General features: G+C 41.9%; 1 long non-coding RNA gene across 1 annotated transcript; it reads left to right on the top strand.

Moving 5' to 3' along the window:
* The first annotated feature begins 3,136 nt into the window (after positions 1-3,136).
* Positions 3,137-41,140, top strand: LOC308571757. The gene is made up of 4 exons (XR_014001586.1): positions 3,137-3,260; positions 4,829-4,963; positions 33,042-33,121; positions 39,340-41,140. It is a non-coding gene; the product is annotated as an uncharacterized lncRNA (long non-coding RNA).
* Positions 41,141-60,948: the final 19,808 nt, after the last annotated feature.

The raw sequence follows: 60,948 nt of genomic DNA, 5'->3' as shown, positions 1-60,948 counted from the left end.
GCAAGAACAAAAATGGCTACAAAAGCTTGGTTTGTTTTAACATAATGAAAACTGAGATCTATGTCACCCAATTGTCCAGCAGATCCAAAACTTCCTCTGTTTATCACCAACCCTTTCAAAGAGACACAAACCTGCCAACATAGGTTTTGTTATTGTGTAAATGTGACCTTAGGGTTGTAGATTCCTTTGGCAGCTGCCATTCCTCCATAATGGAACAAAGTTGGCCTGCTCCTCTGCCCTGACATTTAGCCACCTAGAAAAAAGACTTGGAGCACCATTGCATGTTAATAAAAATGAGGATGTAGAGCCTGTCTTCTATATTAAAGCCTGGTATTAATCAGCAAACAACCATTGCAGACTTTTGTCTTCAGCAGACTACTTCCTTTCCCTGCATCTGAAGGGCTTCTGCTGGAAGTGGGCTGTGAAAATTTCTCAAGTGAAGTCAGAACTGCTTTTTTCTTTATGGCCTCTACACAAGCTCCTTTTCTAGGCATATGCGTTCTGAGTTTTTGAATTGTGGATGACCTTTTTGTGTAGGGCCCACAAGTACTTTCCCCTGCTTGTCCCCAGTGCAAAACAAGCAGAGACCTGTATTATATCAGCTCAAGAATTCAATTTCTTGCTGTCAAGTGTAATAGATGCACTAAACTCCGAAGTGAGCTATTCTCCGAACATAGGTACTCTGTTCTGTAAACATAAACATATGTGCTTCCCTTGTGCCTAGAGATTCAATCTACACAAGTATCTCCTTTCAAAGGAAACAGGGTCATGGCTATCAGGTCTAAAGCTCCATTAACCACTGCACTTCCTGGGTGTCTTATTTAAGTTGGCTTTCACCCCCTGATGTCAATCAAGTGCCATCAATGATACTCACCTTTGGCTTGGGCCTTTGGTGCTTCTTATTGAGGTCAAGTGGCTTTGGTTCATACATGTTTTGAATGAAATATATAGATAGATAGATCCAGTTTGTTTGTGAGTGAGTCTGCCTTCTGTTTGTGAGTGAGTTTGCCTTCTGCTCCTGCACCGCTTCACTGGGTGAAGGAGGGACTATTGGATAGCTGGCAGAAAGGGAGAAAGCTCTCATCTCAAAGAAAGGCCTCCCATCCTGGAACTGCAGGTTTGAACCCTGTCATTGCTTTATCAGACCCTTTAGACCAATTCTGTCCCTCTGCTCACACCCGTCTGAACACCTAGAGATGGGTTCTCTCAAAGTATTATGGATGGAAAGAGAAAAGAAAAGCAGAGCAGGAATACAGAAAATATAGCAGATGGGGAAAGCTAGAATGGAGGGAGCATAAGAAATGAGTTGTGGAGGAAGCAAGTGCCAAGTGAAGGTAATCTAGTATAGGAAAGGAAAAAGGGAAAGAAATCTAAGTAAAGGCTTGAAGGAAGGGCCAGATCAGTCCAGGGGCAAGTGAAGGAAGGATGGAGGAGGCAGGACTGGAGGATGATAGAATTGCTATCAATATTTTAATGGGCCAACTGGCTATACCTGGTAAGCAGTATTGGGATCTGAAATGGAAGCTGAAGTGAAGGCCCAAGACAGGTGTTGATCATCATGTGAGCTGCGCACAGGTGGGCTGAAGCGAGCTGCTGCCATTCCTGTGGAGCCTCCTTTTATTGAGACAAATATGCAAGCCAGGCAGCTACATTTTGGGCTGTGACCTTTACACATCTTCCGTCCCGAGATCATGGGGTGGTACAAAGCTATTGTGGCACCTGTTTCCACAGTGTCATTTTCCTCTTGCACAGTGTATGACGAAGGAGACAAAAGGTCTCAGGGACAAAAGGTTACAGACAGGACACCGCTGACTGCTGAGACCGCAAAAGGTCAGACACAGGGGACGATGTTCTATACAGCTTGTGGCTTGTCTGAGGGGTTTTTTCCCCTGCACCCCAGGGTCACGCATGCAGGCAGACTGTGGCTGCCTGCTGGTGGGGAAGTGTGCTCCCTCTGGACCCCACTCCCCACTCTGCGATATCCCAACGGGAAGCAAATCACAGATTTGACTTAGCCTCATCCATAATTTCCTGGATTCTGCCAGGATGGTAACCTAACCTGCCAAATTCTGCTTTAGTCCCACCCCGGATCTAATCAAGAGTGCCCTGACTTTACCTATGAGCCATCAGGTTCTGAGTTAGGTCTACTAGCCTCCATTTTATGCTTTGAGGTTTCTTCCTGGGAGGGGGACATATTTTTGAAATACTCCAGTCCAGGCTGGGGCCAATATGAAGCAAAGCTGGGTGGGAACAGGACAGATATGTTGGGCCAACCACAGGCATGAGGAACCTGTGGCCCACACGCTCACCAGGGGATCAAATTTAGCCCATGACGCCAATCAGTCAGCTGGCATCAGTGGGTTTAGCTGCACTTGCGTGTAACCAAAGCAGCAGGATTTAATCACCCATTCGCCATTGATGAGGAAGCAGTTGAATCCTGCTCGCATCCTCCAGAGAGCAGGACTGAAGTCTCTGCTCACCAGAGTTTCATTCTGCTGAGTGCTGCTTTGGCATTGCATTCCCTGTGGGGAACTTACTGGCAAAATAGTACCCCTACAGAGAGCAGGAGGGAACCCTCCACTCATATGATGAACAGAGAGTTTAGGGCTGCTGGGTGCTGCTTCAGCAATGCATTTCCTGCAGGGAATGTGTCAAGGAAGCAGACTTCCACCCATCCATATGGGTCAACTTTGAGACTACCCATCATATGAGAGACAGGTGGTTGGACCCAGCCACCTGTCAAAATTGGCTCACATGGTGCAGAGAGAAGGTTCCCCACACCTGGCCTAGCACTACCACATCTCTTCAGCCCTTGCCTCACTTTATGGCCACATTTCCAAGTACATTCTCATAATTTTTCAGGACACCTCAGTAGCAATAAGAAGAAAAAATCTCTGTCTGCTGTAGCAAGAGATAGCAGTATCTCAGGAAATAAGACTTTACACAGATTTATTGGAACCAATAAGCTAAAATATACCTTAAATAAGCAGATAATATCAGTTTCATTGACCATGGTGGGTGATTTGTTTCTTTACTTTTATTACTAAGCACAGCCTCTGTCTCAGCTGTAATTTAGTTTCGACAATTAATACTGTCCTTATAGTTAAAGCATTTTATTTCTTTTTTTCTAGATTCTAAACACTTTATAAATAAAAGTGTACAGGAGGGGGAGACACCATTGTTTTATGTCCATCTCTGTGGAAACAAAGAGTGCAAGTCATATGTTGTGAGAAATAAACCACCCCATTTCCTACCAATGGGTAAGGAACAAAACCAGGGCAAATGTGTGGTGAAAGTAAATCTTAAGATAGCTTCATTAATTTTAATATTTATCCATGGCATTTATATGCCACTGGTCAGGCAGACCTTACAAAGTAGTTTACATGATACGATTGGAACAGTATGCACCAGTAACAATAAAACAAAACAAGATAAAACAGGGGAAATAAACCTTTTTTTAAAGACTGTTTTTGCTTCTCCCTCCCATAAGGGCAAGATGCTTGCTCAGGATCTCCTGTGGGTGACGGTTAGAAAAGGGAGGAGCCACTACTGAGAGCTAGATAGCAATAGCACAACAAGATGCTACTCTTTCTTCTCTCCTTGTCTCCAGACAGGGTGGTTTTTCAGAAGACCCTGTGGTGGCGGTTAGTGAATGGTTTCTTAAGATTACTACCCTTTGAAAAATCCAGACAGGATGTTGTGACCACCGTGGTCACACACACCCCTGACCCCTGCTCTGTTTTTGTCCCTGCAGTGTTGTTAAAACACCCAGACCAGGCTCAGAGACTCTGGCAGGAAATTTCTGAGGCTGGGCTGAGTTAGCTGCTTTAGCAGTCAGAGATTACAGTACATGCTCTGGCAGAGTTGTCAGTGCACTAGATTTCTGGGCTGCCCAAGCCCCTGTGATCCTTGGCTGACAATAACTTCGCTCTGCTAGAAGACAGATATTTCTTTGCAGGGCAAGGTATTTATCAGCTGGCAATTGTTCCTCAGTTCAGATTGCCATTTGAGACAGAGAAGAAGTCAGGAGCTTTTCAAGCTCCCATCTGCTTTGAATCAGGCTTTTTGTGAGTCTCAAATGTTCTCCTCAGAGCCATCCTGAGAGGTCTCTAATGAAAGGGACTAGGTGAGAAAGCACTGGATTGGAGTGGATAGGGTTCAAAGTTTGAATCTCCTATGCAGGGAACTCAAAATGCAGAGTTATCTTCAAGATTTTGGAACCCCTTAGGCAGGAGACCACATGTGTCCCCCTGTTGAAGGGTGAGATTCCACAAACTCTGAGATTGTCTCAGGAATCACTTTACATCAGACAGAAGCTTTCCTCCAGAATTCACCTGGTCATCTGTCTTCATTCCCCTACAGTGCTTTGATGCCCTTTATTGACTTCTGGCCCTTGGTCTCACCTTGAATATTTTTTTTTAAAAAATCTTCAGGAACATAAGATGTAGACTTGTCTCTGTTTCTTACCATTGGTATTATTATCATGTCAGCATTCTTATGTCCATTTTTCATAGCTTTTCTACAAAAATGGTTTCACACTAGAAATAACTGCTCATTGTCTCTCTAAGTTAACTACCAAAATAGAAACTGCATGTTACTTCTTATCAGTGTGGTATATATAGTAATATCCCCCTTAAGTGTTCAGCCCCATCTGTTTCCTTTTTAGCTGCCTGGTTAGAGGGAAAGGTATGAGAGTTAAATACGTTTACATTTTTTTTTCTAGCATAGCTCTCACAATGGCAACAGTTCATCTCCTAATCCAGATGGCAGATAGGTTCAGATGGTGATAGCAGAACAACTTGGTTTTCTTTTGATTATTGGACTGCAGGGTGTTTGTCCAAACTCCAGAGGTTAATGTGACCTGACCCTGAAAGTCAGTGAAAGGACTTCCATTGACTTTGACAGGATTTGACTCAACAAGGTCTAATATTTCTGCCAGGGAATATGCTGTGCAAGCAATCAGGTAGGCATAAAACTATGGGTTTATACTTATTGATCTTGAGTCCTGAGATACTGGAAGGCCGGTAATCAATACAAGGCTATACGCCGGTCACATAATATTTTTCCAATATCTTCCAACATTCATCTGATTAATTTTGTCACAGGTGTAGCCTTGGCTCATTTATTAAAAGTGTTCTCAAACCTGATGTAAATTAGCATGATAAGAAAGAGAGTGGCTGCCTGAGTGAAGGCAAAATTGTACAACAAACGCAGGTAGTTTATAGATGTCTGAAAAAATGTACATAGCTAATGTATACAGCAGCCCCTAAACTACAAGGGACAAACCAATCTGATAAGTAGTTCCACTAAAACCAATAGGTCGTCCCTTTGCAAGTTTGCCAGAAATGATTTCTACTGTATCCAGTGGGAATTAAGTACCATGCAGAGTTAGATGTGTCTAAGCAGTGCTCAAAGTATAGGGGGCCAAGGGGGCAAAGGGGGGCATATTATTTTATTCATTAGATTTTTATATTGCCATTTATCACAATATCTCAGGGCGGTTCATAGGATAAAATACAAGGTAAAAAGACAAGTAAATAGTTGAAACGAAAACAACAATACAATAGATAGTTAGCTAGTTTTTTTTTAGAAACCTAAAGGCCATGATTTACCTCTCTCTCTCTCTCTCTCTCTCTCTCTCTCTCTCACACACACACACACACACACACACACGAGAAATGGTTGGGGAAATATCACAGTGGATACCCTGAAAGCACCTCTCAGCAAATGAAACTGACCTGTAGAAAATGTAACTTGAAAAAAGAGACATTGCACATACCTTTGTAAACCAAGAAATTTTAATAAAAAATACATTTAAAAAGGTGTCCTAGGCTTGATGCAGACATTGGATTTTGCAGCATTAAAACGTATCCCTTAAAAAAAAAGAAACTATCCCTAACTTTAATTAGGAATGACATACTAGCTGAACCTTAGCTTGCTAAGCAAAGTCAAACAGCCGCCACTGCATTTTTGGCTAGGAATCAGGTGCTCGTTGCCTGCGCCTGATGCCCAGACATAGCTGTTTGGCTACTTACCCTCATGTCCATCTGTTGAAATGGCAAGGTGCCTTCACAGAAGTCACTTGGACTCATGCCTTCAGGGCAGAGAAACCAGTCATTGACAGACAGCCTGTGTTACAATGCCTACATCATATCTTCTGGAGGTGCATCTCCTTTGAGCCTTTCCTATAGATCTGTTAATTGCAGACATCCTAAGGCCTTGTTACAGCTGATGGGAATGGCGAGCCAAGGGAGGAAAATATGTGAACTGTGCAGGAGGGTATTTCTGAGTTGCCAGCGAGACAGGTTGCGCTTGCAATAGGTGCAGGAAAACTCAGCTGTACTACCTGGAGTGGCAAAATAAAAATATGCAATGTACAACCATGGCCTTTTGGTTTGTTAGGAAGAAAATGAGACAGAAAGAGCACATTTACAAAATGGGTAGAATAATAGACCAACACATAATAATGTGTAGAATAATAATAATGGGTAGAATAATAGACCAACTACATTTCCTTGCCCCTTGATGCATGAAATTTACATGAAAATAGTGAATCTGTGTAGAACAACTAAATGACTCAGGTCTACAATATCTGAATTACTGTCTTGTTAACTACAGGTACCATCTCAGGTGCCGTCTCAATCTGCAGAGGGTGCCCTCTTAGTTTTTCCTTTGCCCTCAGAGGCTCAGGGTGATGGCAGCCCAGGAAAGGGAATTCTCTGCAACAACCAGCATTCTTGACCTTGTCTTGTTTGCAGACCCTAGAAGAGGGTGTTAAAGCAATGGGTAATGGGATACAGAATGGCAAAGGGTGTTTTGTTTTTTGTTTTTGGATCTATGCCAGGGCATTGGTGCACATTTGGTAAATGGGCTATCTACCTTGCACTGTGTCTTCACAAGGAAGAGGCACGAAGAGAAAAGTAGTGAAGCTCCCAAGGAATACCAGAAATCCCACTTGTCTCCAGACAGTGTGGTGTAGTGGTTAAGAGCAGTAGACTCGTAATCTGGGGAACCAGGTTCGTGTCTCCGCTCCTCCGCATGCAGCTGCTGGGTGACCTTGGGCCAGTCACACTTCTCTGAAGTCTCTCAGCCCTACTCACCTCACAGAGTGTTTGTTGTGGGGGAGGAAGGGAAAGGAGAATGTTAGCCGCTTTGAGACTCCTTCGGGTAGTGATAAAGCGGGATATCAAATCCAAACTCCTCCTCCTCCTCCTCCTCCTCCTCCTCCTCCTCCTCTTCTTCTTCTTCTCTTCTCCAATTTCTTTCTCCTTTTTTATTACAGTAAGAAGTGGCTTGCCTTGATTCAGATCACCATGGGAGCACTGGCAGGCCACGTGCATGTTTGCAGAGAAACAGTGCTTAAGGATCTACAATTAGGACAATTACATAGTGGTTCCCCAGGGAAGTCTGCCTGGTGCCTTCATTATACACCTTTAGGCGCCAGACAAAACCGTTCCTTTTTAACCAGGCCTTTGGTTGACCAGATCAACATCCTATACCATTTCAAAATGCGGCTTTTGGGGGGGGTGTTATTGGGTTATTGTTTTTATTTTGATTTTATATATTGCGATCTTTTCTGTGAACCGCCCTGAGACCTCTGGGTATAGGGCGGTATATAAATTCAATAAATAAAATAAAATTAAAAAATCTGCATGCAGCAATGGATGAGCTGCTGGGTATATTCTGTGTTTCTTCTTCAGCATTTACCACACTTGGCTGCATATCCTTTGGAGCACATATAGATTGCATTTGCTGACTCCGGTCAGCTAAGTTATTGGATCAGAGTATGAGCTCAGTTTGCTTTAGATTTTGAGATGTAAACATTTGTATGACAGCTATTCATTATGGTCAGGGTTTCCTTTTTTGCCTAGGATCAATAGAAAGTCTCCTTGTATTCTCAAAGGATGTTCTATACCCTGTAGTGGCTGTTATATTTTTACTTATATGGTCTTTTCACAAGGGCAGAACCAGTGTAAATGTGTTTTAAAGTACAATATAGAAAAGAACTAAAACCGTTCGTTTGCCTCTGTCTATGACAATGGTCTCAGGAAGAAAATTTTGCCCCACACCCAGAATTTATTTTGTGGATTAAAGGGAACAGCCAAAACGTACCATGAACATCTGGTAAGTAATTATGTGGAGCAAAAGTGGTGTAATAAAATAAGCAGAAGGGTCATTGCTGCCCTTCAAGTCACTTCTAAAAATGACTATCTTTTATGCAGTATAGTATGCAGAATTTAAGAGCAAGAATTAAGCGCTACATACTGATCCCAAGAAACCTCAGAAAAGTCTTCATTTCAACTAGAGTTTGTTCTGTGATGACCTCTGCTACCATTTGACTACGTAAAATTACCTCATATTAGAAAAGGAAGTCAAGTTGATCCACTCTCAGATGGCCTTTGAATTTTTATCTCTTAGGCCTTGATCTCTGTTATTGGGACTGAAGCCATTATCAGGCGTGGCTGACTCCAGAGGCCAGACAAAGTTCTCAGCTCAGGTTGTCGCCTGCAGAATTTCTCTTCCATTCACCACAGCCCAAAGTAGACTCTGCCGATGTACACCTTACCCTTTACTCCAGCTCCATTGCATTCCCCTTGCTGGAGTACACAAGGTGTTAGCCATAATCCTTACAAATCCTGTACCTTGGTTTTCGAACAGCTTAGTTCCTGAACGTTTTGGCCCCCGAACGTCGCAACCCCGGAAGTGACTGTTCTGGTTTGCAAACTATTTTTAGAAGCCGAACGTTCAACTGGAGCTTCCTGCAGCCAATCAGAAGCCACAATTTGGTTTTTGAATGTTTTGGAGGTTGAAAGGACTTGTCGAAAGGATTCCATTTGACTTCCACAGTACAACTGTAGTTTCTTGAGAAATACTGCTGCTAGATGGGTTTCCCCTCAAGTAGGTGTTAAAGTGATGTGCATACATTTTAGACGTCTGTTATCTATGAGCACATGCAGCAGGGGATACGACCTCATTGCATTTTAAGCCGCTAATGTGAACATATCCTCTCTGACACCACTCAACTCTCTCTTTTGACCTTTCTGTTTGTTGTGAATGTATTTCTATGTCAGGAACGGTGATTCTAAATGATGTTTGGGTTGGTGAAAATAGAATACAACAGTGGTAGTTGCTCCATATCAATTAACAAACATAGGAACCTGCCTTATCAGCACTTTGGTCCATCCCAGTACTGATTGGCAGCTGCTCCCCAGGGTCCCTGACAGAGATCTCTCCCAATCCTACTACCCCAAATGATTTTAACTAGAAACAAATTAACCAGATTGAATTTGGGGGTCTCCTGATAAAAGGCACATTACTTGCATTGAATTGTGGCACTTCTATAATTTTCATGTGTCTAATCCCAGATGTCCTACTCAGCAAAACTAATATCAGAAAGATGCAACTGGTATTGATTAGCTTGCAAATGATTTGGGTTGTGAATGCTGATGTGCTTAAGGTGAGCACAAACTGATTGTAATATTAGCTCACTGACTTTGCAATAGAAAAAGCCACAGCGAATCCTGAATACTTGCACCTAAAACTAGTCATATAACCAAAACACAAACTTTACATTTTTCGCTGTTGTTTTTTCCTGTTACCTGAGGGACGGGGGCACCAAATCTCCTATCCCAGAAGCTCAGTTCCAGTTCTGAATACCAAGTCTCAGGAATGAAGAAATAAGAAAAAAAGGGGGGATTTGAGCACACCGAGAAAAATAATATTCAAAGACCATGGTTTTCTAGGTGTGGTTTGGGTTTTCATGAGTTACCTGTAACTTTCCACATGTGATGATGATGATTTTATTATTTATATACTGCCCATCTGACTGGGTCACCCCAGCCACTCTGGGCAGCTTCCAGCAAAATATAAAAACATAATAAAACATCAAAAATTTAAAATTTCCCAGAACAGGACTGTTTGGATGCATCATTTACTGTTTTTTCGTTAAAAAGTTCTTCAATTTTGAATTTAACTTGTGGGCCTTGGGCATGTTTTTATTCAAAAAGGACTCAATTTTTATGCATCCAGTCGCTTCAAACTCCACGGTTTTAATATCTGCAGTGAGCCCCACATAGAGTGCATTGCAGTAGCCCAAGCGGGAGATAACCAGAACATGTACCACTTTGGCGAGACAGTGCACAGGCAGGAATCCCATGATTCCTGACTATTGGCCATGCTTGCTGGGGCTGATAGGAGTTTGAGTCCAAGAACATCTGGAAGTCGCAGATGCCCACCCCCCCACCCTAGTGCATTTGATTGCATGAAATTTTGGAAATAAAGAATTAACCATTAGCCCCCAGGCAGTCTTGAGTCCCCAGCACCTCTTTCCTTTTTTTCTTTTGTGAACTATTCACTGCTGAACCATAACTTCGAGGTATTCCAAACAATAAGTTTCTGGCATGTAATGTACTAACTGTATATTTATTAAAGTACTGTTTCTGAATGTTTTAGGTTAAAGAAGCAATGGAACAGCTTTTAAAAGAAAAAAGAAAAATACCCTCCTCACTCCTGCCAAGTAATCTTGACTTCTCAAACCCTGCTGATGTTATGCTTCTTTCCTTCAGACATTTTTTAATTCCAGTTTTACTGTACAAAACTCTGAGGCATTAATTCTCCAGCTAATCTTTCTCCTTAGAAAATTCCCTGCCATTAAAAAGAATAGCTAATCACCATAAACACTGCTTAGACTCTCTCATGTTTTCCAGACTCTTTCAATAATTAATGAGTTTGCATTAACACTTTAAAAAAATATACGATATCAGAGCAATTTGTTTGGCTGAAGATCTGAACTTCAAAGAGTCTGTCAGTCTTATTATTCACTAGGGACCAAAGCGCACATTGGCCCAGTTGCTACAGCTGCCCCAATCTCCTTGGAGGAAGGGTGAGATTCATGTAATAAATAAAATACCAATATTTTTGCATGTCATCGCTCAGCTCATATTGCAGCAGGTTGCAGAGGAATTCAAAATTGATATTTTCTATGGGAAGCAAGTTAGAAGGCCTGTTTGCCACAATATGGCTGCAAAGAGAAGCAGGGGAAAGCAATTGTCATAAGTAGAATGGCCTTGTACCCTTAGTTGAGCAAAGTGTTCCAGAAGTCATCCTGAATTGCTCAGGTGTGCATGGTAGAATCTTGAAAGGAAAAGGAAATCTCCATGTGGGGTTGAGAGAGGGTTTGTTAACATTGTCCTGATAGAAAAATCAAACTTGGGGTCGGAGGGTGGAAAGAGACGTTCAGCTTGAATATTGCAATTCCAGGAATTCAGAAACCTTCTGTGAAAATTCTAGATGCTATTCTGATATGCTTTCAAGGAGTCCACTGCACTTTTGAATATTCTTCTGGGAGCTGCCCAGAGTGGCTGGGGAAACACAGCCAGATGGGTGGGGTATAAATAAAATTGGTCAGGGTTCAGTCTGACTCATTTTTTTCCTTTGTATAAGAACAAGCACGAAGGTGGTTTCTCAGCCCACTCACAGGTCCTTATAATATCAGTGGGAACCGTTGGTCCTGGCGAGTATTAACCACTTTCAGTTTTAACCTGAGGATTGTCATTTGTCCAGTTTTAACTTTAACTTTAATTTATTTGAGTTAATTTTGGGATGCATTTTAATCAATTGATTGATTGCTTTAGCCCCTCTGAGCCTAGCTCTGGCCGGGGAGGGTGGGGTACAAATAAAAATTATTTATTATTATTATTCACTCTGTAACCTGCTGTGATTACAGCAGTGCAGACTATGCACATTTGTTGCCATCTACATTTTCACAGAGTTTTAACTCTTTCCTCTGAAACCATCTCTGCTCAAGACATATTTCACCTCTTTCATACCCTGGATGTTCTGCACACTGCCATGTAGCACACCTGTGAACTGAAACAGGTTGTGTGTGTTAGATCCAGAACCTTGGATTGAAACAAACCACTCACGCAAAGGGGAGGGAAGTGCAACCAGAATTAAATGAAATGCAAGTCAGCTGATGGATTCTATAAAACATGCTGCCTAGGTTAAGGAAACTGCATCAATTTTGTATATTGCCACCTAATTAATTGTACTTGTATTCTGCTCATTGCTCAGTTTTCTATAAATTGTATGGAAAGCTTCTGCTCTAAATTTTTGACCTTGAATATTTGAACAAAATCAGCCGGATGTGTACCAAGGACAATGTATCTTCACTGATTTTGGTAGCCCAGAAAATTGAATATCCTGATCACGTACGGACAGGGATCCTCTTGTGGACAATAGTGCTGAAAGACAATAGTGCTGCCACGGTTGAAGACAGAGATGCTTCTGAATACCAGTTGCTGGAAACATCTGGAGGGTAAAGTGCTCTTGTGGCGTAGCGTGGGGGGTGCAGGGGGGGCCGGCGGCACCGGGCGCAACATCTGGGGGTTAGGGTTAGGGGGCGCAAATCCATGGTTTAGGGGGCACAAATTACTTGCCTTGCCCCGGGTGCTGACAACCCACGCTATGCCACTGGCTCAGATCCTGCATGTGGGTTTCCCACAGGCATCTGATTGGCCACTGTGAGAACAAGAGGCTGGACGGGCCATTGGCCAGATCCAGCAGGCTCTTCTTAGGTGCAGAGTCAGGACAGAGCAAACACTTGTGACACAATGTTGGGGGTGGGGAGCACAGGCACATTCCTGATACGGCAAGTGCTCTGCATATAAGTAGTGCGTGAACAGAGCTAGGGTGACAATAAAATATGGTTTTCAAGCTTGAGGAATCCTAGCGTCCGGCTTCGAATAAACAAAGGTGCCTGATTTTCAAGAGTGTTACATACCAGAAAACCTGGCGTGGCTGAAAACCTGGCAATTATAGGGAAAAATGAAGTGAGGAAGTAGTAATGTGAGCTGATTTGGCAAAGCACAGGTCAGCTGGCTGTTCATATAGACTCTCTCTGAAGACTTTAGCACTGCAATCAATGCAGTATTTTTCATTTTTTTACTTTCTGCTGACACATATCGGGAGAAGTGCAATCAGTCCATGACAAACAGGAAGCCTGTCTTTTCAACCCACCCTCGGAGTGCATTTTATGGAACTCTTCCACCATCCCAGGGTGCTCTCAGCAAATCATTCTTTGACAGGAAACACTAGATAGTGAGATACCATCTTAGGTCTTCTGCCTTCTGTGAATTCTTCCTTTCAGAAGGCCTTGGAGGTCAGAATCCATAGGATTGTGGCTGTAAAGGGAAATGGCAGAAGGCACTGTTGCAACACCAGACTACCTTATGTGTCCTGTCATGATCTTCATGGTCATGAGAAATTGAAATGTTGTGTTTCAAAATAGTAAGTGAGTTGTCACACATGTGAAATATAAACAACACAGAGTTTCATAGGCCCTGTAGAACCTTAAGCATCTGACCTGAATTCTGCCGAAACCACAACAAGCTTCTAGTCCTGTAGATGACAACTTAAAACCATTGATAAATAAAGATGACCAAGTGATAATTAACTACCGTGTGCATGTAACCACCCGGTAAGCCTTATGGTACCGCCATGTGGTCAGGATAACATTTGCTTATGTTTCTGCACCTGTTCCGAAATAAGGGGAGCAAAGGGAATGTAAAATTCTCATCTGTATTTGTCTGGATGGTGTGGACAACTGGCTTACCAAGTGATCACTCCAAACACTGAGATTAATCTCGGTGTTGGAAAAAGTAGCACAAGAAGCAGCTCATAGTGCTTTAAACTTTTGATTGCTTATATGAGCAACAATATATGAATCCATGGCTTTTGGCTGCTGTATTACCCACTGCAGTAGTAAACTGCATATAATTTGATCACATTGGAACTTCCTCTTTTAATTTGCACATGGCTAGATTGTTTTCTTCCCCCTCTTTTGCAGCTCCCTTTGAATTTTATATCCTTTTAATGAGGAACTAAAATGGGTGCAGTCTTTGTGAGCTTCTGCCAGATGTTGTTTAATAATTTCATCCCAGTCAATCCTTTTGGAGACTCGATGGTGGGAATTGCACTTGGCTGTCTGCTTTAGCATCTCTTTAAAATGGAACCATTTTCTTAGCTCCTCTTCTGCATGCACTGAAGAAAATCATCCTTAAATGCTCCTGTTTCCTTCTGATCCTGTAGTCTCCAAGTGTGGCCATACAACAACGGTTATGATTCTCATTCCTCTATAGAAAATGGTTGTAATACTCATATAACTTTTTTTTGGTGTTGTGGCTTTATTATAGAAATAATGCCTCTGAGTATGAGCAGAGGGCTTCTCTTTCATCACTGCAGGTGACATTGGGAGGAATTCAGCATTGCACTAAGGTGATCATTCTGTCAGGGTAAGCATTTCTGCTTGCCCAACAGAATTATCCTCCCTCTTCTATCCCTAGAATTCTCTGGACCCCACAAACCAATTTGGGAGTGGGCACACAGGGGGAGGAGAGAGGAAAGTCACATTACATAAGTGGAAGTCCTTGTGCAGGGCTTTCACTCATGGAACTCATTAGTTGAATCCCTCCTAATGTTTCTCACGTTGTATTCTGGCTCAGGGCAATGTAAACCAGGAGGAGGAAGGGTTACATCATTTTTTTCACCAGACCCACACTTCAGGTTGGTTATGCTGAGAATGGGTTATTGGCACTGAGTCACCCAGTGAATATTGGAGCAAGGATTCTTCTAACCCAGTTCTATCCAGTCCAAGTCCAACTCTCTAGCCATTACTCTACAACAGTGGTGGATAACCTGTGGGCCTCTGGATGTTAACTGAAAGATATAGAGACTCCAGAGAGATGGGAGAAAAATTCAGAGGCAAGCAGGCATGTATTTGTTTTTTTAAGAGGCTGGTCTCAGGAGCTATCAACATGAATGCTATTCAAGCAATCTATTTCTCCATGTGCAAGGCAACAGAAAGCTAGCAGCCTTGACAAACTGCTTCTTGCATAACTGAACATGATCACACTCACTCTTTTTCATTCAAAGAAATCTAATAAACACCAGGAGACAAATCCCAGGCCAACAGTTCAGCTGTCCAGTTGATTGACTGGGTTGCATCCTATCTGCCCACTAAGGGCAATGGCGTGAAGGGAAGGGATTGAAGATCAAAGGTAATTTTGTGAACCTTCCAGGTTCCTGGGGCTGAGAAAGAACCAGGAACAATGAAGCTGCCTGTAAAAGGAAAGAAGTCCTGTCATGTCGTTTCAGCTTGCAATGGAAAAACAAAACAATTGTTAGTGCAGTGAGTGACATAGTACTCTTTAATTGCATTTTCCCTTTGTCGTTAGAGTGAGAGAAAGCCCCATAGTTCATAATAGATTATGCTCCCCTGGCCATAGATATGGCAATCATGTTGTTGCCGTAATGTAATGCCAGGCCCTTTATAACCTTCTATAACACAAAGAAGGGGTTCTATTTGAGGGACAAGTTACAAGAAATCCTGCCTCTGCTTAGCTCCCCAGAAATGTGAAGCTATTGTTCATGGTGCACTAGGCCCAACCAGAATGAGCTTATTTCTGTACTTTTGGCGTATTTATTACTCTAGTTTGCTTTTTAAACAGGGATCAACATGGAAAAGTTCTGTCCCACAAATGCTTCCCTTTTGGGAACCTGAGTCTCTTCACTTTGTTCTCTCACCCAACCATCCTTCCATTCTAGGAAGTTTTGAATCAAGCTACTACCTAAACAGATTAAAACAAACTCAGCTTTTGGAAGGGATCCCAAGGGTCATCTAGTCCAACCTCCTCTAATGCAAGAATCATAGCTGTCAACTTTCCCCTTTTCTTGCGAGGAATCCTATTCAGAATAAGGGAATTTCCCTTTAAAAAAGGGAAACGTTGACAGCTATGGCAAGAATTCCAGCTAAAGAATCAGTGACAGGTGGCCATTCAATTCATTGTCTTGTTGTGAACCACCCCGAGACCTTCGTGTATAGGGCAGTATATAAGTTAAATAAATAAATAAATAAATAAATAAATAAATAAATAATAACCTCCAATGAAGGACAACACCACCTTTCAAAGGTAGCACATTCCATTGTCAAACATTTCCTACATTCAGAAAGTTTTTCCTAACATATAGTTGGAATCTCTTTTCTTGCAATTTGAATCCATTGGTCTAGGTCCTAACCTCTGGAACAGGAGAAAACAGGCTTGCTCTGTCTTCCACGTGACAGCTCTTCAGATACTTGGAGGGGTTTCCTTTGTCAAGCAACCTTTCCCAACTTCAAGCGCTAAAGACACCAGAAGTAGACCCACTGAAATCAGAAGGATTTAAAGTAGTTTGGATCTAACTTCATCTCCTTCCTTTTACCTTCTTTCCAATAAAAAGAAAGGATGGCTAATATTAAAAGCTGTTGGAAACACTATTGCAGCATCTGTCAAAGTCATCGGTGACAAAGCTGGGTATTGAATTTAGCCACTTGCATTTCTAATTTCAGTCCAGTAGAGGGCAATTGTGCTCAGAACAGCAGTGAAAAAGCATCTCCTCTGCAGCTTTGAATACTGATTAGTGATGCCTGTTGAAAGAATGCAGTCAAAAGTTTGGCCTTGATATTTGATCCTGAATCACTGATCTAGTACACCACACAATGTGTCTATAGTTTAACGATATAATGCATTTTCAGGTGGAAAATAAAGCTGCACTTCTGCCTGGAAATTAGAGCTGCTGCTTCTTCTTCTTTGGCGATCACTCATAGCCGAGTAAGATTGTCTTCCATAAACACGGTTTTAACAATGAGTCTGTAAGTGACTGTGGAGGCCAATTCTGGACCCACACGTCCTTCCACAGTGGGGACATTGATTCCCGGGTGGGAGTTGATCACAGTGTGGATTTGCCAAGCGTGCCTTCCTCTTAGCACGTTTGAGCATCTAGCACACCTTACAGCCCATGGGAATGCTAAATTAAATGCAGAACGCAACCCAGGCTTCTTCATCACATCTACATAGCACATGTGATAGTTTACATTATGTAATTTTTTTGTCTCTTTTGAGGACTAAGCAAGAAAATAGCAATGAATAAATACTCTGTTCTTCTTAATCTTAACATTGGTTCTACCATTATGACAGTAGCATCACACACACACACAATGTTTCCATGTAATCAGGTCAGACATGGCTGCTATAACTTAAGGAATTGGCATCTGACCTTTATTGGTTGACTTGAACCATTAATCTTCCTGGGCTCCTGGCTCCAGGACTGACACAGAGGCTTACCATGTGATTTATTGTTTTTTGTTTATCACATTGTCCCCTGCTCTTCCTCCAAGCAGCTGAGAGCAGCATACAAGGTGTTCCCCCAATTTTTATCTTTACCCTGTGGGTCAAGCTGAGAGGTAGTGATTAGCTCAAGGTTACCCAAGAAGAACCAGATCAGGAAAAAAATAAATAGCCTATGTAATCTAGCATTTGCTACAGTGGCCAAACAGGTAGGAATATAGGAAGCTGCCTTATAATGAGTCATACCACTGCCCATCTAGCTCACTGTTATCTATACTGACTGGGGAAGGGTAGTACTTCTGGTGGGGGGACACGTCGTGTTTCTTCTGGTGTAGTTTGGCCACCTTTGTCCCCACTCAGCTCTCACTTGAGGCTCCTAGAAGCTGTCAAATGCGACAGCATCCACACCCTGGGAATGGCTTCGACTGGCTGGCTAAACCAGGTGAGGGTAGCTGCATGTGAAGACAGGCTCTGGCGCGTTTAGCAGATGAGACCAATAGTGAGCCCAACAGTCAAGAAGCCATTTTTTTTTGCCTTGTCAGGTAGGGAAGGTAGCCCATCTAGGAGAAGAAAAACTCTGAATCTAAACCTCCTCTGCCCTGAGGGATATCTTTGGGAGAAGAAAAGTCTGGGTAGTAAACCCTACACAAATCCAGTGGAGTCCCTAAGACGGTTGGACGGCACCTTGTACTCCTTCTTCTGGCAACTCCTGCAGCCAAGTTGGTGCCAGATGTAGAGCTCTGCTTTCCTTTGGACCTCATCAACAAGGCTGAGATAGGGGTCTTGTCGTTGGCCAGCTCAGGACCTCCATACACACTGCCCAGGTTTGCACCCCAGGGAGGTCACTTTGCTGCTGCCTAACACAGTGGTTTAGCTTCATCCCTGGAGGCGCACTCTATTGTCTCTCAAGACAGATGGATGCCAAGAAGAAGAAGAAGAAGAAGAAGAAGAAGAAGAAGAAGAAGAAGACCACTGAGCTCATAAGAGGAAAGCCTATGAGAAATCTGCATGCAAGACAGGAAGGCTATAGCTCTTTCCTGCTGTGGTTCCCCATCAGCTGGTATTTCTGTGGTATAGTGCCTCTGATGCTGGAAGTCGCACATAGAAATAATGGGTAGTCTCCATTGATAGAAAAATTCATGCAGGATAAGTGAATGCCACAGTTTGCTTAGGTACTGGGAGATAAAGTATTTTCTTTGTCCCGAATCTCCTACAATTCAGCTTCACTGGGTGACCCCCTGCTTGGGGCTCTGGGTATATTCATTTTTCAGGTTGAGGCCACACAAAAAACAAGATGGACTATCCAAACTTTACCCTGGTTTGGCAGTTCCAAACTAAAGGCACCATGTGTTTAAAGTTTCCCAGCACACATTTAAAGCACATTACTCCCTCCTACTAAAAATCCTGAGAATTCTACTTAGTTAAGGGTGCTGGGAAAACTACAGTTCCCAGGATTCTTGGGGGGAAGTCTTGTGCTTTAAATGTGTGTTGGGTGTGCTTTAAGTGGCCAAAGTAATGAATAGAGAAGACCAAGCTGACCTCCAGGGACACAGGACAGCAAGTCCCTTGTTCTATTTTCATAATCACTTGAAACGGATTAAAATAATTGGGAGTAAACATTAACAAGCTCGTAATGTTTAAATACCCTTTTCTCGCCCTACTTTCATCAAGAAAAGCATCATCTTTAACATCTTCTAAGTTAATCTGAAGCTGCCAGTGTTACCACAAAACTGTAATTGCTTTTACCTGTCAATATATTTGGGGGGTGCGTGTGTTTGTTTTCCTGGAGATCCCAGTTGCTGATTTTGGATTTCCAAAGAAACAAAGCAAGGTACTTATCTACAAATTCTCTAAAGGATGCAGAGGTGACTGCAAGAGTACAAACCTCTCCTTCTGTGTCCAGCATGCCAATATGCTGAAAATCTGTGGAATAGTTTTTTTGGGGTTGTTTCCACCCACCCACCCCCGTAAACCCCTAGTAAAATTCCAAAGTTATGCATTCTGGCACTCAAGAGTATCATGCTGCCAGTGTACTTAATTACTCAGTCAGCTACTGCAGAGCTCCTGTAAGTGATAGGTCACTTTGCCGTTTTAGCAACTGGTAGCCTGCATATAGAGCAGCCAGCAAAAAGGCTTTGGATTTTGTAGACACATTAGAAATCATTATTTTACCCTCCCAACGACCCTGGGCCATGGTCAGCCAAATAAAACCTTGCTGCCTTCAGTGAAATGCAGAAGCAGCTTTGGCTCAATACAATGCAGAAGCCACAGTGGAGTGGAGATTCCATTAATACACATACAGACCCCAAAGTCTGTGTTCTCTCATATCCGCCCTGCAGAGTGTCCTCACATCAGATGTCAAAGAAATAAACAACTATCTGACATTTAGAAGACATCTGAAGGCAGCCCTGTTTAGGGAAGTTTTTAATGACTGATGTTTTAATGTATTATTTATCTTTTGTTGGAAGCTGCCCAGAGTGGCTGGGGAAACCCAGCCAGATAGGCAGGGTAGAAATAATAAATCATCATCATCATCATCATCATCATCATCATCATCATCATCACCATCCCAAACCCCTCTGCACAGCTTTCTTGGATTGCGTACACTCAATGCCATTTTTGTCAATCCAAAATCATTTATTCTCTACCAACTCAACATGCTGCTTTCAGTCTAGACTGCTGTCCACAAAGGTGGGAGTGCTTACTTGATACATTTGAAAAGCCTCCTTTTGATTAGGTTATGCTTCTTCTCTGCACATGTCCCAAGTTAAGGATGAAGGAAGCAGCAATTGCAATGTCAGTGGGCAGGTGTGTGGATACACCACCGGTGCCAGCACCCCCTGCACCTGTTTTCAAAGGGACACACTACAACCTAACGAAGAATCGGTGTACTCCCTGATTTGTAATCATAACACGCATCTAATACTAGTTGCATGTAGCTAAGGCATACATCCAAGATTCCTGGAATTTCACTCCAGATTGGGAGTTATGTTTTTCTCTGAAACTAAAATGCCATGTTGTTGGAAGAACCAGGATAATGCAGTAAGCTTTAACTAGAGGGCTGGGGGAGTTAAGGTGGATCAGTGTAGGATTCAGCAATAATTGGAGACAAGGGTGGTGCTGTGGTCTAAATCACTGAGCCTCTTGGGCTTGCCGATCAGAAGGTTGGTGGTTCGAATCCCTGTGACGGGGTGAGCTCCCGTTGCTCTGTCCCAGGTCCTGGCAACCTAGCAGTTCAAAAGAACGCCAGTGCAAGTAGATAAATAGGTACCACTGTGGTGGGAAGGTAAACGGCATTTCTGTGTGCTTTGGTTTCCGTCACAGTGCTCCATTGCACCAGAAGCAGTTTAGTCATGCTGGCCACATGACCTGGAAAGCTGTCTGTGGACAAACAGCGGCTCCCTTGGCTTGAAAGCAAGATGAGCGATGCAACCCCATAGTTGCCTTTGACTGGACTTAACCGTCAAGGGGTCCTTTACCTTTTCAGCAATAATTAATAGTTAAAGATTCTGATCTTGCATGTTGTTCTTCTGAGTAAAGTTTAATAGTTGCTTACTCATATTCTACTTTATACATAGTATACATTGCATACATTGTTCCTTATTCCTCCCTTCCCTGGGATTCATTCCTATATTTCTGCTGCTGATTTCTTTTTGATGCAACCCTGCTTATATCTTTTCTAAACTGAAATGCATTCACTGGTCTTCTGCTGGTGTGTTTAAAATATTTGCCCTCTTGAATCCTGTCTGGTAACTACCCTCTTGCCCATTGGGACAATTTAAAGAACCTCATTTTTCACAAGAAGCCATCAACAACAGTGGCAGTAGCAGGGGGCCCAGCCACTGATTTAGGCTAGATGTCATTTTGCCACTGGCTGGATGTGGTCATATTCCAAGGATTCATTACCCATGTCCCAGAGTGTCTGTTATTTCCTCAACCCTCTGAGGTATCCTTCCCCCAACCTGGAATCCTCCAAATGTTCTGGATCACAACTCCCATCAGCTCCTGGGGCTGAAGTGATAAAACCACAGGCGGGCACCAGGTTGGGGAACGATGCTCTGAAGATCAAGAAGGTGTTTCAGATGTTTTACAACTTCTGGATGTGCAGATTACAATGGTTCAAAGCCTTAATGATTGAATATAAATGAAATGTGTGGGTGTTTAATGGTGCCAAAGTAACATTATAAATAAATATTCAAGTAGCAGCAAAAGAAATAATTGTGAATTAAATAAACAAGAATTATCAAGTTAACCATGAAGGCTATTGACAGACTTAATCTTAACAAAGAGACTAACAGTTCCTGCTAGACTAAAGATTTAGAATAAATTCCTATTCCTTATAAATAAGTTCCTTATACATTTCATATCAACCTGTCCATGGTTGCTATAGTTACCAGATGTGTAGCTGCTGATGTTTCTCCAGGGTGGTCATTCCATTAATTGGTTCAGAAGTTAATCTTACTTTGAATTTGAAGTTCTCCTAACAAGCCCAAACCAGGCTTGTGGATTTGATTGATTGTCTCCTATAGCTGCTTCGGTAACCATGACAACCTTTATCCAAACTGGAGAGTAAAGGCTGTTTCCCCCAGTCTGTGGATGCCCATCCTTATATTGGCCATTGACGTCTTTAGCATTACTTGTCTTTTCTGCCACATGCCTGCCATTAAAAGGAGGAAGAGGTTTTGCCTTAAGCTCACATAAGATGTGGGGAAATCAGCTGTTGATCTTTAGCCATCAGCGCATCTGAAACTGCTTCACTGTTGCGCGAGAGATCTTCTAAAGCTGGACAAAGAATTATAATGCCACATTAGCTTTGCTTTGGCGTCCATTTCGGAAGGCCTGCCTCTACCCCTCGCAGCAAGAGCAAGGCAGTCAGGGAGAATGAATGGCTATTCCATAGGGGATCGAAGTTAGTGTCTCAGTCAACAGTTGCACTGCTGCTCCTTGCTCTGTGGCTGTTCAACAGCCCATAGTACTGCATGATTTAAGGAGTCTGCCAGACTCTCCTGACTTCCTGCCTTGCTTGAATTAGATCTATGCTCAGCAGGCCTGAGCTACACAAGAGGAAGGGGGAAATCACTGGGCAAGGTCCCCAGCACCTGTGCAAAGAGCAGAATTGCCTTAAGGCACCTTTAGATGCCATATATTATTTACTGAATATTTATCCTGATTTGTTTGCACAAAACATAGATGATGTCTGTTGTTCTTTGACTGGGCATTCTGATTTGTTTATACAATTTCCCATCAGCTGATTCTTATTCCACACTTCCGAGTGCATTTCCCCATCACACAAAAAATCCAGTTTATTTACTTATTTTTTTTTAAAAAAAAGTGGGTTTGTTGTGCCAGAGAACTTTAATGCACTGTAATTGTGGAAACCTACATTTGCTGGTATATAATTAGATCCAATTGTGTATTGGAGGTTAGGGGAGGAGTGCTATCCCTGCTGCGGGACACATTTTACTGCTTCTAGGGTAGTTTGTCCACCTCTGGTCCCCACCCTGCACAGAGTTCTTGCCTGTAGCTCCTAGAAACTGTCGGTATGCAGCAGCAGCCACAGCCCAGGAATGGCTTTGACTGTCTGGTTAAGCCAAGTGAGGATAGACAATGGGTCTCAGACCCTCAGTGAGTTAATGACTTCCCCCTGCATGTGAAGACAGGCTCCAGTAGATTGAGTGAAAGAGATCAATAGTGGGTCCAACGTTCAAGAAGGCAGTTTTTGCTTGTGGTGTAGAGAGCTGTTAGGGGCAGATGGGGCTCATCAACCTGGGAAGGTAGCCCATCTAGGAAAAGGCAAACTCTGATCCTATACCTCTGCTGACCTACAGGATATCTTTGGGAGAAGAAAATGCTTTGGAGTGAACCCTACACAAATCCAGAGTGGAGTCTCTAAGACAGTTGGATGGCGCCTTGTATGCCTCTCGAGAGACAATGGAGTGCAGCTCTGGAGGTGAAGGCAAATCCCTGCACCAAAGTGACCTCCCTGGGGCAAAAGCAGTGTGTATGGAAGTCCTGGCCTGCCCAACTGAGAAGACCTCCCTCTTGGCCTTGCTGATGTGGTCCAAAGGAAAGCAGAGCAATACAGTTGGCACCAGCTTGGCTGCAGGCATTGCCAGAATGAATCATAGAACCATAGAATCATAGAGTTGGAATAGACCACAAGGGCCATCGAGTCCAACCCCCTGCCAAGCAGGAAACACCATCAGAGCATATGTCAGGAGTGGAGGTCTTGTCAGTTGGGCAGGCCAGGACTTCCATACACACTGCTTGTGCCCCAGGGAGGTCACTTTGGTGCAGGGATTTGCCTTCACCTCCAGAGCTGCACTCCATTGTCTCTCGAGACAGATGGATGCCAACAACTGAATCTTTCCTACAAATTAGTGACAGTCTCTTCTGTGTAATTCACAGAATGAGGCTTGCTGATATTAGTACACCAGCCTCAGTACACTAGCTCATGTAATAGGAATGTTAGTGGCACATGGGGAAACCGAAGATGAAGTGAGGGAGCTAAGCTAGACTTTGTTTCATTCTAGTATCCAATTTCCCTTTCTGACATTTAACAACCTGACAGAGCTTACCCAATGTCATAAACACGGTTTCCTACAGGAGCCTTGAGACGCTCTCATAGTTTGGCACCTTAGCAGCTATTAGCAAGGCACTTAAAAAGTCAATATGTCTGTACACAAGAAAAATAAGCTCTGCTTCTTACATTTCACACTCGTGTCTAAAAATCTGGATGCTCTGTAATGTGAAAATGGTCATGCAGGTGTTTTTTATACAGTGCAACTGGAAGCCAATTCTGGCAACCAGACATCTGGCAAAACAAAGTTGCTTGTTTAACCCTTCACATGTTGCATGCACAAGTGTGACTCCGTATCTGAGAAGCAGCCCTTGGGTGATTGGCACTCTGTCACAGATGCAGCCATGCACTCCATTTGGCCTGCATTACAAACGCAAGCAGACAGGATCCATTGTTGTATGAAAAATAGCACAGATGGACAGGGACCTTTTAAGCCCATTTTCTCAGGCATTTGAAGCTTCGCCATTTGATTCCTCCTCCCTAGCTATCACTCAAGCTCCATGTTTCTATTACAGATGCCTTAAAATAAACCTCCTTTTTCACTTTCTCGTTTGCGCCCCTGCATCACGTCAATCTCCACACAGTTCAAAGATTAGTATTTATTAGCAAACTGCTGCTTTTGTGTCAGCGGGGAATGTGTACACAAGTTCTCTGGTAATTGTGACTTTATGTATGCCTTTGGTGACATAGTAAAGTGAATTAAACAAGGATAAAAAGGACAAGACGTTTACACAGGATACACAAGAAAGCAGTTTCTATATTAACCTCTTTTTTGGAAGCCAGCCTTCCCAGAAACCCCTTGTGAATCAGAATTAGGACAGAGTAACTCGCATTTATATTGCAACCCTCATTCATTCCAATCTATGGGCCATATGGTTTTCAAGTGTGTGTGTGTGTGTGTGTGTGTGTGTGTGTGTGTTTGCATTCCCAGTTCCAGTGCCACCCTCCACTAGACAGTGGCTAAGTGAGATGTGATAGAACAAACTCAAGCAGACAACAATCAGGATTGAAAATGGCCACAACTTTATTGACTACAGATGTAGGTGGAATTTTGGCTCAGCCATTGCATGTATATCCTCCTGCCAGACTGGAACTGCTTCAGGGTCTTGCCAAGGATTATGGCCTCCCCAAGAAGGCCAATCTACAATGTTCCCTGACTGGGCAAGGCAGCAACCAATGCCTAGCCAGCCAGCAAGGCACTGCCCAACTGGTGGGGCCTCTGATTGGGCCATTTGAAGCTAGCTTTCTGGCAGGAGTCTTGCCCTCTGATCCTGCTGGTTGAGGGAATTCCCAAAAGGCTGGCAAACACATGTGATCTAGCTGCTAGGGATGGTGGTGGAGAGTGAGAGGCTGCAATCGCTGCCCACCTGGAAAAGTCATGGCTATAATCATCCTGGTTCTTTCCTAGTTGTGATTAGAATAGGTAAAAAAGGTAAAGGACCCCTGGGTGGTTAAGTCCAGTCAAAGGTAACTATGGGGTTGCAGTGCTCATCTCCCTTTCAGGCCAAGGGAGCTGGTGTTTGTCCACAGACAGCTTTCTGGGTCATGTGGCCAGCATGACTAAACCACTACTGGCACAACGGAACACTGTGATGGAAGCCAGAGTGCATGAAAATGCTGTTTACTTTCCCGCCACAGCGATACCTATTTATCTACTTGTACTGGTGTGTCTTCGAACTGCTAGGTTGGCAGGAGCTGGGACAGAGCAACGGGAATTCACACCTTTGCGGGCATTCTGATCAGCAAGCCCAAGAGGCTCAGTGGTTTAGACCACAGTGCCACCCGCGTCCCCTATGATTAGAATACCACACCCATGACAAAGGGGTGGTTTTCATTTGTGCTTCGTTGTTCAGCTTGTTCAGCTTTATTTCCATTACCTCCTCCCCTCCCATGGCTCAGCTGTTTTCTTATTTCTGGCCTCCTTTGCAGTATAAAATCATACATTTCCTTTTTCCTTTTTGTGCTGCATTGTTATTGCCTGTTGGCTTTGCTTTAATTGGATATGAGAAAACAACATAGGTGCAGCAAGAAGTTCACGGAGATAGGAGATTAGATTTACCTGTTTTCATGGGAATAATATTTTACCCTTTTATTTCCTCCCTTCCACTATAATCACCAATATCTCTCATTTTTTCTCTTTCACCTTCCTCCCTCCATCTTGTTTACATTCCTTTTCTTTTATTTAATTTTTAGAACAGTTTGCCCTTATTGTCATAGAGCATGCTATTAGAAAACTCAGGGAAAGAAAGTAGGAAGCTACAGGTTAGGCTAATTGGCAACACCTGCATGGCAGGATGCTATGAATTACAAAACAACATCTCACTCTGAAGGATACAGAGCTGTGAATTGAGGAGCTACGAAAATGAGGAATGTTTTCTGACATTTTTCAATTGTCAGAAACTGGCTTAAAAGGAAAGAGCACTTAGAGAAGAAGTTTGAGGTACTTTCTGATTTCACACGAGGCAAGATCAAGTTTTCCCTTCTTGGAAGAAGGTTCTGAAAAAACATTTAGTGAGTAAAGAGGATGGCCAAACTTTAAGCCTATCCTATTGAACTGACTGCGCTGGATTATGGAGAAAGCTAGAGAGTTCCAGAAAGACATCTACTTCTGCTTCATTGACTATGCAAAAGCTTTTGACTGTGTCGACCACAGCAAACTATGGCAAGTTCTTAAAGAAATGGGAGTGCCTGATCACCTCATCTGTCTCCTGAGAAATCTCTATGTGGGACAAGAAGCTACAGTTAGAACTGGATATGGAACAACTGATTGGTTCAAAATTGCGAAAGGAGTACGGCAAGGCTGTATATTGTCTCCCTGCTTATTTAACTTATATGCAGAATTCATCATGTGAAAGGCTGGGCTGGATGAATCCCAAGCTGGAATTAAGATCGCTGGAAGAAATATCAACAACCTCAGATATGCAGATGACACAACCTTGAAGGCAGAAAGTGAGAAGGAATTAAAGAACCTTTTAATGAGGGTGAAAGAGGAGAGCACAAAATATGGTCTGAAGCTCAACATCAAAAAAACGAAGATCATGGCCACTGGTCCCATCACCTCCTGGCAAATAGAAGGGGAAGAAATGGAGGCAGTGAGAGATTTTACTTTCTTGGGCTCCATGATCACTGCAGATGGGGACAGCAGTCACGAAATTAAAAGACGCCTGCTCCTTGGGAGAAAGGCGATGGCAAACCTAGACAGCATCTTAAAAAGCAGACATCACCTTGCCAACAAAGGTCCGTATAGTTAAAGCCATGGTTTTCCCAGGAGTGATGTATGGAAGTGAGAGCTGGACCATAAATTCTTCGCCGAAGAATTGATGCTTTTGAATTATGGTGCTGGAGGAGACTCTTGAGAGTCCCATGGACTGCAAGAAGATCAAACGTATCCATTCTTAAGGAAATCAGCCCTGAGTGCTCACTGGAAGGACAGATCGTGAAGCCGAGGCTCCAATACTTTGGCCACCTCATGAGAAGAGAAGACTCCCTGGAAAAGACCCTGATGTTGGGAAAGATGGAAGGCACAAGGAGAAGGGGACGACAGAGGACGAGATGGTTGGACAGTGTTCTCGAAGCTACAAAGATGAGTCTGACCAAACTGCGGGAGGCAGTGGAAGACAGGAGTGCCTGGCATGCTCTGGTCCATGGGGTCACAAAGAGTCGGACACGACTAAATGACTAAACAACAACAACAATTGAACTGAAAGGGGTTTTTCTCTCCCTTTCTCTTCCTTATTTTGAAAAAAAGCCAAACCACTGCTAATTTGTATTTCTATTAGTTTCATCAGAAACCTTCTCTTGCTTTTTTCTTGATTATCAATAGGTTTTGTCAGGAAAGACATAAAGCTATTATCTATTATTATTATTTTCAGATTCTCTCATTCAATTATAATCTGTTGACACACTGGCAAGAATTCTTCATTGGAAACTGCTGTATTATAATTCTCATAGTCAATAAAATGTTAAAATTCACTCGTGGAGTGTGCCCACATTACAAATTAAGTAGCATGGTAGTAAACCCCATTGAATTCAATGGGGCTTTTGAACAGACATGTATAAGATTGCACTGCTAAACCAGTTTCAAACTAGTTTAGCCAGCATGTCTTGTAGAATCTCCAGGATCTGTAGTTTCCTGTAAACCTTCAACAGAGGAAAATCTAAACTCTCACGAAACTGCTATTCTCAAAATTCTTGGTAGAAAGCAGGCCAGATTTAAACAAGTTTAAAACTGTAATGTAGGTGCATGTATGCTATCAAACTATTTTCTGGAACAACACTTTAAACAAATCACTCTTTCTTTTCCTGAACAATACTCTGCTTTTTCAGCTTATGTCCACTGTCTCCTTAGAACTATGCATCTGTTTTCATCAATCATTTGAATTGCATGGCCTGTCAGTGATCTCTTGACATTCATTAATACCTGACATCATGCACCATGATGTAACATACCCGTCCATTAGCTACATGGTATTGGATTGTCTGAACAACATGATCTTATCAATGGAAGTCATTCCAACCCGTGGAATGAGAAGACCCTTTATAGAAAATAACTTTGAATTATTTTTATTTGGAAGACAGGCATGGAGTTAACCAAGGAAAACATTCTGCATGCTCAAAAATTCAGCATATGCAAAATGAAAAAGAAAGGTCACCAAATTCTAACCTTTCCACATATTAGAATAATGTGGCTAGAATCATTCTAGTCCCAAAAGCCGATGCACTTTTGTTTAATTTACTCTTCTTATGGTATCTTTTCACCCAGTATATAAAATGTGCCTTTACTGATTTTTACCTTATGTGATCTACATCTCACAAAGAATATAAAGACAAATATATGAAAATATGAGTTAGTTTTGCTCTCATTTTAAGCTTGATTCAGTCGTATGACCTCTTGTCTCTGCCTTTTTCATCCTGTCCTCTTTAGCTTGCTATTTTCTATCACCTCGGTGTTTGCAAGTCAGGGACAAGCAAGACTGCCCAGTTGAATTCAAGAGAAATAACAATGGATCAAATAAGGAGTTTAAGGCTGCAATCCTAACCCCATTTAGCTAGGAGTATGATGTTCCACTGAACTCAGTAGAACTTACTTTTGAGTAGACATTATTAAGATTGCACGGCTAATTCAGAACAATCATTTTTTGGTTGGTTGTGCCCATAACAGTGACTGAAGATGAGATGATGGAAGGGGGGGAGGAGTAAATGAGGTTAATAATGAAACTATCCCAAGAACAGTGGGATCAAAGGAGGAAAGCTCAAATATAATGTAAGTTCAAGAGTCTTATTTGTAGAACTTAAGAGATCATTATTATTTGGAAATACTGGCAAAAAAAGAGAACTTATAGAAGCAAAGTAGGGGCAGAGAATTTCAAAGGGAAGGAAATCAGTATTATTCCTAGGTCAAAAGTCCACTATTAAAAAGTGTTGATCAGAAATTCTTTCAAAGTGAGATCACCGAGAGAGAACTGTTTTTCAAAATAAGCTAATAAAGGAAAATATGGAATATAAGCCCCCTGCGTGCTAATTAGATATAAAGACCTGTTAAAACAAGATTTTGAGTCACATACCAGAGACTGACAGATTGATAAGATGAAGATGGACAATCAGAATTTTGAAATTGGAACCAACAAGCAAGAGAGCAGAACATAAATAAAAGGCATTTCCTCTAGAAACCAGAACATGGGGAGTCCCTGGAAATTAATTTAATTTAATTTGGAATATATAATTGGTGATAGTGTATATGATTTGATATGATTTGATTTGATTTGTTAATAATTGAAATATTTTTATTGGAAATTGAATAAAACTTATTTATAAAAAAAGAAATTCTTTCAAAGTTAGTGTTTACCCGCAAGGCTGTGAAAATTTATTTATTTACTATTTCAGCAGCTAGCCTTTCTTTCATGAAATGAGTATCAGGATGAACTACAATATAAAACACAACAAAAATAAAATAAAATCACACATCATTTAATTGAAAGAGAAAAATTACAACCGCTATTAAAACCACACATTTCTAACAACAAAGTTGGTAGATAATTAATTAATTAAGTTTGCAACTGGTCCCAGTTACATCCATGAGTCCACCAAAAATTCCCAATCAAATATGTGTGCAAGTTGGATCTCAGAGGGGAGGGTATTCTGCCACCACAGAAACAGCTTTATCCCATGTTCCTGCCCAGTGTACTTTGATGGATTGCATGTATATATCACATGTTTCTCCAAGGAACTCAAGGTGTCATATATGGTTCTCCACTTCCACATATAATTCCCACAACAACCCTATGAAGTAGTTTAGGCTGAGAGGCAGTGACTGGCCCAAGGATGGCTCCACAGAGAGCACATTACAACCACTCAGCTGAGAGGTTACCAGAACAGGGATTACAGTGACAATGACATCTCTGTCCAGGAACAGCCATGGCTGGTGAACCAACAGGAACTAGGAAGAGGTGCCTAGGTGCATAGGAGACTTTAGTGCCCATTGAGGTAGGAATATACTAATTGCTCTTCATCTTGTCCTTTGGGACAGCTTAGAAAAACCAGCTGAGTAAAATTCTTGACATGCTCCTTAAAATCCTTAGAAAGCTTTTGAAATATCTTTCTTCTTGTTACCATTGTGTTTTTTCTGTGTTATGTGCTCATATCACATTCTGTGTCATATTAATATTCTCTTTGATTTTTTTCTTTTGAGAAGTTCTTTTTTTATATACATAAATGCCTCCTACCAAGCACTTTTTATGCTGGACCCAAAACAAAAGTTAAATAAGTAGGACTCTCTTCATGAGAGAGTTCTAATTGCCTAGTTGATCCGAAAAAATCTGCAACCTTTTTTCGCGGAGGAATCATTCCATTCCCTTGCCTTGTTCATGTTGGTTGCCCTTGATCATTGATGGAAGTTGTAGTTCAACAAAATCTGGAGAGCCAAAGGTTGCCCACACCTGCTATGGGTGAATGAACCTTCCAGATGAACTACAGGGTATGAAAGTTTCTCCTGAAGGAGTGAGGGAAAATGTGATATGATGCTGCTTGAAAATAAACCTAGCATATTTACTTATCGGGACACGGGTGGAGCTGTGGGTTAAACCACAGAGCCTAGGACTTGCCGATCAGAAGGTCGACAGTTCGGATCCCCGCGACGGGGTGTGTTCCCATTGCTCGGTCCCTGTTCCTGCCAACCTAGCAGTTTGAAAGCACACAAGTGCAAGTAGATAAAGAGGTAGCACTCCAGCAGGAAGGTAAACAGTGTTTCCGTGTGCTGCTCTGGTTTGCCAGAAGCGGCTTAGTCATGCAGGCCACAAGGGAGCTGTACGCCAGCTCCCTTGGCCAATAAAGCGAGATGAGCGCCGCAACCCCTGAGTCGGTCGCGACTGGACCTAATGGTCAGGGGTCCCTTTACCTTTTTATTTACTCATAGTGAATGAGTTCTCTGAGTACCAATTCTTAGGTAGCTCAACACCATCCATGGACAAGAGAAAGGTATCAATAGATCTGGATGATACGCCCTTCCCCCAGTTTTTCAAAAGTACTCCCCTAAAATGAAAATAAACGTGGGGGGAGGAATGCATAAGCAAAAGGGAGGGAAGTGCTGAGTATCTGCCTGTTGAGGGAAAGAATGGGAAACAGTGGATGGAGGTATGAGAGGGCATGGAATGTAGTATCGTGAAAGAAAACATGGCTAACTAGCTGAATAGGAGCACTTCATGCAGCAACACTCCATTGCAAGTCTTACTTGTAAAAAAGGTCAAACGAATCTTGTGCATGCAGACATACAGTGATTCCAAATGGACAGAGGAATAGCATACTCTTGCAGTTGCAGGAATATCATCCCCAGCAGAGGACAGTGAGGAGGCATTAGCCCCTGATTGGAGGTAGAAAGAATGTGCTTCTGGCAGTTTAAATCACACTTGATGCACTTTCTCCTCCTCAAAGAATTCTGGGCACTGCAGTTTGTTAAGGGTAGCTGGGAATTGTAACTTTGTGAGGCAAAAACTACAGTGCCCGGAAGTCTTTGAGGGGGGCAAATGTGCTTTGAATGTGCTTTAAGCTGTTGTGTCATTTTGGGGTGGGAGCTGAGCCTATGGGCCCCTCCAAAGTGGCCTGGGGGAAAGGGAAGAGAAGAAATTTTGCTTAGACACAGCTCCCCACAATTACTTTGGTAGAGAAGGACTTGATTCCCTTTACTTTTATAAGACTTCTTACCCACCCTTCACCGAAAGATCCCAGTGCTAGTTACAGCAGCAGAATATGCAGTTGTAACAACAAATAGATCCATTCCAAATGGAATGAAGCTGTATATGTTCAGCTAAAGAGGTGGGTCCCACAAAGCAAATTATATTAACTGCCAAAGACCTTGAAGTCACCAGGGGTTCATTGCTACTGTAAATTTTCTGGGGTTTCCACGCTTGTGGGTTGAAGTACAGAAATGTAGGATTCAACTTCAATGGAAGGCAACTATTGAGAATGGAGGGCATTAGAGACATGAAGACAATATTCTCACATTGCCCTGCTACACCCAGCCTCATGGCCCTTAATTCTTGAAGCTGTAAAATGCATAAAATGAAGGACTTTGCTTGTAGGTAGCTGTGGAGGTAGGTGCTTATAGCAAACATCTGTGGGTCCTGACCGCTTTAATATTTGAGAACACAACACAGTTTTGCACCAGCTCTGCTGATGATTAAGAACCTTTGAAAGGGATTGACGTATCAGCCTACCATAGAGCAGCAGAGCAGTGCAAAAATCATTTTGTAATTATAGAACTTTCCTGTAACTTTGAAGTTTGATTATCTGCACAGTTTGCTGGTTTGCACCATTTGCTAATTTGCACAGTCTGCTTATTTGTGCAATTTGCTTATTCATATTGATTTGCATGTCATAATTTTAACCTGTTGAGTATGTGCGGTTCTTGTGGAAATGTGCTGGTTCCAGCTCTCCAGCAGCTCTGTGACACCGATGGCCTGAGTCTGAGATTGGATGAAGATTATCATGCCATCCCAGAGAAATTTGAGTGTGTCACATGGGACAGGCCTTTTAAAAACCACCACCAATTTCATTACAGTCCAAAGAAGATAATGGCATCATGGAATCCACAGAATTCGGTTCCAGAGAGCATTCCAGGCGATCTTATCACTTGTCACTTGAACTGAGTTTATTTGAACCCATTTATCATTTTCATTAGAATCATTGTAATGAGAAAGGAACACTGGTCCATTTTTTAATCTTGCCAGCATGTAATATACAGCCTGGATGTTAAGAAAGCAGCAGCAGACACTATCAAACTCATTTTCATTTTGCTTTGCTTGCAGCAATCTTCAAATAAAGGGGACATAGAGGGTAAATGAAGATGCAGAAGGGGGACTGTGTCAGAACACTTCCGGGTGGAAATGTAAGCATCTTTCTGAACTGTAATGTGTTTCAGGAATCCCATGGAGATCATGTTCAAAACCCCAAGGCTGGATGGTCTTACAATATGTCCCTATCTGTATGTAAGTTTGAGTGTGTGTGTGTGTGTGTGTGTATTGATCCAGCTAAAAATCTGCAACTGCTTTGAGGTCTTCTTGGCTCATTACACTTTCTCACAGTGTGGTTCTGGCTGAATGTGCCAGAGATTCTAGTGAATGCAATTCCCTCTTTGCGCACACACAGAGAAGTTCTATTACCAAAGAGGGATTGTAAGCCTCTGGATTTTGATCAATGTACTTACAAAACTGAGTTAGAAGAGAATAGCAAGAGATAAGACATAAAACTCTTACTGTCGTTTCCCTCATCTTTTACTTGTGATTTCAAGTCTTCATCTCCAGCACTATTTTTTTCAAGGAGAAAATTGACAGTACGTAGTGTGAAGCTTCATATACTACCAAGAATTGTTTTCCTCTTGCCCTTTTGCCCCTTCTCTTTTACTTTCTTGAAATTTCTCTCTGCATTATCCCAGGCTCTGACTATGCTCAGGGTTCTCTTTCCTCCATTTCCAATTCCACAACCTGACATTATCAACATGAAGTTGCTTTGTTCTGAGTCAAACCACTGCTACACCTCACCCTGCTGCTGCTGTCTCAAGCTGACTGGCTGCACCTTTAATATATCCTCTAATTCAAGGATGGGGGCCTGAGAGCTTGCAGGCTGGATTCAGTGCACCAGGCCTTTTAGATCAGCCTGTGGGCCTCCTCAGCAACTGTCCAAATGGGAAACCATCTTCTGGGAGTGCCGCTTCAAGTTGTAACTGAAGGGGAAGGTGGGTGAAGCACCACAATGATAATAAGAGCCATGCTGTTGGAAGGCACAAGACCTACCTACCAGGGAAGAATGGCAGAATTACATGGAATTGGCGGAAATGACTGGCAGAATCCGAGACCAGGGAGAAGAGTCGGTGGAAGAAGATTGGAAAAAATTTAAAGCATATTTACAGAAATATTCTAAAATTAATGAATGTTAGAAGGATGCTGGAAAGAAGCTACATGACTTTAGTAGAAATACTATAAAGAATTAAGTATGAATAGATCGACATTGGGTAAAGGGGTAAATTTAAGGCTAAATTGTGTTAAGATAAATTATGGAACTAAATTTGAGAAAGAGGGAAAGAACTTGCTGGAATAATTAATTGAACTAGAATACAAAAAAGGAGGTGTGAGGAAGTCGAGGAAATAAGCAAATGAAAGATAAGGATATGAAAATACGGGGTTCTTTTTATTTTTGTTTGTTCTTTTTTGGGTTTTTTAAATGTTTTTGCTTTTTCTTTTTTGCCTTTTTTGTATTGTTGATGTTTTGTATTACTGTATTTATTTTTGTTTCTGAGGTTTTATAATTGTTTATTGCTGTATTTCTCTTTTGTTTCTCTTTTCTTTTTTTCTCTGTAATGTTTAAACTTTAATAAATATAGAGTCATACTGTTTCCGACAATTGTTCCCTTCAGGACTTGCAATGTTATGCTAACGTTCCCTTCCAGCCGCCACTCAGAGTGGTGGCTCTCACCTTTCCCATTGGGAAAGGTTAGAGGGGAGGGGAGCCAGCTATATCAAGACTCCGCATTTCACAGCCCCTAGAGCCCCTAGAGTTACAAATAGCTCCCTTCCCCCTCACTTTTCGCATGTGGAAATACAGAAAAGGAAACCATATAATTGCATTGTACGAACAGGAGTATTTTTTCTGTACTCCTATCAGAAATGCCATGCCAACAAAAATGTCTTAGATTTGCACTTTCCTTTATGTGGCCATATTTTATTTGTGGCTTATAGGCATCTTGTGATCAACTGGGATCGACAGTTCCCTTTCTTTTTCTGTGATTCCCTACGGATTAAGTCCAAGCAGCTACTGAAGTGCTCATTATTGATTCCCAAGTGTATGACCTTATAGTCACAACTATTGAACGGAATCCCATTTCTGTAACTCATGAGGTTCATCCTGTAATTTTTTGATGCTTATCTCTTCTGACAAAGCCTCCCAATCTGTAGTCATCAGCAAATTTAATCAGCAGACACGTTTTTACCACCCAAGTACAGCTGCTAACAAACACAGAAGAAAATGGGTCTCAGAATGACCTCTAAGGAACTCTTAGGTTTTGCTTCCCTGACTTGGTTTTTCAGCCCTTTTTGTTTTCTTATATGATTGTTTTCTTATTAGTAATTCCATTTTTAGACCACTTTCCACCAATGTTCTCAGAGCCGTATACAAAGAATACAGTAAAATGCAACATGAAATATTCAATAAAGTTATCCAGGCATCACAATGAATAGGAACAGGACTGTCTCCAGGTGGTGCCTCTAATGAAGGGGTTGCCAACATGGTGCCCATGAGTTCCATTGTGCCCTCAAGCACATCCCCTCAAAAATCTACAATGCATAAGGTAGTGATTGTTCTCCCTGCTCAGTTCCATGGAAGTGAATGAGAAAGTATGGACACACTGAAACTTCATTAGCATATGGCTGTCTCTGTGCTCACAAGGGATTGTTTGAAGAAATCAGTCTAAAGCAGACTTTCCTTCCATAATTTAACAGTAGAAAGCAGTACAAGGCAGTAGCAACCACATCACGAATTTTAAAAGGGTCCTTGAAACAAAACAAAACGAAAAAACAGGTAAAAGCTTAATGGTGAAAAGTTTTGACCATTTTGCATGTATGTTTTGCTGTGGTTAGTGTCTCAGGAAATGTTCACATATGTGTTTGTGTCCACAAGCCAGAAATTCTCTTGGTGCCATGGTAACAATCTCTTCTCCTTACTGTATATAAGCATGGAAGTCTTGGTAACACTCCCTCCCCCCACCTTGTGAAATAATTTTATCTCTTTCATAGCTACCCATCTTTAGGTGGTTCCCCCCCCCACCTCCCTCCCCGATTCTTGACACCTCTGTTTTCTTTATGTGTCACATAGGCCCACATAGCTGGTAAGTGTTAGTGTTGGTGGAGTGGGAGAAGAAACAAACGCATGAAGACTCTGTGGAATGTAGGATTTGTTTGTACAGAAGGCTCACAGGCAAAATAACTTAATGCTTCTTCAGATAATCACTGTCAGTATTTGAAAAGGCATTTGCACAAAGCTTCAACGGGGGATAAAAAATCTGATTAGAATGTAGACTAAAACCTAGATAGGTGCTATCTGATACCAACGTTATATTGCTCATCGGGTGTAAATTATGGTTTGTGCGTATTAATTTCTCCATCGATAGAAAACTGCTGCATAAAGGGCAATTCTAAAATGGAGAAAATAAGAAATTACCAGTTGCCAAAACTGAAGCGCTATTTAGATGGGTCCCCTACTTCCCTCCATTATCAATTTTCCCATATTGGGTGGGTCTGAAGTGAGACTGTAAATTCATTTTGCTGAATCTCTGCAATCTGGGCCCCTGATCATGCAATGTTCCTGATAATAGGAAGGACTTTACATGCATTCAGCTGAACATGTTTACAACCCCCCTTCAAATCAGTGTGCTCAATGTGAGGATGTCAAGGGTGGAGGCAGCAAAGCCAATGCTCTCCCCCCCTTCCAAAAATAGAATTAGGAATGAATAGGTATTGTGCACTCCCAACAGATGCAGCTGGCAATGCCTTGGGTGCAACAAGCCTGCTTAGTGATTTTACCACTGAAGTGAATATTTTCACTTCTTTTATGACTGATCAGGTCACACACGTTTCCATTTGTTCAAAGTCAAACAGTAGGTTGCACACATGAAAAATCTGGTGGCATTTAATTTGTTTCCATGCTTCTGCTTCCCTTTCTTTAAAGGTTCCAGACTACATTGACATGGTAGTCTCAGAAATTTAGTGGAGATATAATAATTTATCATGCAGAGTCTGAAGGGCTCAGAGAACTAGACCTTTTGAATGAGCCTTTTAATGTTTCCATGACTGCACCTCACTTCTGCTTCTGAACCTATCCATCATTTTTATTTTAGACTATAAAGTTTGAAGGCAAAGACTTTTGTTAATTAGCACTCATCATCTCTTTACAGAAGACACTTGAGTAGTGATGGGAGAAATCTGCCCATTTCAGTTTGGAATGGGCTGGTTCTTTCCAAACTTTTTTTGGAGAATTCATGGACAGAATTCAGCTTCTTTCCCCCCACTCCTAAATATTTCAATGCTTGGAAAGACCAGCTTCAAGAGCTCCTTCACTGGCATTCATCCTTTTGTCTGCCAGTTATTTTCTCTGTTAAATTTCCACACTATAAACACTATAAATTTCCCACAATAAACACTTGTCTAGTCTCACAATTCCCTGTGAAGAAGAATTGATTGCTAAACCATTTTTGGGGGGAATGGGGTCTCCTAAAAACTCTCAGCAAACTCAAGAAGTTATAGCTCTCATAATTATTTGAGGGAAGCCACGACTGTTTGAAGTGACACCAGAGAACTTTAAATGTATGGTGTGTATGGAACTAGCCGAAATGACTGGCAGAATCCGAGACCTGGGAGAAGAGGCAGTGGAAGAGGATTGGAAAAAATTTAAGGACTATCTACAAAAACATTATAAGTTATATGAATGTTGAGAATTTGCTAAGTTTTGGGGAAAACATGCTTCAGTATTGAGATTTGAAAATGATGGAAATTAAGTTATGACTGTGAAAAGTTTAAATCTTAGAGTATATAATTAGATGAAAGTATAAAAACACATGAAACAAGGTATTAATTTGCTGTTTATTCTTTATTGTAAAGAAAGCAGGGGATGGAAGATGTGGGGAAGTCCAATTGATTATGAAAAAAGATTCGGAAAAGTGAATTTTCTTTTATTTAATTTCTTCTTTTCTTTTTGTAAAACCGCTTTTGTTGTGTCATTGACGATGTATTCTGACCTTGGAAAAAAAGCAATAAAAAATATTATTAAAAAATAAAAAATAAATGTATGGTGTGAATGTGGTCATAGTGTGGAATTTTTGGATGTAATGGCAGGCAGGGTGAGAGGTACGTAAAACGTTTTGTTACTTTAATAAGGACATACTTGCTATATTGATGGATACACTCAATTTGTACCCCACTTTACCACCAAATGGTGCTCAACTATGAGAATGAAATTATTTAAGATCTTCATTTTTGAGGACAATAGGTCGTCACAAACATTAAGTTAAAGAAACAAGAGCAAATGAGTGTATGTTAATCCGTCTCACTCAAGGAGCTGGTCTGCAAGGCAAACTAGAGGAGTCATATATTCTCAAGGGACCCTTCAGCAGCAAAAGGAGTGCTAGATAAAGGATAATATTTCTTCAAATCCTTCACATTCCTGCCAGCTCTTTTGAAGGCACATAATGCAGAGATTAGCCTACATATAGAGACAAAGCCAGTGGGAACTAGAACAAGAAAGAACTTGGGTACTGAAAACTAAGTCTGAATAATGAAGGCCACATTGCTTTATTTTGCTGTGGAGTCCAGTGTGGTGCCTCTTTTGATGAATTAATCTGTTTCAGAAGGACACTTTCTTGGCATGTCTTCAGCACAGTTTTCCTTTTCTAGTGAACGCTTGAGCTATACAGTGTGCCTAAACTCAGAAATAGGGCATCATTGCAGACCCTCTGTGTGGGAGAAAGATAGGTAAGACAGACTGGTCAGAAAATAGCAGTGTAGTTAAGAAATCGGTGAAATATTGCTGATTTGTATAAAATAAATCTGTTCCATATTCTGTTCCATAAGCATTGGGTGCTTAGTATAAAGTCCAGTCCCTCATTAAAGCAGAACACTGTTAGATTAAAATGTTTTTGTTCTGTTGTGGGGGGTTGCACATAGACAAAGTCCAACATTGCACTTTGGGAGACCTACAAATCAATCAAATATCAGAGAGTGGGAAGAATAACTGTAGTTTAGAAAAAAGAAAATTAACCACAGGTCCCTATTTTTAAGCACAGTCTTCCATTGATAAGATAGCAGGGTGAAATCCAATTGTGTCAGCCCCCACCAGAACATGCACTGTTTGCAGAATGGACTCATCTCTCCCTGCAACCCCCTACATGCCCTCAAAATCTGCTTTAGGGGTTTGCCAGGGTGAGGACTGCTTGCATGAAGGAATTATCTTATTTCTCCTCATAATAATCATGGGAGATTGATGAGGTTGATAGCAACTCACTGGTGCTAGTGTATTATTATTATTAATTATTATTCTTATTTATGATTCACTTTTCACCAGACATTCTATAACCAGAGTGCTTCATGGCTGAGCAAAGACTTGAGCAGAGATTTCCTCAGCGTCCAACTTTCTGCCCGCTACATCATATTTGCTGTGTGGACAATTGCCGTGTACGAATGGAGAGCAAAACGTGCACCAACCGCAAGACAGAAGTTCCCTGCTGTATTCAACTTCTTCTGGTAAAGCTCTGCAATATATAAATCTATGGAAAGCTATGGAAGAGTAGAGATTTGCCACCATGCTGTGAAGATTTTATGCGATAATCCCACCTGCCGATCTCTGGCAACACTTAGCATGGCCCACCTGTGTGGACACCAAAGATAAACATTTTTGAAAACATTTATAAAATGCAGATGTCTTGAGGCACAAGGGAGCTGGATATTGGTAAATCTGACTCCCTGTCTTACTCATGCATTTAAATTAACCTTTATTAGGCTACTGCATGGAACTTGAGCATATTTGCTGCCTAAACACCTGGCTGATTTGTGAGCAACCATCAGACCTAGAAAAGCAAACCTTAACAGAAAACCTGCAGTTTAAGTGACAGAAGCAGGCACAAAATAAGTAGAAGTTTTCTTGAGAACTAAACTGAGCATTTGGCTTTTGGGCTGGCAAGGAGCACTGCATGGATATAAGGCCATAGACAATTCTCATTATCCTATAGACCTGATCATAAAGTAGCTTAGGGCCAGTTCACACAAAGCTTTATCTTCTGCATGCCATCAGTCATGGCTATGTCCCCAAATGGACCCTGGAGGCTTCGGGGATGTTGGGCTAGATAGCCATTGGTCTGATCCAACAGGCTGTTCCTGTGTTCTTACGACCTGAGTGTAATGGTATGGCTACTACATGCTTCCCTCTTCTTTAAAGGAAAAGAATCATCTGAAGCGGACAACCATTATCTGAATGGTAGAGTAGACCTTTCCTTCCACAACTGACCAGTGATTTTCATTATCATATAGGAAAATCACTGCCACAACAATAGACATCAGTGCTGGCTCTGAATTAGCTGAGCACAATTCACATATCTATTTTTCCAAGGATTCATGGGTGCATGAATCGTAGAAGCGGGGCCAGATGGGTCACATGGAGAATGAAGAAGAGAACATAATGTGTGCAATCTGCCCAACATAAAATGACAAAATCTCAAGCACAAGAAAGACTCGGAGTGGAATGAAATGCATCCCTTGTTTTGTTCATCAGGTAACTTCTAGAAAGGGCTATCCTTACCATAAGTGATGACTTTTGCACAACCTGCAGTAGGGTTGCGATTCGGGTTGTCGGAGAACACCTGCAAATTCACATTTATGGATTCTTATTATTTATTACATTTGTTAGTTGCTTTTTACAACAAAACCCAACAAGATAAAATACAAGGGATAAAAACACTTAAAGCTAGATCCTTTAGAACAATGTGTAAAAAAAAAAATGGCCAGCCATGTTTTCTGTAAAGCTAAAAATACTCTATTATGCCTTACAGGAAAGGTTTGATAGAATTTATTATGTTTGCTCTCTAGTACCATTCTCAATGCAGAACATTCAAAAATGCATTTCCTGGTTTGTTCTTGACCTCATGAGTGAGTCAAATGCATTGAAATTTAGCAAACACTGCAGGCTCAATCATAGAAATGGCAGTGGGTCCACTGAAAATAGTCTGAGCCTGATGCTCCTTTGAACTTAGCATTATTTCAGTAAAATAACTCAATCTGCATTATCCAGTGTATCCAAGGTACCTCTTTGGCCTGAAAGCATGTGCATGATGATTTATAGGAAGGTTCAATAAAAGCTATTACATTATCAACATTGTGCATGCTTTTTCTCCTGGGAAATGCATAATGACATTTATTGCCATGAGACACTTAAAGTGCTTCAGTGTATGATCTATTGTGCTCAGATGCAACATTTTTATTACTTAAATGCAGAAAACCTTGTAATAATAGTTGAGAACTTAACTATTTCTTTGACATTGTATTTTACCAAATACTGCTGCCAGTTCAGTAGCTGTTATACAACATGTAACACAAGAATATGTTAGTTATGAAATAATTTGAACCAGCAGCGATGGCAGCAATATGGAGCGAAGGCAAGAAAATGACACAGATAAGTGTGACTAAACTTCAAGGAGGGGGGAGAATTCAACGGAGCAGCATTTTCAGTGTTAGCATCAGATTCCATGGCAGTGTTCTGTTTGATAACACTTCCTTCTAGAGATGGCGGGGGAATTCAGCTTGCATTTTAATGTGAACTTACATAATTCACACTTCCCAAAACATTACGTGGGCTAAACGCAGCTATCCTTCAAAATTCCCACTTCTCCAAATATCATGACTCAGTTCTCCATCCAAAATATGTGTATGAAAATGTGTTGGTTAGGGGAAAGTGTGAATAAAAAGACAAACTGAACTGAATATTGGTGAAAATAACATTTTAAAAAGCATTGCAATGGGAGAAAATACTTGTCAACCAGTATATTGTGCAAAACCTATTTATTAAAAGAAATGTGCACTAAAATGCTGCTGAATTTTTCAGAGGAAAGTTTGCAAACTGAACTGAATTTAAGATTGGAAAAGTGAGAAACTGAGAAATCCATCTCCATTTATGACGCTGAAATCTGTCCCTGGAAAAAAAGTGAACCAGGAGTTGGGAATCTCCTGCCTGGGAGTCAGTTTGTGATTCAAGTTGGCCCATGAGGCCGTTTCCCTCAAACCATGCCCACCTGTTACTGGGCCACATCATCTGATGGGTGGGTTTGGCTCCTGAATGTTGCTTTGACTGCATGCTCCCTGTGAGGAATGTGCTGGCAAAGCCGACCACTTCAGAAGCTGTGGCTGTGCCTCCCCCCACCAGCTGGTGAGCGGAGGGCTCAGTCCTGCTGAGTACAATTTTGTCATCATGTTTCCCCGTGGAGCAAAGCCTGGCAGCCAGCAGGATTGATGAGGAGAGAGTGCAATCCTTCTGGGGTCTGCTTCACTAGTATGTTCCTCTCCCCACTCATGGGGGGAAGGTGGGCAGGATAACCCATCTATCAGCCACTTGACATCACCATCAAAGTTGGCTCATGGGGTTGGGGGAAGATAAAGATTTGGCACACTAGGCCAAAAGCAGCCAGCCCACCAATAGTATAGACTGAGGTGGTTGCCGCAGGCAGAACCAGGAGGAAGAGGAAGAGGAAGAGGAAGAGGAAGAGGAAGTCGCTGCTGCTTTCCATAGCAGGGTCTCCATAGCTGCTGTGTAAAGTGGCAGCAGGGCAGTGGCTTCTCTTCCTTTCCTCCTGCTCCAAGTGCCACCTCTCTCTAGGCAGCCTCAGCAAATAGGCTTTCTTCTCTCATTGCTTAATTTATTATTATTATTATTATTATTATTATTATTATTATTATTATTATTATTTAATTTATTTATTTATTTATACCCCACCCTCCCCAGGGCCAGGCTCAGGGTGGCTAACACCAAATATAAATTACAATAAAACGTAATAGAAAACAACAACCAAACAATAAAGATATTATTATTATTATTATTATTATTATTATTATTATTATTATTATTATTATTATTATTTATTAATATATGGCTTAAAATAAAGCTTAAAACACAGCCTCATTTTAGTAGTAGCCCATAAATCAAGACCATAAAGGGAGGAAACATCAGATATTCTCCCGAGCCAGCTATCCATGCTGGTCCATAAGAGCAGGAAACCTATTCACCAAGTGCCCGGAGAGCAGCAAGCCTATAGGAGAGCAGTAAGCTACTGCCCCATTGCTACTGCTACTTTACACAGCAGCAACGGCAATGCAACCCCGCCGTGTAAAGGATTGAATAATAAAATCATAAATTCAGCAGTGGGGCAGCAGCTTTCTCTTACGCCTTGCCACCTCCTCCTCCTCCCCTGCTCAACCATTCCCTCACTCGCTTGCCTTCCCTCTGCCTCCACCCACCCACCCATTCCACTTCATGTTTCAAATGCAAGGAATATTAAAGGGCCTTCTATCCTGAGAAGATTTTATCCTGAGTAGAATATTTCCAGTTTGGTGTAAATTCAGGCCCACAACTTCCAATTGAGCTCAGGTGCATTACACTGCAGCGGCTGGACTTTTGGAGTTTTGCTCTGTTACAGTTTCCGCTGGCATTTGCTAGAATTGTTCCTATGCTAAGGTTTTATTTGGCCCAATATATTTTTATACTTCCCATTGTTGAGCTTGCATTTGCATTTTAACTTATCCTCTGTCCTGTGCCAAGGGTATTTAGTGTGGTATCCAACTCTGCCGCCAGATCCTACTCCTGCTCAATGCTTTGAAGCATATGGCCATTAAAGATATATTTCCTAGTCTTGCTCTAATCCCGAGGCTCATTACCTTGCACTTCTCTGCGCTGAATTGCTTCATCTGCCCATGCTCCAAGTCAATGCAAGTCATTCCAAATTTGATTGCCTTCCTGCTTTGTATTGACTTCTCCTACCATATTCTCAGCAGTCAATTTAATCTCCTTTATTTCCATTTGTAAAGCTAACCATTTTGAGGCAAACACTGTTTTCCTAAGCTCCTCAATAGCCATCTTCGCTCCATTCATTCCCAGCGACTAGACCTTTTCAGGTGGTTGTCCCACTTTATTAGTGTTGGTGGCAAGGAAAGATACATGTAAAAAGAGAATTTCCTGAATGCCAAGGTCCAGGTTTGGAGCAAGTACTCTTTAGTGAGAGAATGCTAGCAGGGATTTAAAATCACAAAACATGTAGCAAAGTAAAGCATGGAAATATAGGCTGTTAGACCTTTAAAATACAGTATGTGTCCTTCTAAATCCCTTCCAAAATAGTTCCCTCTTCCCTCAGCACAGGAAAAGATTACACATTTGGTAAGTTAAAAATGGTTTACATACAAACTCTCCCAAGGTCAGGTTCATGTGCTTTTCCATACAGCAGTCGGAAAACACAGGCAGTGCTACTTGGCTTCATTACAGGGGTAAATGTTCTTAAATTGTTGATATAGGAACACAAGAATGGCTTGTAAAAGTCATGCGGTCTGAGCTTGGAGCAACCAACTCAGATTCTCTTCACTCACTGAGCTTCTCTGGTCGTCTGAAGGGGAACTATAGGCTTGATGGCCTTCCTCCTAAGGTGAGGGAGAGTGACCTAAGCCTGGCAGGACAGCTTACTCTATGGCATTAAGCTCTTTATGCATTAATTAAACTTAAGCATGCTGGTTATATGAGGTTGGTTATCCCACAATTAGCTCACGTCCAATCAGTCTCTTGTTTATCTCTTGTTACTATGGTTAGTCTATGTGTTCTCCTCTCTTACTGCTCTGTGTATTTCATTTCAGTCATGCTGTATTAGCTTTTGTTCAGCAGAATCTTATCATTTGCCCCATGCAGCTTTTACTTAATTAAATCATATTTTTCTTAAGTGTTCACTGAATGCCATCACACTTAATGTCCTCAAAATGATCACTGCAGAAAATGAAGTGCGCATGCTGGATATGTATTTGATCTCCTAAATAAACTCATCAATGAAATGAGTTAGAGAGAAACAGTAAGTGAAGATTCAATACATGCAGTCTTCTTATGTGATCCATTAGCAGAGGCTTTCTCATAATTTATTTAAGAAGTTTAGGGTGTGACATGAAGCAATTAAAAACGTGATCTAATCTATACAAATCTAAGTAAAGTGCTATGTTCCGTAAGATCCCTGACAAGCATTTAATTTTGACATACACTTCAGTCAGCCCTCTTTCTATTGATATTCTCACAGACGTCAAGGGAATGAGAACTGCACCACAAGTGACCCTCATAAATCCTATTTAACAGGGTGGGGTACTTCCATCCTACATGCAAAATGCAGCCCCCCGGGCTTCCTCATCTGACCCTCTAGAGTTTAGACTCTCCCCAGATCACACCAATCTGTATCACACATTTGTAACCACAACAGTCCTGATGATATCTCAGTTATTCAGGTGGGGAATTGAAACAGAAAGTGTAACTTACACTGCATGGAGCCAACTGAGTAGTTTATGGCACAGTAGTGACTTAAATACCTATGTCTCAAGGTCAGACTGAACCTTCTGTCTGCATAACTACGATGGAGCTCTGGCTAACAACCATCAAGAAGAGACCTTTTCCTCAGTTCTTTTGAACACAGCCGGCTTTCAGGCAGCTGCCTTGTACATGCCGGCATAGCAAACTGTTTGGTAATGGAACAGAAATTGCTGCATTTCATGCTAACCCCAGCAGGATTTTACCATGTACAGTCATACCTCGGGTTACAGACGTTTTGGGTTGTGTGATTTCAGGATGCGCACTGCACTGAACCCAGAAGTACCGGAACTGGTTACTTCCGGGTTTCGGCACTTGCACATGTGCAGAAGAGCCAAATCGCAACCTGTGTGTGTGTACACATTGCACTGCAGGTTGAGAACGTGCTTCCTGCACGGATCACGTTCACAACCTGAGCGTCCACTGTAGTATCATTGTGTGTTTTCTAAACTAAAACAGATGTGTGCCGAAGTCAAATTAGCATCCTGATCCTCAGCCTCTGGCATGGAAGTCAGCTCCATGGGAATGAATGGGACTGAACAGTGCAATCCGACCCATGTCTGCTCAGAAGGAAGACCCGCTGAGTTTAATGGGTCTTCCTCCCGGGTAAGCGTGCAGGTTTTTGTAGGATCCGGAGGGTACGAAAACCTACTTTGTGAAGTTGAGAGATTGTGCATTGTGAGATTACAAAGTGTGGCCCCCTTGAACTTTTAATCATCAGATTCAATAGCCAAGCAATCTGAGACATAGGAGATCTGAGACTGAATCACCCAACAGTTATTTCAGTGTTTAAAAGCAGCTGCAGCCTCATATTGGGTTGGGGCTTCACCACTGAGGGAAAGAGGAGTTAAACCATTTCCCTTGCATGCTTTTCCAGTAAAAATTCCTTGTCTCTCCTGTGACACAAACACTCCTTGTAGGGGAGGACAAAAGACAAGTGCAGTGCAGACACCTCCAAAAGCAGGACTATTAGTCACCCTCCACGGGCTGTTTTTATGTTTCGAAAAAGACACCAGGAGATCTGATCAGGACACTCAGCAGCTATGCTTTTGCAGTGAAACTTATACAGATTTGGTGTAGCACTTTAAATCTCTCAGATGGAAATCCCCAGCTACTTCTCACGCTGCCATCCCTCTGGATAGAGGGAGATGAGACACAGGAACCCATTTTCTTTCAACAGCCATGAGTAAGCTATGAGAGGGGCAATGACACCGTGCATTAAAAAAATAAATGCCAGTGACATCTTGGCTGCAATATTGAGAGGAAACATGTATGATATCACTTGCATTTAGAAATACAAAAGATAAATAAATTTATTCATGAGAGTCCACTCGTGACTGTTTATCCCTGTAAATAGCATTTTCTGGAAGTAGCAGTAAGTTCACTATTCATTTAGAGTCAGCAATTGCTTTCATAGCTATATACATAACTGGAGTGCACTCAGCATAATGCAATACTGTATTAAATGCACTTTTAAAGGATTGGCCTGATGATAAGTTGCATAATATTAAAATAGGCTCTCACTTTACATTGCACTCAGCTAAAACGAGGTACCATGCAGAATGTGTAATGAGGATTGTGAATGGTTTTTAATGTAGAATGGGACACAACAACTGGAAACCCCAGGGTCAAATCCAGATGGCAATCTATGGTGAGGTATATGACCACACAGAGAAGCAGCCTTCCACATGCACAGCCTATGCAGATGCACATCTGGAGATATACTCCATTTGCCTTATGAAGGTTGTCTGCACCCAGACTAGTGATGGGCCCAGAAGTAGCCCCATTATGATGTCAAGGCAGAAAGGCTGCTCCTGGCAACTTGGATGCAATGGCATTTGGCATACTCCAAGAGTATGAGGCCACCCAGCACAGAAGAACTGCCAATGGTCAAAGACATAACACTGGTATTTCTGTCTGTCTTATTTGCACTGAATTTCAGTTTGTTTTCTTTCATTCAGTTGCTGTTTAGTCAAAAGCTTCTACCATGCTCCCTGATCAGGAGAAATGGAAGTGGTTGTTGTTAGCATAATTTAGCCCTAAACATTTTCCCCCTCCTCAATTCAAATATTGAAAAAGCATGTGGGATGTAGCCCAGGGACGAGACAACTGTTCCACCAGTACTAATCAAGAACTTGCTTCACAGGTAGAAGCAGAACCACTGAAAAGTAGTGCCTCCAGCTCCCCATTTACCCAGGTGATTAAGAAAAATGTCATGGATAATGGCATCAAAAGCCACTCAGAGATCAAGAAGAATCCGCAGGGTCACACTCCCTCCACCACTTCTCAGTGTAGGCCATCCACAACAGTCCTCAATACATGGGACTGTTGTTTGGGATGCAGCGGAGAGAGATTACGCTTCCCAGCAGTTTCTCCACTATACAAGCGGCACCTTAAGAGAAGACAACTGGATTTAGATCCCACATGGCAAATGAATTGCTATATATTTATCACATCAAATATATGTCTACCTAAGTAAGAAACAGCCATCTGACACACTCCTATTCCACCATGGACAGTGGGCTAATCGAGAAGTACGACAGATCCAGATTAGTCCCTCAAGCATTTTGTGAACACAAGCCTCACTGAAATGAACGGGGGTTGTGCCAGCAAACCTGTTTTGAGAACGAGGCAAGCTTTTTGGCTTAGCTCTTTAGGAAAGCTTGGGTCTTTCTTGGCACATTTATGCCTGTTTGTTCCATCCTGAGGCCACTGCATCCAGGCCAAGATTATCCCATGGCCTGGAAACTGGCGAATAGCCGTTCTGCTTTGGAACATGATCAAAGGCCTTCCAAGCTTCCCTTCATTTTCTTTCTTCTCTCACTGAAAAACAAAACTTAGATCAAAACTTAGCAAGCAATAGCCTTTTCACTTAAGACATACAGATGCCAGCTTCCTATACACAGTCTAGGCAGGTAGGGTCCATTCCCCCTGTGGCCAGGAAGCCATATAGTTTCTGTCAGCTACATGGACCAACATCAAACAAGTCTAGTCTGAAGTGATATGTGGGGAATCGGCTCTCTCCATTCCCCAAATGAGAACAGTTTGGACATGCCCTTATCAAATCCTATCAGCAATCATTTGTGAAGAGGGAAAAATGGTTCCAGGTAAAATGCAACTCCAAAGATTGCTCTAAGGATGGCAAGAAAGAAAACTTAAGTACACGGTGACTTTCATTGGTGCCAAGGGAATGCAGAGACATGGACATATTTCTTTTCCTTTAACAGCTTTTTTTTTAAGCCAGATGCCTACTGGCAGCGACCAGCTGACAGAGCTTATCAGCTTGCAGACCAGAGATAGGACAAGCAGTAACAATATCCACAACGATACATCTGCAGAATCTGTCAAACGCTGTTTCTTGATTTGGAGAGACTATCTGTAAATGGCTCTTTGTACGACCAATATTTTTAAAATCCTGGCATGCTAATATCCTGCTCCTTTTCTCAGATGCACTTAAAACTAACCTTGGTTCACATTCAGCCCCCAGCCTACCGACTGACTGCAAGAAAGTTTCCTCCAATATGACTCATGGTTTGAATTTTTGCTTGATATTTGTGGCTGAATGCATTCTAAAGCTGGCCAGTTATGCTGTGTAGGGGTCTCCAACCCTTTGGGGCTTGTGGGTACATGTGCAAAACAGATAAACTGTTGTGGGCATCACACACTCCCCTGAAGCCAAACACACATCACAACCTATTCTGTTATCTACAACAGAATGATTCTTTCAAGCAGAACTTTCAAGCACTGAGGAGAGGGTGAAGGAGCCCTTGTGGGCACCAGGGAAGTCCTCTGTGGATGCATGTGATCCATGGGTACCATATTGCCAACCTCAATATATATGAAAGCTCCTTTTTAGCAGTGCACTTAATGTTTAACAAGGGAATTCTTAAACTGAGGTCTCCCTTGAGCAACCCCTGATGACACTGCCCCTCATCTGATCTAAGTCTGAAACTTAACACCCCCAAGTGACGTGAAGAAGGCAGACCTTTTTCAGAATCTCCAGGCAAAATTAGCTTGTCATGCAGGGTTGAGAAAATCTGGTTCTGCTTTGATTCCTTCTTCTGCCCACGAGCCCTGTCCTCGTGTTCAACTGTGCAGCTAGCTAACATAAGCCTCAACAAAGCAGGGTAAAATAAATCATGACTGTCTCCTGACTGGTGCTGGAGTTTGGAATATTTCCTTCCTAAAAGCTGCTTAACATTCTAGTGTGTGAATGGATCTAGCACTTTGGAAAAGCTTTAATTAGCTGCACCTGGTTCCTTTTCTGAGCTGTTGTCTATTCTATCCCTGTGAGCCTCCACCTGTTTATTTTCGGGACCTTTATCCCTTCACCTGTTTGCTTCGGCATATGTTCTGTCTTGAAGGTTGCCTTTTGATGGCTTGCCATGGACTGTTTCCCTTGTAAACCAGAGTTCTTCTTTTCTCTTACGCCCGTGAGTCTCATCCTGATCCTGCCAAGGACTGCTGGGTCTGGACCAGGCTCACAGCCGAGCTGACTAACTTCTTACAATGTAATCCCATGGCAGGAGGCCCGATTCTACTGACTTCTGAAGATACACAGAGTGTTCCCATTTCATTTATGAATCACTTCCCATGAAACATCTAGAAGTGGTTTAGCTATGAAAACACCAACAATAAAAACATTAAAAAAACACCCAAAACTGTTTCAGATCCAATACAGAGGCGAGGATAAAAATAGCAAGGTGGAGTCTAATGTCCATTAATTCCAGAGGTGGTCAACCTGCAGCTTTTGAGGTTCACATGAGGTCCTTGACCTAATATCAAAAGCCACCGGCAAGTGATTAGTTCAGAGTTCTGGCAAGTATGAACTGTCCCTCCTATGAGAAAGAGAGAGAGGGAGGGAGGGATGGTCCAACCTACCTTCTGCTCTGGCTCTGCCCATTGTTGGCTTCCGTTTCCCCTTTCCTATCGCCACCACATGGCCCCTCTGAGAGATAAGCCTCAGGGGACTGCAGCTCTCAACAGAACAAAGGTTCCCACTCTGGCTTTATTCAACTGTGTGATCAGCTCACACACCCTTTGATAAAGTGAATAGCATTGCTCGTATTTTAGGAGGGAAGGAGCCATTGAGTTCAATCGCTGCTAAGCTCTTAATACTTCAGAGGTCCTTTACTACCTTCTTTTTTTTATTCCACCTGCTGTTTTTTCTTTTTAATTCAGAAAACCCACCATTTTCCAGTTCTGTGAATCTGTATTTAAGTCATCACTCCATCATTGTCAATTTTCTTTTACAAGATCCTTCTTCACAAAGCACTGCAGCAGAAGCACTATGATTTCCGGAAAGCAAAGGTTGATGTGCGTTACTGAACAAAAGTAAGCTGCCCTGTGTGCTTTGAACTATACGGAATATAAAAAGGCAGTAAAGGAACAACTGATTTCGTGTTAAGCCTTGAGGATGTAACTGATTCACCAGCCGAATCTCCTGTGGTGTATCTCCTAGGGCATTTCCTCTAGGAAAGTTGACCTTGCTGCTTACTCTTCCCCTAATGAAGAGTCCACAGTCTGATTGCTAGGAAAGGGCATTGTAAAATTCAGCTTTCCACTAGGTGGCAAAGACAGGCAATGATTTGGTTACACTTCCCTAGGGATACACAAATCTGTCAGTTTTTATTTCTTTCAATTTCTCATTTCCCCCATTTTAAGCATGGTTTTCCACATTTCCTCATCGGTTTGCATTTTTTAAAAGGCCTCATGAAAATTTACCACCATTTTAATGCATATTTCTCCAAATACATACATTTTTCAATGCAATTTTTCTAATATACACAGTTTTAACCAGCATTCCCCCTAACACATTGCAGTTTTATATGATGTTTTCATTAAATGTTCATTTTTTTATGCACACTTTCCGTAACACGTACATTTTTGGCTGGAGAACAGCACTGCAAAATTTGGAGAGGCATGAAGTTCGAAAGATAGTTGTATTTCTGTTAAAGATAGCAGACTGTTTTGGGAAGCATGAATTAGGTTTCCATTAAAATGTGAACCAAACCAAATTTCTTTCTCATCTCCCTACCACCACCCAGCAAAGTGTGGAAGTGCAAAGCTATAGAAGGCACTCTACAAAATTCAGTGCTATTCTGCAGGAACAAATATAACTTTTTACTTTAGATCACAACAGAGTTGAAAGTCTCGAGATCGCAGAATGACGGAGAGAAAGACAGAGCAACACAGATTATGAAAATTCAAAGCAATGCTTCACAGATAACCAGATGTCTACTAGTTAAATATCAGCAACCCTGATTGTGCCAATAATGTCGTACTGTCAGGCATGGTCATTAAAGAGGAGTGGTGGTGATACTGTATGATGATGATTTAAATTTGCATAGAGCCCTATACCCACAGGTCACAGGGCAGTTCACAACATACAAACACAAAATACATAATAAAAACAAGAACAACTCGTCTCCACCCTGAGCCTCTTCCTGCCCCCACAACTTCCTTCCAAACTCAAAACCCCCGAAGGCTCCTGCCTCTCGCCACATAGGCTCCCCACCAATGCCCCCCATTTGCTAAGAGGCAAGCTACCCCAAGTCATCCCCACCCCAAAATGGGGGCCTCAACTTATGCCGCACCCCCCACCAAGCTTCCCCCTCTCAGGCAAGCTGACCCAATCTCCACACACACACCTGGCCAGGACCCCCACTCTCTCCTTGACTATGTCGTGTGACCCATTGGGCTCAACACCACCTTTCCATGGGGGGGGGTTAGGTGAGAACTCAGCCACAAACCTGCGTCACGTCACACACACCTTCGTGCACATCTGGCTTCCCATCAGCCACATCACTGTGCTTACCATGAGAGAGAGGGTTGACGTGGCATTCTGAAGGTGCAGCAGTGGAGCCAATCTGCACCATGCCTCACTCTTTGCCACCTCACTCTTCCCCCTCTCCCTCCCAGGTAGCATAGTTAGGGTTGCCATGCATCCGGAAAATCCCAAACCTGTCCTATTTTTGGGGTCCTACATCCCCATCCTCTTCCCCTTCTTTCTTGGAGCCCAAAGTTTGTGAGTAGCGGTGGGGCTGAGAGTGCTAGAGGTGGCAGCAGCAGGGTCTCCTGATGAGAGACCCAGGTGGAATTTGGGAGCCATAGTGCCACTGTAGCTGCCAGAGCCTGCCAAGTGCCTGAAGCTGCCCCTCTGCCGCAGCCGCCTCTTCTCTTTTCTGAAATATGGCCACCCTAGATGACTGACAGGAAAACATGTGCATGGTGTTCCCCTACCGCTCTGGCCCTGTGTACTGATGATTAAAGTTATAGACATTTTAGGGAGATGTGTTGTGTTCTGATGCATTGCAGTCAACATTAAAAGCCCTTTTGTATTTTTGAGTTTAAATGACTGGGGCGGTATTCAACTAACCAGCCCCATCAGCAGAAGCCCTGTGCAAGATGACAGAGATTTCCTCCTCTTCTCCACCCTCGCATGCTGCTGCGACCCCCAAAATGGTTTCTTGGGGGATTGGGAAAACTTATAGAACAGTGCACAGGGGGAGGAGACGGGGAACATTCCATCTGGAAAGCTGAAATGTTTGCTCAGGCAGACTGATTGTAAGAGCGCCATGTTGTATTCTACCCAAAGTAACTATCTGATTGACCACCATCCAGAAATACTTCTAGGACCCCAATAACTCACTCTTTCATCTATAATTCTATAAAACTCTTGTGGCCTGGAAGGTTCTATCTAAAATACAAACATACTGGCTCTGCCAGAATGGAAGGCTGTAATAGCTACAAGTCACACAGCGTGCAAGAATAAAGCAAAAGAAAGTTCATCAGAATGCAAAGTGTGTTGCTGGATGGTGTCATGGCTACCCCTGTCCACCTTGGAAAGCAATGGCGGTGGCTGGAAGATAGGGTTAACTGCTGCAGTGGAGCTGGCCTTTGCATACCTGCAAAAATGTAGACACTTGTTGAAGCCCCTTTCAACAAACAGAGAGCTATCTCTACACGAGGGTGATATACTTGGAAGTAAGTTGCACTGCTTTCATTGGAATGGTGTTCAAATTAGTTATGCTTCAGTTTGCATCCTTAATCTCACAGAAAAAAATGCCACGGCATGCCACAATTTTATACAAAAGTCAAGAAATGCCTCAGTTTCTTTGAAGAGCAGTGTTATTTTCCCACCCTAGGATCATTTGATACCAGAGGAGAAAGCTCTGCTATCTTTACTCATGAGTAACAGGAAGCAGTCCTTTAAATGGCCTCGGAACAAATTGCAGAGCAAGATAACTTAGAAAGAAATAGTTTAACAACAAGCTTTGTAAGTTAAGTGACTTTGTACTTGATATGCCCATACACATATATAAATCTGTCAGTTTGATAGCAGTGTAATTAATTTAATTTGAATAGCAATATTTTCACGGCACAGAAATCTGATTTAAACCAAAGCTTTCAAAGACAAGAGAGAGGCTATTTTTTAATTAAACCAACAGTTTATCGGCATACCCACTGCTCCTAGTGAAGGAGACGAGAAATATTTTTTCATACGGAAGAAATACAGGAGATAACTATGATTCTCTTCAGAAAAGTAACTATATTTTTAATGAATTTTTCTGGACTTAGATAAAATGTGCACACACCAGTGTCTAATTTCTGAAATGAATGTTCCACTGCAAGGTCCGCAGGGCTATCTGGCCCACCAGCCTACAAATCCTTACCCCATGTAACTCACATCTGGCAAAGAAGTAGTTGCATATTGCTCAGTCCATCTGTTCAGGCCTGTTCCACAGTATGGCACAACAACTCACCTCCTAGAGTTTGCTGTTGACTCTACTTTCAACAGAGAACTGCAGCCAATTCAAGGGCCCAAACAAGCATGCCTGTATGAGGCACATCTGTCCAAAGACCTGTTCATTTAAATTACATATTCAGGCACTGAATGATGTGCACATTTTCAAACAGTTATGCCTTCCATTCTTTTCCATTCTGAACCTGACACTAAAAACTAATCCCAGGAAAAAGCCATGGTGAGCCCTAGCAAAATAAACACACACACACACACACACACACACACACACACACACTTGAATTTTACAGCATACAGTATTTCATTTCATTCTCATGTTATATATGTACATGTTTCTGTAGGCAATGGCATAAAAAAGGAAAAAAGAAGCACAGCTTGTCTCTTATATTCTGCAGGCAGATATGTCAGATTAAGCAAAGTATGGCATTTAAGAAAACATTATACCTGTATATTTGTCCTCTCAATGCAGCCAGTTTGAGCTATACGCACTGAGGGAGAATCAGTATGGAAGCCTATATTACCTTTCATGAAAATATCATTTTTCTGAGTATAAACACACTTTAAGAATGACATTTTATACCCCGCTAGACCTGCAGTGATGAAGCATAACTGCATTACACATGATTCCAAGCTGTTTCAGAATTCTTATACCAATGACTGGCATGCAACAATAGTTACGAATCTTCAGAATTGTCACTGCCATCTAACACTGAACAACAAGGGGTAGTGTGAATGTTCCCTTTGGAAAGTAAATCCTAAACTCCTTGCTCTTTAATATTTATAGAGCAGGAAAGCCTCCCCAGCAGTTGGACAGCCTAGAGGTTTATTCAGGCTGCGGTGGCAGCCTATGAAAGCATTTTTTTTTGTTATATAGAAAGTGAGTTTCTAGTACAGAAAACCCCACTCTCCCCCAATCCACAATACTTTCATGAGTGAATAGCAGCATCTGGGGGTGAGAAGATTTTCACCAGGATCGTGACTTAGGAGGAACAGATTAAGAACTTCTCCCTGTGTGCTGTAGTCAGAATTCTGATATGCTTCTTGAAAACTCCTTTTTAAAGAGGAAAACACACACACACACACACACACACACACACACACACACAGGCAAGGTATGCATTTAACATTGTGTGCAGTTGGGTCCTAGGTGTCAGTGCTATCAATTCTGCAGCTTTTTACCAGCAGGGGTACTTTAACTTCAAGATTTTCCATTTCCTGGTGGTTTTCTTTTTCAACACAACAATATAGTCTGAAATGCCCAATGACAGGGCCGGCCCGCCCATGAGACAGGCTGAAGCAGCTACTTTGAGTAGCTGAATCCAGCAAGGCAGTGTTCCTGCAGGCACTCCACCAACCCCTGCCGCTGGGGTTGCCTGTCAGCAGCTTCTTCTGGCAACAAGAATTCCACAAGATCCTGCTAGATGTCACCAGAAAGCACAGATGCTCAACCCTGGTAAGCAAGGCTTTGGTGAGGAGCGAGGAGAGGGGGGAATGGCACCTACCTCTTTCACCTCAGGAAGTAAGTCACCTCTAGTGCTAAACAATGTGTGCATGGTTTCTCCCTTGGATTCTAACTTGGTTTCAATGTGTACATCAAAAGGAATAAATTTGCTTTCTGAAATGATGCAACAGCTGTGTCATGCCCTTCTGCAGGGAATAAGGTTCATACAGTCACTGTTTAAATGTTGACATCAGGCCAAGGTTCACCTGTTTGCCTAGGCTTTTATCAATTCTAATGCATTTCTGGGCTTCTGTTATATATGATGCTTCATAGCTGAACTTAAAATGAGGTGAATTATAGATTGTTGTGATATTTTACTGGTTTTAAGTTTGCACTGTTGTTTAACTTTGAAATAACACAATGAAGGGCGGGATAGAAGAAATAAATAATAAATTGCTCCTTTCGATCACCATAAAGAAGTCAAAGGGGAAGTTGTGATGCTGCAATATTCAGCCAACCTACAATTCACTGTGCAGGGAGAGATTTACTGGCTGTGATTACTATATGTAGGACCTCACCTATTGGTTTGTCAAGAATTCTGCTCATATTGATCCAGAGCACATTCCAACGTATAGTTAGCAGAGTAGAAAAAGACTCAGCACATTGCAGGATTCCCCAAAAATAGACCAGAGGCAATTAGTATTTCATCCAGCAGAGTTTTACTGCTACTGAAGGAAAATGAGCATAAAAGTTGCAAATCCAATACATTCAGGACTGGCACTTTCCATAAGAAAATCCAGTTGCAGCAGACTTAACTTAAACTTACAGTAACTTACAATAGGACTAAAACCTTAACATTAAGCATTCTATGTACAGAACACCACACCAGGAGGAAAAAGAGACAGAAAAATTAAACTCAGGCTCCTTCTGGCCTATTATTATAGTCAGCATGACCTTGAGTGAAAGAGATAACAGAACCAGTTTAAACCAGCTGTTCAGTTTCTCTGAAGGAATAACCCAAACATCAGAAATTTCGTTGTCCCCGAGAGGGGGCAATGACAATAAAGATATTATTATTATTATTATTATTATTATTATTATTATTATTATTATTATTATGCCTGTTTCTAGGCAGAATTGAAACTTATGCGTCAGCTAGAAACTTCCAGCTTGCACCAACTTGTATCACATACAGAAGCTTCCAGAACCCTCTTGAATCAATTAGAATAGGAAAGATCAGATCAATATTTCCTGTTCTAAGAAAATGCAAACTGACATTGTTGACCAGATACAGGAGTGGTTTATGTACTGAACTTAGAAATGCCTCAATATGGGAGAGGAGTATATTTGTTGAGTTTAGTTTTATTTCGCGCTGTTTCATCAAAGTATGCCTCATCCAGGAAACGTCCAACCTGCAACATCATTAACATCATGCTACTAAAATAATAGGGAAGGTCAATGCCCAGTAAAGGCTGGTCCATTAGGGTGAATAGGGCAACGCCCCATCAAGTCTGAGTCTACCGTCAGCCAGGCCCTTCCTGCTTCTCATTGGCTCTGGCATCAGCTACTAGTGGTCTCCCTGCCTTCTGCCCCAATGGCCCAACAGTCACCCATCACCACTGACTCAATGTACTCAGCGGAAGTGTACATTCTTCCCATGCGGAAGATTACAGCTGCTGTCACCTGTTGAAAGGATAAGGTAGCAGATGATGGGGAAAGTCTGCAACCTGGAAAACCACATTCAGTCAGTGTACAGGCAATACTGGGCTAGATGGAGAAATAATGTGTTCTGCTCTAAAGCAGCTTATTCTGTTCCTAGTCCTGGCTCATTCTGGCTGATATCAATGGCAATTTCCTCATATCAAGCTCTGAGGGAGTTTGTTAATGCTGTGAAAAGCATACCATTTCTTATCAGTGTTGTTCCTTTATTATCTCCTTCCATTGGACAAAAGGTTATATTGCAACCACCATCTTAATGGAGAGATTCTGAACTGAGATGGAGCTGGATAAAACTGCAGGAAACCAGTTTGGTAAATCGCTTTCCTTCTCTCCACCTTTGTTTCCCCTCCAACTTTCACCTCAATTCTCTAATTAGATTGCTGGGTGAGTTTGGGTTTGTTTGTTTTTTGTAAATACGTTATCAGCTGTGTTTGCCTAGCTCTTCCTCTAGCAAAGTCTTGATTACTAGAGTTGGCAATAGACTTCAGTTTTACAGCTCTGGCTCTCAAAGGTTCGAATTCCCCAATGAGGCACAGAGAAATGAAGGCAGGCAGAGGCAGAAAATAAATGCAGGAAGTGGAGGGAGGCTACATCTGGCTTTGCAAACATAGTGCCTACAGGTGCCATAGTGCCTAGAGGTGTCTGCCAAAGCACCCACTAAGCTCCCCTGCACCGTTCAAGATTCAGAGTGTAAGCTGCTCCAGTTTATTGTACCTGACACCTTCACTGACACATTTTTGGCATCAGGTGTAAACTTTATCACTCCCTCCTGCAACTTTTGATGGACTATGATGATGTTTTTGCTGCTAATGGGCTGCCCAAGCTTTCTGTAGCTGTTATGATGACGGAGACATTGTATCGTGTATTTATTAGTTGCATGTGCTTTGTATGTATTAATTTTATAACATATTTTAATTTTTCTCAAGTTTTAAGATATGATGTAAGAAGCAAGTAATAAGTCAAATATATAGTAGTAGTGGTGGTAACATGAATAATAATGAAATAAAAATTTTAAAATAGTCACTTTTTTGCCCACTTTTGCCTCTGGCTTTGGCCTTTAGTGCCACCCACTACTAGCAGAGTTCCCAGAAAGCTGCCCAAAGGCTGAAAAGGCTCTTCACCACTGGCTTAGCATTACATCATCATCATCATCATTACTGAATTTAAGAAGAAGAAAAAGGAAAACATGAAAAACATGAAATAAAAATTAAAGAAGAAAAATGGAGAAGAGAAAGTGTGTGTGTGTGTGTGTGTGTGTATTTGTCTTCTTAAATTATAATAATAATAGACCACCACCAGTTCACATTGCAGATACAGTGACCACCAGTGAATAGACTTTTAATTAAACATAAGTGTTAATATAGACCTTGGCTGAGCATTCGATCTGATTGAGGCCAATGTATCAAGGAGGGAGTGGGATTGTTCCCAGTGGGTTTTCCCTGACCCTAATGCATTGCTCAAGACTGGCTTTGTAGAAGAGCACACCAGTGCATGGAGATCAGGCTGGGATCTGTCACTACAAAGCCACTTTCCTGCTTTCTCCACACATTGATTCATCTGCCCTGTTTGCGTTCCATCCTTTCAGCTTCCCAGTTTTCTTCATGAACAGAGTGCTTGAAAACAGAATAATACACCCCTGGTTGTTGTTTTTTCCTTGAGGGAAAAAATGGTTGCAAAAGGACCTGATAACCTATATAGTATATAGGGTTCTATTTTTTTATAATTGCTTTCCAGTCACTAAGTGTGCTGCAATTTGAGCAGCTAAGAAGCAACTCGTAAAAGCTCTCATTTAAAAATCTACCACATCATAATGAGCATTACAAGATCCTCTGCAGCCACTTGGTATAATGGAAAGGACCATAACATTAGCATATAAAACATAGCTGCACAGCATAAAAACATTTAAGATGAATTTGTGTTACTGAATGAGGCTGGTATTATTATAGATTACTAAATAAATAGCCTACTATTAATTACTTAGAGGGTGACTAATTTATTTAGTCTGAAATGCTGTGATTGTTACCAAGCAATGGATGAATGCCAGCTTGTAGGGTTATTATTACTTACAGTCCTTGAAAACTCAATACCTAGAGAAGAACGAGTCCTTATGTAAATCGACTCCTTTCGTGGTGTCATATAGCAACAATGGCATTAGATGGATGTTAACATGCTACCTCATAATGGCTCTACAGGAAGTTAATTCAAACGGAAAATTCTTCATCATTATTGTTCTCCTGCTTCTAGGAGATCCATGCCTGATGGGAGAGCAAAATTAAATCCATCAGGCACACAATGGCGAAATTCACTTCACTACATTGTTCTCATAATGACTTTTCACATGAAAAAAATCCATAGCGTGGGCAGAGTGTTTTTATCTAGTGAACTCCGCAGACCCCAGAGCAGAGGGCCCAGCCATTAGCCTTAAACATAATTGCTCCCATCCAAAAAGGATGATTAGCATTTGAAAAGCAGACAGATACATCTAAGAAATCAGAGAAACATTTGATACACACAGTCTGTAAGTAGCTGGCACTGATCAGGGAGTGGGAGAGCCAAGACATTAGATGGACTAGCCCTACAACCCCTTTGATTACCATCCTATTCAAGGAGTTCATTGAGCTCAGGGGAAGTATCTGCTCTGTAGTCCCAAGCACTCTGAAACAATGTTATGAAAGTATTTTAATTACTTTTTTTATTGCTACTTCTCATCTGTATCCCACCCTTTCTTCAAGGAGCCCAGAGTAACATACCGTATTTTTTGCTCTATAAGACTCACTTTTTCCCTCCTAAAAAGTAAGGGGAAATGTGTGTGCGTCTTATGGAGCGAATGCAGGCTGTGCAGCTATCCCAGAAGCCAGAACAGCAAGAGGGATTGCTACTTTCACTGCGTAGCGATCCCTCTTGCTGTTCTGGCTTCTGAGATTCAGAATATATTTTTTCTTGTTTTCCTCCTCCAAAAACTAGGTGTGTCTTGTGGTCTGGTGCGTCTTATAGAGCGAAAAATACAGGTACATAGGGTTGCCTTAACTGTATCTTCACATCAGTCCTGTGACTTCTGGTTGGCTCAGGGTGACCCTTTGAATGCCATGCCTGTGCAGGGACTTGAAACCAAGGGCAGATCCACGCAATGCATTTAAAGCCCATCCAAGTACATGACATCCCCCAAGAATGAGGAAACCCTGACAAAAGATCAGTGGCAAGAGAAATCGATGAACTATGCAGAACTGGGTAAACTGGCATACAAACTGCGAGATAAGGACAACTGTGACTTCAAAGAAGAATGGGAAATTTTTACAAATTACTTAAAAAGACAACAAAATGAACTGGACTCCTTGGCAGGTTTTGAATAAACATACACAAATTTATTGATGGTTAATATAGCAGACAGATAATATAAGGATTTATACAATTTTACAGTATGCAGAGAATAATATGTGTTGAGAAATCAGAGAGATGAGCTGAGGGAAGTCTCGGGGGGGGGAGGGTTCGATGCAGAGGTGGGGGGGAAAGGGGAAAATAATGAATATGATATGATTTGATATTTTGTTATGTTGAAATTGTTAATAAAAAAACTTTTTAAGAAAGAAAGAAAGAAAGAAAGAAAGAAAGAAAGAGAGAGAGAGAGAGAGAGAGAGAAAGCACATGTCTTCCCCCAAAGAAT

This window comes from Podarcis bocagei, assembly GCF_964188305.1.
Source record: "Podarcis bocagei genome assembly, chromosome: 1".
Lineage (NCBI taxonomy): Eukaryota > Metazoa > Chordata > Lepidosauria > Squamata > Lacertidae > Podarcis > Podarcis bocagei.
This window is presented reverse-complemented; position numbering and strand designations above follow the sequence as displayed.